The 72089-nt window shown below is 43.9% G+C and overlaps 1 protein-coding gene and 1 long non-coding RNA gene across 3 annotated transcripts; both read right to left on the bottom strand.

Annotated features, from left to right (window-relative positions):
* Positions 1 to 10657: 10657 nt before the first annotated feature.
* LOC138759897 (uncharacterized) lies at positions 10658 to 13276 on the bottom strand. The gene is made up of 3 exons (XR_011355205.1): positions 13094 to 13276; positions 11200 to 11321; positions 10658 to 10923 (listed from the first exon to the last, which is right to left on the bottom strand). It is a non-coding gene; the product is annotated as an uncharacterized lncRNA (long non-coding RNA).
* A 21862-nt stretch (positions 13277 to 35138) lies between these two features.
* On the bottom strand, positions 35139 to 71847 carry LOC138760820 (solute carrier family 22 member 3-like). 2 transcript variants are annotated; one of them, XM_069931987.1, is made up of 12 exons: positions 71688 to 71847; positions 68778 to 69058; positions 58385 to 58488; positions 58145 to 58299; positions 53183 to 53351; positions 52808 to 52925; positions 46689 to 46795; positions 40054 to 40268; positions 37459 to 37567; positions 36218 to 36330; positions 35973 to 36072; positions 35139 to 35877 (listed from the first exon to the last, which is right to left on the bottom strand). In XM_069931987.1, the coding sequence occupies exons 1-12, from the start codon at positions 71716 to 71718 to the stop codon at positions 35817 to 35819; spliced, it is 1563 nt and encodes a 520-aa protein (XP_069788088.1). In that variant the 5' UTR covers positions 71719 to 71847; the 3' UTR covers positions 35139 to 35816. The 2 variants fall into 2 exon arrangements, with proteins under 2 accessions (XP_069788088.1, XP_069788087.1); XM_069931986.1 differs by lacking the exon at positions 71688 to 71847 and having other exon boundaries at positions 68778 to 70512.
* Positions 71848 to 72089: the final 242 nt, after the last annotated feature.

Raw genomic sequence — 72089 nt, 5'->3', positions numbered from 1 at the left:
GCCAGCTCAAGTACTTCGACGCTGGTGATGAAGTCATTCCAATGAATGTTGAGGATGGAGCGGAGACAGCGCTGATGGAAGCATTCTAGGAGCCGTAGGTGATGCCGGTAGAGGACCCATGATTCGGAGCCGAACAGGAGCGTGGGTATGACAACGGCTCCGTACACACTGATCTTTGTGTGTTTCTTCAGGTGGTTGTTTTTCCAGATTCTTTTGTGTAGTCTTCCAAAGGCGCTATTTGCCTTGGCGAGTCTGTTGTCTATCTCTTCGTCGATCCTTGCATCAGATGAAATGGTGCAACCGAGGTAGGTAAACTGGTTGACCGTTTTGAGTTCTGTGTGCCCGATGGAGATGTGGGGGGGCTGGCTGATGGAGGACCTCAGTTTTCTTCAGGCTGACTTCCAGGCCAAACATTTTGGCAGTTTCCGCTAGTGGTGTAGTATCACTACATTCACCCCTTCTTTAAAATTGTCCTGAGGTGGGGTGGGGGGGAGGTTACATGACAGTCTTCCACAGGATCCAACATATTTACAAGTTCAGATGGCCCAGCGGCCGTTGGAGTCTCTGTGACCATTGCAGGGTTGGCTCCTGGTCAGAGGTTGGTGAGGGTGGGTGAGTGCTAGTCAGGTGGGGGGGTAGGGCTAGGCAGGTGCCAGAGTGGCTGGTATGGCGCAGTGTGGTGGGGTGACCGGGGCAGCCAGAGTCGGAATGTGTGTGAGGCGTTGGAGGGGCGGGGGAGAGGGGTCATACCCTGCGGTTTGAGTATGTAAGGGGTTCCCAAGGTGGGGAAAATGTGGCAGGCCGACGTGGTCCTGGGTGTCCCACAGATGTCCGGGGCAGGGGAGATGCTTCAGGCCGGTGTGGTCCTGGGGTGGTGAGGGCTGTTGTGTAGGGGTGGGTGCCCCTATTGGTGCCAGGTCCCTAGTCAAAACGGTGTCCTCCCTGCCACTGCGGTACCTGATGTAGGCATAGTTATGGTTTGTGTGTAAGACAAGGCTGACCCCCTGCTCGACCAGGGGGTCAGCCTTGTGGCCCCATGCGTGTTTAGATAGGAGCACCAGTCCCGGGGATGTGACCCATGCTGGGAGGGAGATTCCAGTCACCGATTTCCTGGGAACGCAAACAGGCGTTCGTGAGGGGTCTCATTGGTTACCCTGGTCGGTACTGGATGTCATAGCTGAACGTTGCTAGTTCGACTCTCCAGCGCAAAATTTTATCGTTTTTGATCTTGCTTTTGTGGGTGGTGCTGAACATGAATGCCATTGCATGCTGGTCGGTGAGGAGAGTGAATCTCCTGTCTGCCAGGTAGTGGTGCCTGTGGCGGACCCCTTCCACGATCGTCTGGGCCTCCTTTTCAATGGTGGAGTGCCCTGTACAGAAGGCTATTTTTAGCATTGGTCCTGTTTCAGGCTTTGCTCCATACATTGTTGCCTTTGATAAGTACACTAAAACAGCTTTCAAGCCTTTCAGTCCCAGCAATGGTGAATCAGATTGATGGGTGGAGATTCTGATATATTGTTTCCAATGGCTGGAATCTGGACACATTGCTTCCATTGGCTGGGGTATCTGACACATTACGCATTTTCAGGTGGCCAAAATACCCCAATGTAAAGCTGCCTATTCTACCCCTATGCAGCTGTCTGGAGGCTATCTGAAAGTTGAGAACCCAGCCAGGAGGAGCACTTACCTAACCCTTCTCCTGTAGGTATAATCTCCGGCTCCAAGAATTCCCCATTGCACCTGAAAGAAGCAGAAGGACTATGGCCACAGTCCACAGGAACTGGCGTTTGCTCGGACGCGGCTCCCTTCAGCTGGCACATTCAGGTGACAGGCGTCTTCTCTGCGGCCACCTGAACGTCCCAGCCGTGCCTGCTGGCGCATTATCTGTGTCTGAGCACCTGAAAGCGGCTATTGTTTCCAACAATAGCCTGATACAATACTTGGTGATTCTGATACATTGTGTCCGACAGCTGGGGATCACAAAACATTTTCTCCGATGGCTGGAGAATCTGATACATTGTGTCCAACGGCTAGGGATTCTGATTCCTTAAGATCACTAAAACACCACATCCACATATCTGGCACACCAGCCTTACTGATCTCACCACCACTGAGTGTTTGGCCGTTAGGACAATTTGCAGGAAATTATTTGGAATAGTCCACTCACCTACACACTGGGAGCAATTTACAGTTGCTAACTACCAACACGCATATTTTTGGGATGGGGCAGGCAACTGGAACAAGTTCTCGCTGATCTCTCTCTGTAGCTCTGTCCTGTTTATTCTTCTGCTATACTATGTAAACTGGACTGCTCACAAAATGAAATTTCACATGACAATAAACTTAAATTGAATTAGTCAGGGGAGAATGTGCAAACTTCACACAAATAAGACCTGATGTCAAGACTGAACCCAGATTGTGAAGTCTCTTCTCTCTCTTTGGCTTGGCTTCGCGGACGAAGATTTATGGAGGGGGTAAATGTCCACGTCAGCTGCAGGCTCGTTTGTGGCTGACAAGTCCGATGTGGGACAGGCAGACACGGTTGCAGCGGTTGCAGGGGAAAATTGGTTGGTTGGGGTTGGGTGTTGGGTTTTTGTCTTTTGTCAGTGAGGTGGGAACTGCGGTCTTCTTCAAAGGAGGTTGCTGCCCGCCGAACTGTGAGGCGCCAAGATGCACGGTTTGAGGCGATATCAGCCCACTGGCGGTGGTCAATGTGGCAGGCACCAAGAGATTTCTTTAGGCAGTCCTTGTACCTTTTCTTTGGTGCACCTCTGTCACGGTGGCCAGTGGAGAGCTCGCCATATAACACGATCTTGGGAAGGCAATGGTCCTCCATTCTGGAGATGTGACCCACCCAGCGCAGCTGGATCTTCAGCAGCGTGGACTCGATGCTGTCGACCTCTGCCATCTCAAGTACTTCGACGTTAGGGATGAAGTCGCTCCAATGAATGTTGAGGATGGAGCGGAGACAACGCTGGTGGAAGCGTTCTAGGAGCCATAGGTGATGCCGGTAGAGGACCCATGATTCGGAGCCGAACAGGAGTGTGGGTATGACAACGGCTCTGTATACGCTTATCTTTGTGAGGTTTTTCACTTGGTTGTTTTTCCAGACTCTTTTGTGTAGTCTTCCAAAGGTGCTATTTGCCTTGGGGAGTCTGTTGTCTATCTCGTTGTCGATCCTTGCATCTGATGAAATGGTGCAGCTGAGATAGGTAAACTGGTTGACCATTTTGAGTTTTGTGTGCCCGATGGAGATGTGGTAGTCATGGTGGGGAGCTGGCTGATGGAGGACCTCAGGTTTCTTCAGGCTGACTTCCAGGCCAAACATTTTGGCAGTTTCCGCAAAACAGGACGTCAAGCGCTGAAGAGCTGGCTCTGAATGGGCAACTAAAGCGGCATCGTCTGCAAAGAATAGTTCACGGACAAGTTTCTCTTGTGCCTTGGTGTGAGCTTACAGGCACCTCAGATTGAAGAGACTGCCATCCGTGCGGTACCAGATGTAAACAATGTCTTCATTGTTGAGGTCTTTCATGGCTTGGTTCAGCATCATGCTGAAGAAGATTGAAAAGAGGGTTGGTGCGAGAACACAGCCTTGCTTCACGCCATTGTTAATGGAGAAGGGTTCAGAGAGCTCATTGCTGTATCTGACCCGACCTTGTTGGTTTTCGTGCAGTTGGATAACCATGTTGAGGAACTTTGGGGGGCATCCGATACGCTCTAGTATTTGCCAAAGCCCTTTCCTGCTCACGGTGTCGAAGGCTTTGGTGAGGTCAACAAAGGTGATGTAGAGTCCTTTGTTTTGTTCTCTGCACTTTTCTTGGAACTGTCTGAGGGCAAAGACCATGTCAGTAGTTCCTCTGTTTGCGTGAAAGCCGCACTGTGATTCTGGGAGAATATTCTCGGCGACACTAGGTATTATTCTATTTAGGAGAATCCTAGCGAAGATTTTGCCTGCAATGGAGAGCAGCGTGATTCCCCTGTAGTTTGAGCAGTCTGATTTCTTGCCTTTGTTTTTGTACAGGGTGATGATGGTGGCATCACGAAGGTCCTGAGGCAGTTTTCCTTGGTCCCAACAAAGCTTGAAAAACTCATGCAGTTTGACATGCAGAGTTTTGCCGCCAGCCTTCCAGACCTCTGGGGGGGATTCCATCCATACCTGCTGCTTTGCCACTTTTCAGTTGTTCGATTGCCTTATATGTCTCATCCTGGGTGAGGACCTCATCCAGCTCTAGCCTTAAGGGCTGTTGAGGGAGCTGGAGCAGGGCAGAATCTTGGACTGAGCGGTTGGCACTGAAAAGAGATTGGAAGTGTTCTGACCATCGGTTGAGGATGGAGATCTTGTCGCTGAGGAGGACTTCGCCGTCTGAGCTGCACAGCGAGCTTTAGACTTGGGGTGAGGGGCCGTACACAGCCTTTAGAGCCTCATAAATACCCCTGAAGTCGCCAATGTCCGCGCTGAGCTGGGTTCGCTTGGCGAGGCTAGTCCACCACTCATTTTGGATCTCCCGGAGTTTGCGCTGAAGATGGCTGCATGCGCGACGGAAGGCTTGTTTCTTCTCTGGACAGGACGGCTTTGTAAGGTGAGCCTGGTGGGCAGCTCGCTTCTTTGCCAGCAGCTCCTGGATTTCCTGGCTGTTTTCGTTGAACCAGTCCTTGTTTTTCCTGGAAGAGAAGCCCAGTACCTCTTCAGTGGATTGCAGTATGGTAGTCTTCAGCTGATCCCAGAGGGTTTCAGGGGACGGGTCCGTGAGGTGGATTGCATCATCGAGCTTTGCTTTGAGGTTTGCCTGGAAGTTTCCTCTCACTTCGTCTGACTGCAGGTTTCCAACATTGAACCTCTTTCTGGGGGCTTTACTGTTCCTGGGCTTTGGCTTGAAGTGAAGGTTGAGCTTGCAGCGAACCAGCCGGTGGTCAGTGTGGCATTCCACGCTGGGCATGACCCTGGTGTGAAGCACATCTCGTTTGTCACTTTCTCGCACCAGGATATAGTCCAGGATATGCCAGTGTTTGGATCGGGGATGCATCCAGGTAGTCTTAAGGCTGTCCCTCTGCTGAAAAAGGGTGTTTGTAATGACAAGCCGCTGTTCTGCGCAGAGCTCCAACAGGAGGCGCCCATTGTCGTTGTACTTGCCGACGCCATGCTTGCATTTATTAATTATTAATTTATTAATGGCATTGCCAATACCCTCAAGAGCTATTATCTTATGCACTTTATATGGCCTCCTCCTTTCATCCTTTTTTTTGCCTTGTCAGATTTTGCTTTCTTTCACTTATTACTTGTAGAGCACGTCGAAAGAACCAAAGACTTGTTGATCCAAACCAAGGCTTTTATTAACTAAAAGACTGGAGCATATCACAAGTAGGTCGACGGTCATGCCGGATGGTCGGGCTCCCTAACCTTCATCCACCCTGGGGTCAGTTCTCAAAGAAGGGGTGAATGTGATATTACAGATTCTATCACCAATGTACATATGTACAGACTGAAGTGTAGGATGACTGTGATTAGCTGAGAGTGTAGCCACACCTACTGGCAGGTCTTAAAGGTTTGCTCCTAGCCAGACCAGGTCAGTCTACACTACAATCTGTACATGTACACATTGGTGATAGAATCTGTACTATCTCCCAATATCAGCTCACTTGGCTTGTCCATAATCCTTTGCCCATCCTCAGCTCACCTATCACCCTCCTCCCTTTGATTCAGCCCATTATCCTTCTCCTTTCTTGTTCCTGAAGCAGGATTTCAATCTGAAACATCAACTGTACATTTCTCTCCACAGATACTGCCTGCCCACTGAGTTTCTCCAGAAGTTTTTGTCTATAGATTTCAGCATTTGGAGTCTTTTGTGTTTTCTTTTATTATTCAGCTAGTTACATTGTAGAATCATGGAACAGAGTAACAGGCCCTTCAACCCAGAATGTTTATGGTGACCATTGTATCTATCGCCACTGGTGTGACTTACCCACTTTAAATTTATGGCATTCAGTGCCTGGGCAAGTCAGGCACTGGTTAAATGTGGTAGTGCTATCACAGCCAGTAAAGTTGAACAGAGCTATGGCTATTGCTTGTTGGAAATGTGCAAGATACTCATCCATCTCCAGAGGCCTGTTTGGAGGGTAAATAAAAGAAACACATCAGCTGATCAGCTTGAGGCACAGTATATCTCTACCCTTTAGAACCCAGGCCTGTTCCTCCCTCTCATGGAACAGTGAGTGGTGCCTGGGGGGAAACATGCTATCTGCTTCGATTACACTAGGTACACATTTCTTCAAAAGGGTTGCTTCCTGAACAAAAGGGCATGAACACAAACATCATTTCAGGTTTGCTGTAGGAAGTTAGAGAAGCACTAAATGAACTTTTATTGAATTTAGTATGTTCACTTATATAATGATGCTGACACCTTCTGTTAGTTCAATTGACATAAAAATGTTTTTCCGCTGATTTTCATTTGTACTCAGCATCTGGAGCCTCTTGTATGTGTTCAACAATAGTTGGCCAGCATTGATGGATTCCAGTTGCCCTGATACTACTTTTCTATGGTCACAATGTCTTGGTGAAATCTTTTACCATGTTCATCACTGACTGCAGGGAAATGCAGAAAATGAATTTTCAATGGCATGTTGTACTTTGTGGATTTGCATGCTTGAAATAGACTTACAATATAACAGGAAATCACAAAAATAGCATATCTAAAAAATATAGGCAAATTCTAAGGTGATTTTCATGATCAACAGGCCAAAATCCATAAAGTACACCCAGAGGTATTCAGGATGCAAATTCTTCATTGTTCAGTGTTATTAATATTAGCTGTTGGGAGCTGAAGTTCATTTCTTGAACCTCTGCTACCTCAGGCCATTGGCTACGTGACAAGTCCTTGCTGCTTTTATAATGTACTCCCCACTTTCAGACTTGGTCAAGGACATGGTCAGGTGGCTGCTACATTCAGAATGGAGCTATAATTTCACTAGGGCCAGCTGTGAATCTGAAAAAGCCGAAGTTGGCACTGTTGTTGAAATTTGGTGGAGAATTCTAAATTCTAAATCAATTCTCCTCTGGCCTCTGGGTGAAGAAATTGCTTTTTATCTAAACGGCAGCCCCTTATTTAGAGATGGTAGCTTCTGGTTTTAAACATCATAGCCTTGTGGGTGAAATGTCTTCGGCAAACCTTCCCAGTCTGGCTTGTTTGATACCAGACTCTCCATCCCCCAACCAGCTCAATAAGTACATCAGCTCCATCTAGCCCAGTGAGTGAGAAATCAGTGTTAAGTTTACCACTTAACACTGGATGCCATTCAGAGCTTTTTCCATTGACCCATACCTGCTGAAGATGTTTCATCAAGAAACTGGAAATCCATCTTTTAGTGTTAGAGTGAATACTGTTGTGGTCGAGCTTCTTACGTAATCTTTGGTGGGGAATTACATTGAATGCTTTGGAGAAGTCATACACGCTAAATCAGTGGTGACATTGTTATCAAAGTTTTTGGCCAGGTCATTTGTTGTCAGGATAAGCTGGGGCTCACATAATCTTTGCTTCCTAAATGCATGCTGATTACCAGCAAGAATATTGTGACTGCTAAGATGCCTCATCAGGTTGCTGTCTGTTATGTGCTCCAGGAGTTTGCAGCAGGTGCTTGTCAATGAAGCAGGATGATAATTTGCAGGGTTGGTGGTTGAGCCCTTCTTGAAGAGAGTAATATGTTTGCCTTTCTCCAATCCAGGGGGAGGACACCTGAGTTGAGCGAATGCTGGAAGATAAATTGCAGAACAGGAGCTAGTTCTTCAACTGCAACCTTGAGGGCTTGATTCTGAATCTGGTCTGGCCTAATAGCTTTTCCTGTATTGATGTTAAGCAGTAACTTTTGACACTTTCAACCTCAACTGTGATAGGAGGCATGTCTATATACAGGCTGGACAGTAGATCAGGAAAAGATGAAGGATCCGTATCTTCCTGGGTAAAGACAGTTTGGAATTGGTTTGCAAGAACTTCTGCTTTCTCCTGGTCCTCAGTGATCAGTTATTCCCCTTAAGCATCTGGACACCAGTGTTGTCTGTCCTTCTGTATTTCATGTATCTCCAAAAATTCTTAGGACACTCTCCTTCAAGGATTGTAGAAACATGTGTCCAAAAATTCTTAGGACACTCTCCTTCAAGGATTGTAGAAACATGTTGTCAACTTGCTTTCTCACGCTGGTGAATTTGTCCCAGTCTGATCTTGTACCACTTCTCTTGGCACAGATGTTAAATTTCTCTTTCTTTCTGCAGAGATGTTTTAGTTTTGTAGAAAACGAAGGAGGATGCAGGTCGCCCTTAATAATTAATGAGGGACATGATTTAGTGAATCTCTTAGCCATACCCAGTTGTCTCAACAGACTTTTTATCTGCTTGCAAATTGAAGAAATCTTTCTCAAGTTATTTTGCCAAAACTTTGAATTCCTTGCTGTTCACCCTTCTCCAAAGGGGGGTTTTACGAGATGGGTTAGGAGGGATTTTAGTCTTTGGGTGCTGCTTTGCTTGGATGATAAAGTAACCACTAATTCCAGCACTAGATGAGATGTCTGAAATTAAGTCTGGATGTGTAGTTAGAAACAAGTCTAAGGTGTTTTCAATGCCATTTGTATCATCATATCTGGTAGGGAAAGTGACTTTCTGGGACAGGTGATTATTCAGGATGAGATCAGCCGGAGCCAAAATATGTAGTGAGTTCGAGGATGGCATTCTGCCCCATGTATCTCCAAAACAGACAGGAGATCATTCAGCCCACGGTATCCATGCCACCTCATTGAGCAAATCTGTACCCGACCGCTACAAAGAAACACACAGAGTGTGGCAAGTTAAGCTCACTTGTTTATTAGGGCTGGAAAGGCTGCTTTTATACTGTTCAAGTTCCCGCCGTTTTGCTGATTGACTGAGCATCCATATGAATAACAATAGCGGGCGGGAACATCCATGCATATGAATGCCCTTCTTCCCCAACCTGTTTCTGCTGGGTTAGCTGGGCAGCTTGACCAATGCCATTTTAGGGCTGTTGGTCTGATGCTGCCCCAGCTTCAAACCCCACCAGTTTGTTGTCCTGGGAGTCGCTTTAGCGATCTCTGCCCATGTCTGCTGCCGCGCGATGTGCCGGCCCGATCTCCGCAATTGCAGGCCACCACAAATCCATGTTTCTTTTCTGCTAGACTCTATTACCCCCATGAACCTGATACTTCCCAAACACAACACCCACTTCCACATTGGGGACAATTTAAATAGACAGCCATCCTTCGGGTAAAGGAATATCAACAGGGCAATAAAGTGGAGTCTTTGTTTATTTTGCCCAATGAAAGTTTATTATTGGAGTCTGCAGCCTCAGTTATCAATTGCAAAGACCATAAAATACCCTGTTGTGAGAGATGGGAAAATTGATCTAAAATTATGAACATGGAAGAAACTAAAGTTCATCAGTAAAATGGCTGAAACCAGTTCAAACAGGATAAGTTTGGGGCTTAGGATGCAGGAAAGCAGAGTCAGCACGATTAACATAAGAATCTTCTATCCTTTGTGACAAGACCATAGGACTAAGATAAGGAATGGTAAGGTACAATAGAATGTAGGAAGTTGAGGTAGTCTGGATCAGATAAGGGTCTCCTAGCCCTGGACAGAAGTACCAAGTCATACATTTCTAATTAGCTAACCATACACAGATTTATACATATGAAATTAGCCAACCCTAGATAGAATGAGTCAACTCTGCATATCAAGAGACTGTAGCCCAGAGAATCAGGAAGGTGTGAATAAGGACAATGACATGATGGGGCACCCACAGGATACCCCCTGGTCCTCCAAGTGTACTGAAACTGCACGTAGGCAGGAAGGATTACCTATGCCAAACCCATCCAGGGGGGCAGAAGAATGTAAGGGGGAGGGCATTCTGATACTGAAATTGACTGTATAAAAGTTGGGTGAGCCCCAGTATGTGTGTGTATTCCCAGGGTAAGGGGAAGCACCCAACTTTGCATTGTTGTAGTAATAAATGTTCTTTGTTCTCAATTTTTGTCTCGAGCAATTTCTTTAAAGGTACTTTAATTTCTAACACTGTCAAACATTATTCATTATTTTTAAACAATGAAGGTCAAAGATTGAGTGGAAAGGATTAAAAAAAGACCATGTATCAAAGTGTAGTGTAGATAGCTATTCTCTATGACAGAAGTTTATGTTATTTCATTGCTTATGAACTTGAAACACAACCATTCCTTTTTAACAACAAGGTTGGGATTGCAACAGTTTTTTAAATTTGCAATTTTCTTCTTCTCTTTGGCTTGGTTTCGCGGACGAAGATTTATGGAGGGGGTAAATGTCCACGTCAGCTGCAGGCTCGTTTGTGGCTGACAAGTCCGATGCGGGACAGGCAGACACGGTTGCAGCGGTTGCAAGGGAAAATTGGTGGGTTGGGGTTGGGTGTTGGGTTTTTCCTCCTTTGCCTTTTGTCAGTGAGGTGGGCTCTGCGGTCTTCTTCAAAGGAGGTTGCTGCTCCAAAAGTAAATCACGGCACTAAATTCATCAGATGTCAGCACTAAATTCATCAGATGTCAGCACTAAATTCATCAGATGTCAGCAAATACTTTAAGTCATTAAAACCAGGAAGTACTGACACAAACTGGTCTAAAAGAAAGGAGTTTCAGATAAAGAATGTAACTTTTACTCAAAAATACTACACAGTGACAGCTTGAAGCATCTAAAAGTCTAAAGTAGATAGAAGTGGCCTTGGGTCCACACCAGTCAGAGAATGATACATCACTCTAAGGAAGTCTCCGACAATATAATGTATTACTCTGGTTGCCCCCCTATTTCAACCACATCTTCTCCCAGTTTTTCAGCAAGGTGGTTTCGGCTTATATCTTCTAAGCTGTTGACTTCCATTATAACCTTGAAACCTGCAAAGACACCATCTGTGCAGAAGTGAAGTGCACCTTTATGAAAAGCTTTAATTCCCTCCCCCCACACGCTCACCAACACCCCCTCCCCCCTTTCAGGCCCACCCCAAACCTTAATCACTGACACAGGAGCCTCTTCCATGTCCAGGTGGCTTCTCCGTGCAAGAAACTAAATATTTATACCTCCATGATTGTAACGTCATCAAAGCAGGCATGGAGACCTGTTCTACCTCCCTCAAATTCAGTGGCAAGTTTCCACAGTAGTACAATGTGCATAATCATTAAACTTACCATTTAGTTTTTCCTTGTATTCTAACATTGCTAATGAGTATTTCCTCTTCTTCATGGGTCTTGCATTCTCTGGGCACCTAGAAGATTCAAGAACCAGCCTTACTCCTCATGAACATTCATGCCTGGTAAAGGAGAATCAAATGAACATTTATTGGGGTGCAGAAAGAAATCTTGTTTTGCTGAACATCCCATATACAGTGCAGCAGTAAACACACAGAACACAATGAGATCAGTTAGAACAGAACAAATGCATTATTATTTTACTGGAATGAGGTTCATTCAGGAATATGATAACAGCAGGAAAATAAAAAATGCCCTTAAATCTAATGTTGCATGATGTCACATTTGTGAGTCCCAGTGTGAGAGGGTGTGTGGCTGGGGTAGGATGAGTTTTATATGTTGGTTGTTTTTCAAGGCAGTGGGAAATATAGATGGATGGGACAAGATGTGCATTATGGTCTGTGTTCACATCTTTGCAATTTCTTTTGGTTTTGGGTGGAGCATGGCTCTCAGGCAGTTGTGCACCTGTAGAGGTGGCAGAGGGATGCAGGTAACGTGCCAAATTTCTGCAAGCTTCTGAGGAAGGAAAGGTGTTGATGCACTTACTTGCTCATTGCATCAGACGTCATTAGAGATATTTACCTCTGGGAAATTAAAGCTGTCCAGAATCTCCACCTCAGTGCCATTGGTGCAGACCAGATGGTGAGCTCTGCAACTCTTCCAGAAGTCTATCCTACTTCTTAATCTTACTAACATTGATGGAGAGGTTGTTGGAGTGCCACTAATCACGCTGCTCCCTTCTGAATTCTGACTCAATATTGTTGGAGATCCTGCCCACAACAATGTTGTCATCCATGAATTTAAAGATGGAGTTAGAGTGATGTTTGGCCACAGTCACGGGTGTATGGGGAATGGAGTAGGGGGCTGAGTATGCAGGCTCACAGGGAACTGGAGTTGTGGATGATAGTGGAAGAGGTGCTGTCACCATCCTCACTGATTGCAGGACAGGATGTCATGGATCCAGTTGCAGAGGTGGTTTCTGAGACCAAGGTCACAGAGTTTGGGGATGAGTTTGTTTGGCACTAATGTGTTGAAAGCAGAGCTGCAGTCAATAAACAGTAACCTGTCAAAGGTATTCCTTGTGCACAATGTGATTGCATTACTGAGAATAGGGCCAGATAGATCATATGCATCACGGACCCATTATAGCAGTACTTGAATGGGTTTGGGACAAGAGAGGCTGGCAAGGGAGCAAATGTGAGACATGACACCAACCTCTCAAAGCATTTCTTGTTGGTCAATATCACTGGCTGGTAGTCCTGTTGGCCCATCACTGCACTGATATTGGCTTATCTGAAGCGGGGGGGTACATGTGACAGATTATGTTATACTTTATATTGTATGTTTTAAAGGAGATAGATTGTGGCAGGTTTTTTTTTAGTGCAGGTTACATACAAACACTTCAAAACAGATCTCATTTAAAATGCCAGAGTTCTGCTCAAGCCAGACAGTCCAGCTCCGGGTGCCTTTGCAAAAACTTTGAAGAGTGCCCAACCTGCTGAGTGATTGAAGCCAGAGTTTTGAAGCTAATCAACCATACAATTATTGGAACATAGCACTAATTGTGATAACACATCAGTGATCTGTATCCATTGTGCTGCTATTTTATCTGAAATTTATCAACCTACCCAGACAAGTGAAACTGATAAATATTTCATGGGACTGACAGAACTGACTGAGTGTGTGTAATGATGAATGGTCAATGTTTAAATCAAGGTGACCAACAACTTCACCTGAACTCAGCGCTCACAAATGGTGTGTTTACAAAAGCAATGTTATTTTTAGCACTTAGAAAAGGTCCAACATCTAAGATTACACACAATGAAGAACCTACCGTAGTAAGGGAATTCTTAGCATTGTAAGTGACATCATAATCCAAAAAGCAGCATTGTTCGGGATGTAGATGGTTTAATAAATGCTAGAAGACATCTGTCCATGATTCACAACCATTTTCCTTTCATCTTTGCTGGTCTTCATACAGAAAATTTTTCTCTTGTTTTGATCAATCTTCATTCAATTGAGCTGTTCAATTGAAGTATTGTGAGCAGTTTTGAGATTCCAGAATGCTGCAAAGATTTTTTAAAAAAAGCAGGGTATTGTTTAAGAACTAGAAGCTTGATGCAAATACATATGTACCCCCCCCTACCCCCACCCCCACACACACATACCCACCCACCCACCCACATATTTATGATCATTCACTAGGTGGTGAGTCTACTGACAGTAAGAAGGAAAGTTGGTTTGACCATCCTGCTTCAACATCTAAGAATTTGGGAGTAAAACAGTCACAAAATAGACTTTAATCTACAGAGTCTGAACTATTCACTATTTTTATCATATCCACTTTAAATTCTCCCCACATTCCCATCAATTCCACTGTTCATCTGCTCACTAGGGAGAACTTACAGTGCCCAAGTAATCCATATGGGAAGAAACTGGAGCACCCAAAGGAAACTCACACGGTCACAGGGAGATTGCATAAACTCCACACAGACGGTTGCTGCAGCCAGTATTCAATGCGATTATCAGAGGTGTGAGGCAGCTGTCCTCTACTACCTATTTTCTCAGTCACTGGTATGTGCAACTACAACCTCACTGAGCAGGCAGAATTGAACCTGCTACTACATTTTCCAGAAAACATCCAAGAGGGCCAGTTCTCACACTCTGGGCAGGGAAGCAGGAATAATTTCCGATTTCTGCAAAAAAAACCTGCAGATGCTGGAAAGGAAAGATAAAAAGCAAATGCTGGCAACACTCAGCAGCTCAGGCAGCTTCCATAGAGACAGGAGCAGATCATGAAATGTTTCTGACCTGAAATGTGGCCTCTGTTTCTCTAGCATTTACTGCTTTTATTTTTGGCTGGATTGAAGTTGTTTTGAAAACATACTTTTCAGATGTAATGGTCATCAGATTTTTTTCCAGTCTCCAGCAGGTCTCCACGACATCTCCATCAGTCGCGGCGACTAATGTTGTCTTGCGACTGGGGAGACGTCTCGGCGACCTGCTGGAGTTCAAGGGGACTGAGGAGAGGTCGCGGCAATGCCGCGGAGAGGTCGCAGAGATGTCTCCCCAGTCTCGGACAACATTAGTCGCCGCGACTGATGGAGACGTCGCCCTGGAGTTGCCTTGGTGAGAGCGCAAGCCATTTTTTGGCCTCCCGAGTTGCCCGAGTTGCGGCGACGTCTCCGCCCAATAAGATACTACCTTTAAGCACATCCTCCCACATCTCCAGTTTAAATTCCACACAGAATATTTTGGAGAATCAGGAACCAAGAACCAAGAGTTTTTGGGGATGGTAGGTAGGCGGGGGTGGTGGTGGGGGGGGGGGTGGGTGAGGGAGTGAAGGTGGTCCAGTCCAGCTCTCAGCAACAGTGAGTACCAGTCAATTTCAAGGACTATGATGAGTATTTGTAAAGGCCTGTATTGTGGGAGAGCCGTGTGCTCTGTCTCAAATGCATGCAGGGTGTAATCAGTTGTCTGTTATTTGAGTCACTATTCAACATTCCTTTATTGTTGTGGACACACAATGTGTTTCACTTACTATTCACTGTGAAGGCACAGAGAGGTAGTTGCCACTTGTCCAACATGACTGTGAAGTTGAGAGAGAGAAGTAAAAGAGACATTGAGTGTCCATGGATCCTGCCATCTCCTCCAATGTTACCACTTCCTGCACTCCTGTAACCTCTGTAGCCTTCTTGTGCAGGGACTTCCATGGGTCCTCAGCCTTGTTCCACAGGCTGTTTGACTTTGGGCCTGACAACCATGCAGTAGGACCCAGGGAAATGCTCCTCTGGGCACTGAATCAGCAGCAGGGCTGCCGGCACTGAATCAACGGCAATGCCGTGGTCATCGGTGGCATCCTGACCAGTGTAAATATTCAGCAGTGCAATTGGTGGACATTTTATTGGCTTGAAGGTAGTCTGAGCATGGGCAAGATCACTAAATCAGCACAAAGGGAGGGGTATCGTAGCACAGTGGTAGTGCTGTTGCACAGTTGCAATGTCCAAGGTACTATTCAGACCTCCCAGTGCTGAATGTGTGGCGTATCCATGTAATTGCTGTCACTGTGTGAGATTGCTCTCATCACCTCCCATGTCCCATAAATGCAGGGCCAGCAGGGTGAGTGTAGGGGACACGGTGAGTGTAGGGGGTGTCATGGTGAGTGTAGGTGACAAGGTGAGTGTAGGGGATGTCATGGTGAGTGTAGGGGACACGGTGAGTGTAGGGGGTGTCATGGTGAGTGTAGGTGACAAGGTGAGTGTAGGGGGTGTCATGGTGAGTGTAGGTGACAAGGTGAGTGTAGGGGATGTCATGGTGAGTGTAGGTGACAAGGAGAGTGTAAGGGACACGGTGAGCGTAGGGGGTGTCATGGTGAGTGTAGGGGACACGGTGAGTGTAGGGGATGTCATGGTGAGTGTAGGTGACAAGGAGAATGTAGGGGATGTCATGGTGAGTGTAGGTGACAAGGTGAGTGTAAGGGACACGGTGAGCGTAGGGGGTGTCATGGTGAGTGTAGGGGACACGGTGAGTGTAGGGGATGTCATGGTGAGTGTAGGTGACAAGGAGAGTGTAGGGGATGTCATGGTGAGTGTAGGTGACAAGGTGAGTGTAAGGGACACGGTGAGCGTAGGGGGTGTCATGGTGAGTGTAGGGGACACGGTGAGTGTAGGGGATGTCATGGTGAGTGTAGGTGACAAGGAGAGTGTAGGGGATGTCATGGTGAGTGTAGGTGACAAGGTGAGTGTAAGGGACACGGTGAGCGTAGGGGGTGTCATGGTGAGTGTAGGTGACAAGGTGAGTGTAGGGGATGTCATGGTGAGTGTAGGTGACAAGGAGAGTGTAGGGGATGTCATGGTGAGTGTAGGTGACAAGGTGAGTGTAGGGGACACGGTGAGTGTAGGGGGTGTCATGGTGAGTGTAGGTGACAAGGTGAGTGTAGGGGATGTCATGGTGAGTGTAGGTGACAAGGAGAGTGTAGGGGATGTCATGGTGAGTGTAGGTGACAAGGTTAGTGTAAGGGACACGGTGAGCGTAGGGGGTGTCATGGTGAGTGTAGGGGACACGGTGAGTGTAGGGGATGTCATGGTGAGTGTAGGTGACAAGGAGAGTGTAGGGGATGTCATGGTGAGTGTAGGTGACAAGGTGAGTGTAGGGGACACGGTGAGTGTAGGGGGTGTCATGGTGAGTGTAGGTGACAAGGTGAGTGTAGGGGATGTCATGGTGAGTGTAGGTGACAAGGAGAGTGTAGGGGATGTCATGGTGAGTGTAGGTGACAAGGTTAGTGTAAGGGACACGGTGAGCGTAGGGGGTGTCATGGTGAGTGTAGGGGACACGGTGAGTGTAGGGGATGTCATGGTGAGTGTAGGTGACAAGGAGAGTGTAGGGGATGTCATGGTGAGTGTAGGTGACAAGGTGAGTGTAAGGGACACGGTGAGCGTAGGGGGTGTCATGGTGAGTGTAGGGGACACGGTGAGTGTAGGGGGTGTCATGGTGAGTGTAGGTGACAAGGTGAGTGTAGGGGACACAGTGAGTGTCGGGGACACAGTGAGGGTAGGGATCATGGTGAGTGTCATGGTGAGGGTAGGGGCAGCACGTTTAGTGATGTGATTAGCACAATGCTACTACAGTGCAGGCGACCTGGTTTTGAATCTGCCACTATCTGTAAGGAGTTTGTATTTTCTCCCTGTGGGTTTACTCTGGGTGATCCAGTTCCCTCTCATATTCCAATGACGTAAAGTGTTAGAAAGTTTATTGGCCACATGAGCGATTTTTGGCAACGTGGGCTGGTGGGCCAGAAGGGCCTGTTACTGTGCTGTTTCTCTGAATGAATTTTAATTAAGAAGTGCAGAATGACAGAGAGAGACCAGTTAATACACTGCAAGGGCAATGCCATTTCACTGGAGTGAGGTTCATTAAGGAGTCTTATAACAGCAGGAAAGAATTTGTGCTTGAATCAGGTGGTGTGTGATTTCACACAGGTGAATCTTCTTTCTGATGGGAGGTGGGTGAGGAGGAAATGACTGGGATGGGTTGAGTCTTTTACTTTGTCAGTTGCTTTTCCAAGGTATAGTGTAGTTGAGGGATTATGTGATGGTCTAAGCCACATCCCTAACAGTTTTGGCAACAGGCCCAACAGTGATATTCCAGATCCATTCATGCTGTTCCAGTGCTTCAAATGAGATGTTAGATCTCACAGTGCTTCAGACATGGGAAATCCTCCTTAAAGGATCCAGTAGCTGGACTCTCGATGGGAGGGGGTTCTCATGCCCTGTCCCATGCTTGGACGTCTAGCAGCGCATGCTCTCTGTTCTTTCTTCCTGCTCTCAGATATCCTCCACTCAAAAAAGAAAGACATGACAGCCTCCCAAGCCAGAAGCAACTTGCTTTACCACACATCAATCTATCAAAAGACGATTTCATCACTCCATCCGGGCCTCTCCCTGTTCATTACTGATGAAGGATGCTGTTTAGAATGTTCATTCATGGTGCATTAAACTGTGGGAGATTGAGAGAGGGCGTTGGATGGATTGTGTCATGCAAACATTCCACAGCTCATGTCGAATCAGCTGTGTGCTCTGCTCAATCTTGGGAGCCAGTGGGCACCAGACACTGCTGACTTCTCCCTGGAAACCTATCTGCTCAACTAGCTCTTGCTTTTCAACACATAGGAACCCCATTAGCACATAAAGGACAGGCAACAAGGCTTCATTGTTTTTTTTTTATCAAATATTAGTTGAATTTGCAAATAGGTGAAAAACTAGGCTGCATGCTTTAAATTTAAAGGGATCACTCTTTGCTCTAGTTAAACAAGAAAGTCTGCAGCTGATGGGTGTGGTGAAACCACTTTCTTCTTTGGCTTGACTTCGCGGACGAAGATTTATGGAGGGGGTAAAAGTCCACGTCAGCTGCAGGCTCGTTTGTGGCTGACAAGTCCGATGAGGGACAGGCAGACACGGTTGCAGCGGCTGCAGGGGAAAATTGGTTGGTTGGGGTTGGGTGTTGGGTTTTTCCTCCTTTGCCTTTTGTCAGTGAGGTGGGCTCTGCGGTCTTCTTCAAAGGAGGTTGCTGCCCGCCAAACTGTGAGGCGCCAAGATGCACAGTTTGAGGCGATATCAGCCCACTGGTGGTGGTCAATGTGGCAGGCACTAAGAGATTTCTTTAGGCAGTCCTTGTACCTTTTCTTTGGTGCACCTCTGTCACGGTGGCCAGTGGAGAGCTCGCCATATAACACGATCTTGGGAAGGCGATGGTCCTCCATTCTGGAGACGTGACCCACCCAGCGCAGCTGGATCTTCAGCAGCGTGGACTCGATGCTGTCAACCTCTGCCATCTCGAGTACTTCGACGTTAGGGATGAAAGCGCTCCAATGGATGTTGAAGATGGAGTGGAGACAACGCTGGTGGAAGCGTTCTAGGAGCTGTAGGTGATGTCGGTAGAGGACCCATGATTCGGAGCCGAACAGGAGTGTGGGTATGACAATGGCTCTGTATACGCTTATCTTTGTGAGGTTTTTCAGTTGGTTGTTTTTCCAGACTCTTTTGTGTAGTCTTCCAAAGGCGCTATTTGCCTTGGCGAGTCTGTTGTCTATCTCATTGTCGATCCTTGCATCTGATGAAATGGTGCAGCCGAGATAGGTAAACTGGTTGACCGTTTTGAGTTTTGTGTGCCCGATGGAGATGTGGGGGGGCTGGTAGTCATGGTGGGGAGCTGGCTGATGGAGGACCTCAGTTTTCTTCAGGCTGACTTCCAGGCCAAATGAAAGAAAACAAAAGAAAGTGACAAACGCGATGTGCTCCACACCAGGGTCATGCCTAGCGCGGAATGCCACACTGACCACCGGCTGGTTCGCTGCAAGCTCAACCTTCACTTCAAGCCAAAGCCCAGGAACAGTAAAGCCCCCAGAAAGAGGTTCAATGTTGGAAACCTGCAGTCAGACGAAGCGAGAGGAAACTTCCAGGCAAACCTCAAAGCAAAGCTCGACGATGCAACCCGCCTCACGGACCCGTCCCCTGAAACCCTCTGGGATCAGTTGAAGACTACCATACTGCAATCCACTGAAGAGGTACTGGGGTTCTCCTCCAGGAAAAACAAGGACTGGTTTGACGAAAACAGCCAGGAAATCCAGGAGCTGCTGGCAAAGAAGCGAGCTGCCCACCAGGCTCACCTTACAAAGCCGTCCTGTCCAGAGAAGAAACAAGCCTTCCGTCGCGCATGCAGCCATCTTCAGCGCAAACTCTGGGAGATCCAAAATGAGTGGTGGACTAGCCTCGCCAAACGAACCCAGCTCAGCGTGGACATTGGCGACTTCAGGGGTTTCTACGAGGCTCTAAAGGCTGTGTACGGCCCCTCACCCCAAGGTGAAACCACTATTGTGTATGTAAATGACATGACTTTTTATGTTTGACCCTGCTCTCACTGACCAGCTCGTGACTCCTCCCCTTTATCTACCATAAAGGCTGTCATGTCACAAGCCTGCCCCTAGTTCGAGTCCTGGCCATTGGGAGTTAGCAACACAAGGGATGCTGTCCATCTCTAGCTAATAAAAGCCTTCAGTTTCCAATAACTTCAGTCTTTGTGTAAATGATCGTGCATCAATGGGGTCAAGTGCAATGGGGTCACCCTTTACTTCCTGCGGAGGTTGCATGATCTGATGAGTTTCTCCTGTTTGTACATGGCACATTCTTTATTAGATCAACTTAAAGGTTCAGGGTGTGTGGTGAATTGCTGAACTATATTGTATTCCTGATTTCCTGATTACCTAGCTCCGCTCCGTCCTGTGACTGTACCTGTGGCCCCTCCCTCTTTTAACCTTGTATTACGCCTCCATCACTCTGGTCCTTCCCCCAAAAGCCCGGGTTACGACACAGGATAACAACACAGGACAACCGTGGATAACAAGGGAAATTAGAGACAGCATTAGATCCAAAGACAGAGCATATCAATTGGCCAAAAAAAGTACCAAATCCGAAGACTGGGAACAGTCCAAGATGCAGCAAAGGAGGACAAAGGGATTAATCAAGAGGGCAAAAATAAATTACGAAAGTAAGCTTGCGGCAAACATAAAAACCAACTGCAAAAGCTTTTATAGATATGTCAAGAGGAAAAGATTGGTGAAATCCAGAGTAGGTCCCTTGCAGTCAGAATCAGGGGAATATATAATGGGGAATAAGGAAATGGCAGACCAATTAAATTCTTACTTTAGTTCTGTTTTCACAAGAGAAGATACAAATGACCTCCCAAGGATGTTGGGAAACATAGAGACTAATGCAAGGGAGGAGCTGAAAGAAATCAGTATCTCTAAGGACATGGTCTTGGGGAAATTGAAGGGATTGAAGGCCGATAAATCCCAAGGGCCTGATAATCTACATCCTAGGGTACTTAAGGAAGTGGCCATTCAGATAGCAGATGCTTTAAGAATTATTTTCCAGAACTCGATAGACTCAGGATCAGTACCCATGGATTGGAGGGTAGCTAATGTTACCCCACTATTTAAAAAGGGGGTAGAGAAAAAGCAGGGAATTATAGGCCAGTGAGCCTTACATCAGTAGTGGGTAAAATGATGGAATCCATTATTAAGGATGTAATAGCGGAGCATATGACTAGCAGAGAAGGGATCGGACGGAGTCAACATGGATTTACAAAAGGTAAATCGTGCTTGACAAATCTATTGGAATTCTTTGAGATGGTGACAGGTAAAATAGATGGGGGAGAGTCAGTGGATGTGGTGTACCTGGATTTCCAAAAGGCCTTTGATAAGGTCCCGCATAAACGACTGGCTTCCAAAATCAAGGCTCATGGGATTCTATTGCTCATGTACAGAATTTTAAAGAACCAATTAATCTGCAAATCTCTCTGGGGTTCTGGATAAATCTAGAGAAACTGGGGAAATGAGCAAACTCTGTACAGACAGCAGCAGAAGTGGGGATCAAAGCCAGTTCTCTGGTGCTGCGATACAGTGATCCTACCAACTGTACCAGTGGGACGCCCGTTAACCTGCATGGAGACCATATTCCAGTCCTTCACTGTTATACAGTCTGCTGAAGGTTTACAGCACTAGAAGGCCATTCAGCCCTTCAAGCCTGCTCAGCCATTCAACAAAATCATGGCTTGATCTTAATCCCCCGTTCCTTAATTCCCTGAACATCCAGATACAGGCTTTGAGGGCAACGATTTCCAAAGAGTGAAAAAAATCATGAAAATCCGAGTCTTAGGGAGGCATGGTTGGCGTACTGGTTACAGCACCAGTGATCGGGACCAGGACTCAAATCTCCCACTGTTTGTAAGGAGTTTGTACATTCTCCCCGTGCCTGCGTGGGTTTTTCCCGGGTGCTCCGGTTTCCTCCCACCCTCCAAAATGTACCAAGGGTTGTAGGTCAATTGGGTGTAATTGGCAGCATTGGTTCATGAGCCAAAGTGGCTTGTTACTGTGTTGTATGTCTAAATATAAATATAAAAATGTTAAAAAAATTAAATGGCCTTCCCCTTAATCTGAGACACTGACCATCTGGAATCCTCGGCTGGTGGGAAAACATCCCAGACCTTTTGCGTCCACCCTGGAGAGTCTTGATCCAGTACTCAGGGTCACATGATAAAGCACAGACTTTGAAAGTATTTTACATCCACATTCACACACCCTACTCCCACTGAAGCTAACTTGCTGACTGGTCGGTCAAGGTGATAGCAGCTGAAACACCTAGCCACCCTGCCTCTACCTGTTGTGTTGGCATGCATTCCAACAGCATGAACTCCTGGAATACCAAGAACCCCCTGCCCGTCTGACACTTGACCCACATGAAGCCCCTGTTGACAATGCTGTCTGTTGCCACCTGGTGGAGACTGAAGAAGCAGCAGTGGAACCCAAACCAGAAAGATTGCAGACGCTGTGATTGGAATACAAAACACAAAAATGCTGGAGAAACTCAGCAGTCACACAGCATTTACAGAAAGGAAAGGGTAACCAATGTTTCGGGCCTGACCTCTTCCGGGGGGAGGGGCATCCACGGGTGTTGTCCCCAAAATGAGGTGCTGTGCACCCCCATATGGTCATCCCTGGCCGTCAGACATGCCCCCACTCCCTCCCACAAGACTAGCAACTAGGTTGATGCACGCTAGTACCTGTCCTGGTCCACCACATTGATGGAACATCTAAAAAGTACATCAACAACTTCATTCTCAGAAGCCTAAGGAAATTCAGCCGGTCCCCAATGGCCCTTTTACAGGTACATCCCGTCCAGATGCATCACAGTTTGGAACGGGAACTGCTCTGTCCAAGACCACAAGAAACTGCAGAGAGTTGTAAATATAGCTTAGTTGGGGTGTCACACACACACCAACCTCCCCTTTAAGTACCTCTACACCCTGCACTTTTGGGGTGTCACACACACACCAACCTCCCCTTTAAGTACCTCGACACCCTCCACTTTTGGGGTGTCACACACACACCAACTTCACCTTTAAGTACCTCTACACCCTGCACTTTTGGGTGTCACACACACACCAACCTCCCCTTTAAGTACCTCTACACCCTGCACTTTTGCTTTATTATTGCACTACCAGCTGCATTGAAGTAGGACTTGCCTGGATAACAGACAAAAGAAAGTTTTTCACCATATTTCAGGACATATGACAACAAACAATTCAGTTCAAGTATGGGGTAGGGTAAGTTGTGAATATTGCTGGATAAAAGATGGGTACAGAGGCTGCTTTATTCCAGAAAATGAAGCTTTAACATTCACCAAATGTAAGGTGAGAAGTTCTTTTATGTAAAGTGGGTGAACATGGTTTTACACCCTCTTGCCTTGTTACTCTTTCTGTGGAGGATTAGACACATTTGAGTTGGAAGGGGAGTTGATTCATAGACAGAGAAAACATATTTCAAACCAGTTCAATTTCAGGGTGCAAGTGCGTAAATGGAGCAGGACATTGATTGATCGATTGATGATCAGGATAGGTTGCAAGAATAGTGTAATGGTGGTAATTCTGGAGTCAAGGTTGCAGTGGTGGATTAAGATTTTATATAGAAGACCTACTGCTAGAGTTGTGACAAATGGACAGTTATTTTCACTTTTTACGTTAACCAGATCGACTAGGCAAGGCTGCCTGCCATTTGTCACCAGCTCTATTTGCATTCATGTTGAACTTTTGGCTTAGGTGATTGGAGAAGATAGTAATTTTAAAGGTATTAAGGTGAAATCTGATGAATTTAAAATGAATTTGTTTGCAAATGATGTTTTGATATATTTAACAGAATCTCAGAATTCTTTGAGGAACTTACATGATAGATTGGAGCAGTATCAGGTTATAAAATTAATTGGGAAAAGAGTGAGATTATGCCTTTAGCTGAAATGGATTATTCTTCTTGTAGGCATATTGTGAAATTCAAATGGTCAGATCGGATTAATTATTTAAGATAGATTGTAGTTATAGCCATTTATATGAATTGAATTATTTGCCTTTATTGTCTAAAATTAAATATGATTTGAATTGATGGAAAGGTTTTTCGATTACATTAATAGGATGAGTTAATTGTATTAAAATGAATATTTTTCCTCGAATTCAATAATTTTTTTCAGTCTATTCCTTGTAAGATTCCTCAAAATTATTTTAAGGATTTAAATGCTTTGGTGAGGAAATTTTTATGGAAGGATAAAATGGCGAGGGTATCATTAGAGAAATTAATGGAAATATGAATTAGGAGGTTTTCAATTCCCTAATTTTCAAAATTATTATGATGCAGCACAATTACATTTTATTAATAGGATGCTTGAAGTGGATATACCTTTGATATGGGCTAATATTGAATAATCTCAGATTGGTGAGAAGAAGATAGATCAGTTTATTTATAGATGGAATCCTAAATTATTGAGTAATTATAATTTACCTGTTTTGAAACACTTAATGGATTTATGGTATAAAAAAGGAAGTCATAAGAACTCAAGGTAAGATTTCAGGTTAAACTCCTTTGTATCAAAATAAGCTTTTCCCCTTCACACTTAATAATCAATTTTTGAAGTTATGGGATCAAAAGGTTATTAAATTGGTGTGATTGTTATAAAGCAGGATATTTTATTTCTTTTCAAAGAATGAAAGAGAAATATAATATATCTTCAAATGTTCTTTTTTTCTTATTATCAAATTAAAGCTTTATTGTTGGAGAATATTGGGCCTACTTTACGGTTACCTAGATGGTCTAAGTTTGAAATTTTACTTACTGAGACTTGTAGGAAGGGATTTATATATGAGATGTGTGTTTTATTACAGAATAAAATGCTTAAGTCAGATAAACATTAACCTAGATTGAAATGGGAGAAAGATTTAAGTACATGTATTTCTCAGGATGATTGGATGAATCTATGTAAGGATAGTATGACTAAAATTGTAAATGTCAGGTATCAGTTGGTTCATTATAATTTTATTCATTAATTATATTTAACTCTGGAAAAATTAAGGAGATATAATTTTATTTCTTTGGATTTATGTTAATTTATGCTTACACGCTGGCATCACAGGGAAACCCCAGTTGAAGTGTCTGCTGTGATCAGAGGAGAGAAGGGTCACTGCCAGAGCCTGGGATGGAGAAGGGGTGTGTGAGAAGTCACTGTCATGAGGGGGTAAGACAGGGGCCACAATTGGAGGAAGTGAGGTTGCTGCCATTGGGGGAGAGATCTATGTTGTGAAGGGGAACGTGGGGGGTGGTGCCTTGATCAGTGGGAGAGAGGTCACTGCCACAGGGGAGAGAGAAGAGGGGTTGGCTGCCACGGGGGCAGAGGGGTTGGCTGCAGCAGGTTGGGGGGGGAGCGCGATTGACAATGGGTGGGAGACTGACAAGCTGGTGGGAGGATGAGGAGACTAGTTTGTGTGACGTTTCTCTTACCACATTATCATGGGAGCGGGATCCCCCTTAAATTGCCGGGTTCGTGATTTACTGGGGCTAACCACCCCCCTCAGCTTGAGGCACCTTTGCCCCACTAATTGCACCTGGGTCCCAGGAGGGCTACCCTGGTGCTGCAGCTTAAAAGCACCTACTGTGATGGTTGTTTTCTGGGGCACGTTCTATTGCAAGGTTCTTTTTCAGCTAAAACCTCATATCTAGTTTACAGTCTGCCTTACCATTAACTCCATCTGAGATGAGATGAGACCATAAGACGTTGGAGAAGAAATAGACCATTCAGCCCATCGAGTCTGCCAAACCATTCTCCCACTCAGCTCCACCAAGCTTCACTGCCCAGCCTTCTCCCCATAATCTTTAATGTCCTGGCTAACCAAGAACCTATCAACCTCTGTCTTAAATACACACAATGACCTGGCCTCCACAGCTACCTGTAGCAACAAATTCCACAGATTTACCGCTCTCTGGCTGAAGACATTCCTCTACATCTCTATTCTAAGCGGATGTCCTTCAAACATGGTTTTACCCTTTTGTTTTAGACTGTCCCACCATGCCTTTCAAAATTTGATATGTTTCTCTGAAATTCCCCTCCTTCTTCTAACTTCCTAAGAGAACAGTCCAAGTCCTGTCAAGCACTCCTCATATGATAATACTTCCATCCTCAGAATCATCCTTGTGAACTTCTTTTGAACCTTCTCCAACATCAGCACATCCTTTGTTTTTTTGGAATATTTTATTTAATCAACATATATAAGACCAAATAATTGACAATACCAAAATAATATATGTTGAAACTCTATATAAGAAAAAAACTAAAAAAAACTACCTACTACAAATAAAAAATAAAACCCTGTGACCCACCCTTCCTCCTAAAACTAATCTAATCCCAAAACTAAAATACATAAAATGATTACAATTGATTAATTCAGATTGCATCAGTTGACACTCAGACCTCAAGGACATCATAAAATTATTGTACCTTCAGGGAAAACTTCACTGATCAGGAAAAATAAAGAAAAAATTTATAATTTTAATTTCATTATTCTAGCATACGGACCCCAAATTAGCACATACTTTCTTAAACAAGGAGCCCAAAACTGCTCACAATATGCCAAATGTGGTCTCACCAAGTGCCTTATAAAGCCTCAACATCACATCCCTGCTCTTGTATTCTATTCCTCTCAAAATAAATGCCAGCATTGCATTTGCCTTCTTCTCTTCTGACTCAACCAGTAAGATGTCATTGTCCGATGTGTGAGTACAAAACAGAAATGTTATATACATTAATGATCTAGATGATGGGGTGGTGAATTGGATTAGTAAATATGCAGACGATACTAAGATAGGTGGAATAGTGGATAATGAAGAAGGTTTTCAAGGATTGCAGAGGGATTTGGGCTGCTTAGAAAAGTGGGCTGAAAAATGGCAGATGGAATTTAATGCTGATAAGTGTGAGGTGCTTCATTTTGGTAAGAAGAATCAGAATAGGACATATGTGGTAAATGGGAGAGCATTGAGGAATACAGAAGAGCAGAAAGATTTAGGAGTAACGGTACATCGTTCCCTGAAGGTAGAAACTCACATGAATAGGGTGGTGAAGAAGGCTTTTAGTATGCAGGCCTTTATCAATCATTGCATGGAATATAGGAGTTGGGAGGTGATGTTGAGATTGTATAAGACGTTGGTGCGGCCTAATTTGGAGTTCTGTGTGCAGTTCTGGTCGCCTAATTACAGGAAGGATATAAACAGAGTGGAGAGAGTGCAGCGAAGGTTTAGCAGAATGTTACCTGGGTTTAAGCATCTAGAGTATAGGGAGAGATTGGACAGATTTGGTCTTTATTCTTTGGAGCGTAGAAGGTTGAGAGGGGATTTGATAGAAGTATTTAAGATTATGAAAGGGATAGACAGAGTGGATGTGGATAGACTATTTCCATTAAGAGGAGGAAAGATTAAAACAAGAGGACATGAGTTAAGAATTAAGGGGCAGAGGTTTAGAGGTAACATGAGGGGGAACTTCTTTACTCAGAGAGTGGTAGCCGTGTGGAATGATCTTCCGGGAGAAATAGTGGCGGCGGAGTCAATTGTATTATTTAAGAAAAGGTTGGACAGGTATATGGATGAGAAGAAGATGGAGGGTTATGGGCATTGTGCAGGGAGGTGGGACTAGAAAGGGGTGTTTGGTTCGGTGCGGACTAGAAGGGCCTAATGGCCTGTTTCCGTGCTGTAATTGTTATGTTATGTTATGTTATATTGAAGTTCTTGCTTGCTGCAGGAACACAAGGATGTAAAATACTCTGCTAACAATGTGAATCCTGCATGCCAATCTCCCCGCTTCTCTTCTTTTTGGATGATTATCTGCATATAGTGACCTGGTCTGCTTTTCTGGCATTTTCAGGGGATTTCACAATCTCTCAGACAGAAGAAAATGTGTCCTATGAACAATCCCAACAGGCATCTGATATGATACCATTCAATGTAAAACACAAAAATCTGCAGACACGTTGAAGTAAAAACACAAAATGCTGGAGAAACTCAGCAGGTCAACAGTGTCCTTTACATAGCAAAGGTAAGAATACCTAACTGACGTTTCAGGCTTGAGCCCTTCATCAAGGTATGGAAAATTGTCGGCAGGCATCCGAACAAAATAATAAGGATAGGGGTGATAGATGGAGAAGGGAGGGAGGGGGCAGCAGCGATCAAGGGGAGAAAGGATGGCTGGGTGAAGGGAGGGGAAGGGAGGGATGAGAATGGGAAAGGGAAGGGGGGAGGGGGGTGAGGAGAGCAGGTTAGCAGAAACCGGAAAAGTCGATGTTAATGCCATCTGGCTGGAGAATGCTCAGACGGAAAGTCAGGTCTTGTTCCTCCAATTTAGGGGTGATCTTGGTCGGATAGTACATAAGGCCATGGACAGACATGTGAATATGGGAGTGTGACACAGAACTGAAATGGTTGGCTATTGGGAGTTGACTGTCACTGGTGCGGACAGAGTGAAGCCATCTCCCAATCTGTGCCCAGTCTCTCCAATGTAGAGAAGGCCACTAGTGATACCACTAGATGGCAGGACAGTCATTCTCTTATGCCCCATCACCTCCAACCACAGTGTATTTTAGCTGCCAGCAGATGGCTCTACATTGCCATCTGGTGAACCAACAGAAGGCAAAGTGCGGGCTGACTGACCTTGATACATTTCAACTTTTGTCAGCCATAAGGCAAAAAGAATCGGCATGAGCATTGCCCGACACCCCTAACAATAGGAGAGAGAACCAAAAGAGAATCCCTTCAGAGACACTGTATATCCGTGGACTCACCTCCAGTGTTCCCGCAGCCTCTGCAGCCACACTGACTCCAGTTCAAACCATCGGCAATCCAAGCCACTTAAAGCCTGAACAGAGCCGTTGCCATTGGGATCGGGCAGTAAGACCCAGTGGAGCAGTGATGTGTCTCTGCTTCCCACTCTCCTAGATCCACATCAGCGGTAGCACCACTGCTACAGCACCTCTAATAACACCGCCACTTTTTTCCATCAATTGTATTGCTTTTATATGTGCTCCAAGATTGAATTTCTATATAAAATATAAGATAAAAGAAATCAAAGCTTCACCGTGGAATGGGGAGAAATTCTGGGTCGTTCTGCGGGGTCTTGACCCAAGATGTTGACAAGCCTTCTGTCTTCACAGCTGCCTGACCCACTGAGTTTCTCCAGCAGTTTGCTCTTTGTTCTCTTTTCTCATTTTACAACTTGTTAAGTATCAACTAAACCAACTTAGAGTTAAAATAAATAGCAGCACTGCCAGAACTGCTGTAATGGCATCGTCACTGCTGGTGTGGACTCAGGAGGGTGGGGAGCAGAGAAACAGAGCTGCCCCACAGGGTCCAACTGCCAGGGTTTGAGACCGATAGCTCCACACAGGCTTTAAGCAGCCTATTAGAGGAGCCAATGGTGTTTTGTTTTAAATCCTCCAACCACAGGTGTGTGTGCCCAAGATGGAAGCGCATATGCTGAGCAGCGAACCATGAGGCTTTGCAGACTCTGTAGAGCAGTGGACCAGTGCAGGGCACAAGAAATTGGCAGAAGACCCCCTGTTGAGATGCAGAAGACTGGGAGACAACCCAACAGCGAAGGTGACCAAAGCAGTGGACCAGTGAGGGTTTCAGCAGCTGAGGGACTCACAAAGGCTGCGGGCTGTTGATGACTTGTGGTCGAAGAGCTCACACAGGACGCTAACTGCTGGCAACCTGCAGTCAAATGGTGGTCTTCCATGGACTACCTGTGCCTTTGTGATTACTGAGCTCACCAGCACACTCTTTCATCTTAACGATCTTCCAAACTGTTGATTTTGGCAATCCTAAGGTTGGGGCAATGTCTTTTCCTATTTAATGGCTTCTTTGGTTTTCATTGGCACAACTCTGGTCCTCATGTGACAACTACAGAGACTCCAAAGGTGATCAAAAGTCTAGCTCTCTTATTCCTGGACCAATGAAGCAGTTAAACATACCAGAGTGATCACAAACATCTGTGAAGCTAAATGCCCCAAACATTATGGTGCCTTGAAATAGGGGAAATAGGTATTTAAAAAGTACTGTAATTTTTACAAGAACAAATGAAGATGTATACAAATAATCTTGAATAAAATCTGAAATGTGCACTTTAATCAGATGTGAATTGTTTGATTACAAATTTTAAACTGTGGAGCACAGAGGCAAATAAAGGAAATAAGTATCTTTGTCCAAAACATTTTGGAGATGTCTGTAAGATTATGTAAGATAATCTCCATAAACATTATGGAGATGTCTGTAAGATTATGTAAGATAATGTCTGTAAAATTATGTAAGATAATGTCTGTAATATTATGTAAGATGTCTGCAATTGATGGGACATCAGAATCCATGATGGACCTAACTATGTTTTCTACCTTCTGTTGCCTTTTGCATTCCTGGGCACGTGCCAACTTTGTAATCTGTGCAACCAGTCATTATACTTTCCACAGCGCAACTGCAATGGTTGCACAGATCACAAAATTGTAATAAACCAAGTAGAATGTACATCAATCTTCTTGCCATCTTCTGCATTGCAAATGAGTCACAAAAGGTGCAGATGCTGGAATCTTGAATTGACAAAGAATTGCTGGCACTGGAGGGAACTCAACAGGTCAGAGAGCATCCATGAGAATAAATGGTCAGTTAGCATTTCAGGATTGAACCTGTTATCAAGTCCAAATTGAGAAGCAGGACCTCAGAGATGGTAATCACTTCATTAACAATTGAGTTTGTCACTTGACACAGCACAAATAAGAAAGAGAAATTAAAATGTGTCTCAAAGACTGCCATGGTAGCAGTGGGTTCCAGCTCACAGAACACTGGCATGTTGGGGGCACTGTTCTAGCAAGCTGCATGATGCAGGGAGTTGAGAGGGCATTGAACTCAATACTGGGGACAAGGGGTCACAGTTGTGATAAATTATAAAGTACAGACAAGGCAAGTGAGAGTGGCAACAATGTGGGTAATGATAAACAATCTGGCAGGAAGGGAGGGTATACATTTACAAGCAACTCAGCTGGTAAGGCAGAGATAAAAAAGAAAGAGAAGAACAAGGCAGGTCATCCAGGAAATAACTGTGCCTGGTGTGATAGCACAGAGAGCTACCTGCAGGATTACAGAGATTGAGACCTGATTTATTGAAGGGTGGGGAGGAAGCTCGAAAACATGGTAAAGTTGCTTTGTTAATTAATGACGTACTTAGCACTGGAGAGTGAAATGATCTGAGCTCGGTTACGTACAGATGGAAATGGCTTACCTATGGGGAAAGATGAATGTAGCAAGCTGTTCAATCATTTATTCCTGGCAAGAGAAAAGACCCTGAAAACCATAAAAAGCTGCAGATGCTGGAAATCAGAAATAAATACAGAAACACTTCTGGAAACGCTCTGTATGTCAGGCAGCATCTGAGGAGGGAGAAAAACAGAGTCAAAGTTTCTTTAATCAGAGACATCTTGATCAGATGTAGCCAGGACAGGTGTTGAAAGGAGGCCAGATGCAAAGCCTTTGGACAGCAGGATACACGTTAAAAAAGGTCTTGAACAAGCAAATGCCCCACGTTTATTTCACAGTGAACAATTTGGCTGACATATTGTTCAAGTCCCACTCGGTTCCACACTCTGCCTCTAGTTTTACTCCAGCAATGTTGTTGATATGTCATCTTTGCATGGGGCACAACCTGGTACAGTGGTGGCCCAGAGAGGTGAGAGGCAGCTCCTGAAGTTGCAGGCTTGAGGAAGGGAAAAGTAATTTTGATAGTGAGGGAGTTAGAATCATCAAGGTAGCATGGGAGTCTCACCACTAAACAACTGGTCCAAACATGTGGTCTGAATTTACAGAAGGGAAGTGAAACACTAAGGTCTGTGGAGCTGTGATTGTAGTTAAAACACAGAAATGCTGGGGGAGCTCAGCTGATCTCACAGCAACCATAGTAGGTAAAGCTTGGGCTGAACCCCTCCTCAAGGTATGTGTGAAGAAACACAGTATGTGAATTAAAGGCTGAGGAATGAAAGGGGGAAGAATGGGAGGGGAAGGAGGTCAGACCAACAGGTTCTAATTGGATATGATAAGAGGAAAGGTGAGAATTGAAGAGAGAGAGAGAGAAAGAGAGACAGACAGACAGATCTAGAGGAAAGGATTCAGGGAGAAGAAGATGGGGAGGGGGCGGTTGTGGTTAACATAAACTGGAGTAGTTGATGTTAATGCTATCCATTTGGAAGGTGTCAAGAGAGAAGATGAGGTGTTGTTCTTCTAATTTACAGGTGTCTCAGTCTGGCAGTGCATGAGACCATGGACAGGCATGTCAGCAAGGGAATATGGGTGGCCACTGGGATATTTACACTATTACAGCAGACAGAGCCAAGGTGCTCAACGAAGCAATCTCCCAGTCTCCGTCCAGTCTCTCTGATCTCAAGGAGATCACAGCAGGAGCACTGGATGCCATAGATGACCCCTGCAGATTCACAAATGAAACGTTGCTTCACTTGGAAGGACTGATTGGGCCCCTGAATGGTGCTGGGGCAGGATGTATGGGTGCAAGTGGAGCTTCTCCCACGGTCACAGGGCATGATTGGTGGGAAGGGAAGTCACAGCGGGAGCAGTCCCTGCAGAAGGCAGAGAGGAGAAGAGAGGAGAATATGTGTCCGGTGGTGGGATCACGTAGTAGGTGGTGTAAATGGTGAAGGTGAATGTATTGGAAGTGGAGGCTGGTGGGCTGGTAAGTGAGGTCAAGAAGAATCCTGTCCTAGTTGCTCAAGGGGAGAACATCTCTAATGATCTTGTATGGAAGACCTTGTTCTGGGAGCAGATGTGATGGAGATGGAGGAATTGAGAGAAAGAAATGGTATCCTTACAGGATATAGAATATATACAAGATATAGAAGAGGAATAGTTGAGGTAGTTGTAGGAGTTGGTAGGTTTGTAGATGATGTCTGTCGAGAGTTTATCTCCCAATATAGAAACAGAGAAATCAAGAAAAGGGAGAGTGATGCTAGAAATGGACTAAGTCAATTTGAGGTCAGGGTGGAAGTTGGCAGCAAAGTGGATAAAGTCAATGAGTTAATCATGAGTGCATGAAACAGCACCAGTCATCGATGTAGCGGAAGAAGAGTTGCGGGGCCTTGCCTGTGTAGGCTTGTAGCATGGATTGCTTCACATAGCCAACAAGAATGCAGACATAGCTAGGGGTCATGTGGATAACCATGGCTACTACCCCTTTGACTTGGAAAAAGTTAGATGAGTCAATGGAAACATTATGAGGGGGATGGCATTCTGCCAGCTGGAGGAGGGTGGTTCTATTGTTGAGAAAGAAACAGAGGGCTTTGAGGACTTTGGTATAGGGAATAGAGAGGTGCGTAAGGATTGGATATCCATGGTAAAAATTAGGCAATTGAGTTCGGGATTTGGAAGTTGTTGAAGTGATGGAGGTATCCAGGTTATAGGTGGGGACTAGACCAAGGGGATAAAACAGAGTTGAGGCAAGCGTAGACCAATTCAGTGGGCCGGGAGCATGTGGAAATGATCAGTCTGCTGGGACAATGGGCTGGAGTTAGAAAATGGCAGCGTAGATCTGGGAAACTTGGCACTTCGGGAAACAATGAGTTGGAGGCCATGCCAGGGAGGTGATTGGAAGTGATGAGTTAAGAGATGGTGGATGATACAGTGGTTTGATGAGTTTTGGTAGGGACCTGTTGGAGGGGTAAGTAAGAGGAGATGTCTGAGAGTTGTTGTCTGGCTTTGGCCAGATGACTTCCTAACAGAAGTCATCGTCAGGATTGTCCTTTCAGGTCAGATGAACACAGCAGGAGTCATATCTGTGCACACCAAAGAAATGTGAATACAAATCTACATTTAGATAAGGGTCATCACTGTTCCTTATGGAGCCAGTCATATAATGAGTTTCAAGATACAATTACAGCCAGAGGGTGGTGGGTGCATGGAACGAGATGCCAGAGGAAGTGGTAGAGATGGGGAAACCTACAGTGGTTTGAAAGGTTTAGAGGGATATTGGCCAAATGGAGGAAAATGTGACTAGCTCAGATAGGCAATTTCATCAACATGGATGCCAGACTGAAGGGTCTGTTTCCATGTCTATGACTCCAAGTCCCTTACTTTCAAGTGGAGCTCTGAATGCTCCTGGCATCTGTATCAGTTCCCCTGACCCTTTCCCTCCTCCAACCCAACCACTGCCCAGATTCCATCAACCCCAGGTTTACCATTGAGGGCTACTGATGGGGAAAGTAGCCAGGAGTTCCCCTTGCCCATGAGATGAGAGAGCTTCCAGTGGAGCAGGACCAGTTGACCAAGGGGAGCCTGGTTTCAGGCTCGCTTCCTCCAAAGTACCAGTTTTGTCTCCCTGGCACCTGGTGTCCAATCAACATGTAGCAAACAGGTGCATGGATTTTCAAATGGACATCCATGTGATTGAAATAGACAGGAGGATGGGAGAACATGCACTCAGTGCCAGGTTTGAGCAAAAGCTCTGTTACCCATTAAAGGTGATGATAAGCACGATGAGGGAAGTTGAGTTACCAGGAGAGATGGAAAAGCTGGGCCTTTTGTTTGAGTATAGGAGGTCTATATAATTATGAGATTATAGATAAGATGAATAGTGATAGTCTGTTTCCTAAAGTGAGAGCATCTAAGATGAGAGGACGTAGCTAAAAGATGAGCGGGAGTGGGATTTTGAAGGGACGTGAGGGGATAGTTCTTCACTCAGAGGGTGGTGAGCATATGAAATGAGGTGCCAGACAAAGTAATGGAGGCAGGTACATTAGCTTGGTTTAGGCAACACTTGGACAACAACATGGACGGGAGGGGATTGGAGGGGTATGAGCCAAATAGGACTAAAGCAGGAGGGCTCATTGTTCAGCAGGGACAAGTTGGTTCTAACGGCCCATTTCCATGCTGTGGAACTCTGCCTCTAACTCCATCATCAATGGCTAGCTTCAACAAGAGGTGGTTTTCTCAGTCGTACTGCAAACTATTATCATCAGAGCTCAGTGTGGTGCAGCAGGGCAAGTTGGTCAAGGATATTTGTATTCTTGACCTATAGTACAAGGCTTACTCTCTCTCCTGTGCACCAGAAGAGGGATGGTTGTGTGGGAAGGAGTTGTTCCATTGCCTGATCTTGGTGCACAGCCCAATTTTGTGGGCAGGCACTATGTAGCACATTGTGTCTATCCAGGTAGACATTGCTTGTGGACATGGCAGGCACTGAAACTTCATTGGGTGTTGTGTCTATCCAGGTAGACATTGCTTGTGGACATGGCAGGCACTGAAACTTCAGTAGGCGTTTGCACTGTTTCACTTCATTCCATCCTCCATCTCCCTGATTGGGATAATGTGGAGATTCTGCCATGGGAAAAAAAAAATCACACAGCAAACTAATGGTGTAAAACGTGGTTAACAATACATTTAATTTTCAGAACTACAAACTGTTAATTTTAATTTCAATTGGTTCATCTCTTTTGATAGCTTTAATTGTTAGATGCTTTTCATTATTTGTATCATTTGCTTTGGAATATAATTTGATTTTAGAATTACTGAACTTTCATTATGTCCTCTTTGCCAGTTATGTTCTTCACTAAAAGATAAAGCATTATTATTATTATTATTGCTGTTTTACATCAAGTTCTCTTAGCACAGTAAAATTGTTGAAGGATATAAAATTAGAAAATTAAGTTTAGTTACATCATGTAAGGTGATTTATATATTCTAGGATGTTCCTTCTATGCATCTTATCCAACAGTGAGTCCTTCTAACTGTGTTGAGGTGTGTTATTGTAACCATCCCCGTGCACTCATGTCTCATTCATGCATTGATGCCTCATGTTATAAACCCTAGTTCTACTGCAGAACGAACTGCACAGTAAAATAATGCCTCAATGTGACCATCCCATCCATCAGAACCACTTGATAAAACCAACACTACCTTCCACTACAAACATTATTAAGATAGAAAACCAATTTTTAACTTTTTGATTAAAAATTTGTTAATCAATATGTCAAACATTCAGATTATTATTCAATTTTCTATTGAATGCAAACAATTGGTTGCATGTTGATTGATAAATAAGACTTATTTTGGATTAATCCCCAATCACTTTATTCTCTGGTGTGCTTTGTTTTATTTCCTAGGTTGATGTTCGAAGGTTGATCATCTCTTTACATTCGTCCTGGTCGTGTCTGTAAAGTCTGGAGGAAAAGAGTGGAACAGAACGTGAGGTATGTGTCACAGTTTGGGAAGAAGTGCACTGACTGGGTGAGAGCATTCCCCCATTCATAGTTACCTCGCAATATTTTCCACATCACTAACAGCTTCCGGTAACCTCATTCCCCTTGTTTCAGGCAAAAGCATCATTAGTCCCCCAGCAACCACAGCTAGCACACCTGGAGTAACATGGAAAAGAAGGTTTTTCAATGGACCTCGGTACACGTGACAATTAGAAATGATTTAAGATCTAAATTTAAAATTGGCTGAATAGCCTATTTCTGCTCCTACGTCTTATGGTCTAAATCACTTCTGTAAACTCACCAAAAATCACCAGAGGGAGTTCGGTCCAAATGGTTGTTAATCTGAAGAGCAGAAATGGCGCAACAATCCCACCAACATCGCCCAGTGCCAGGCACACCGAAACTCCGAAACTCCTGTTTCATTTTTGAAGGAAAAATGATGATCAGATCATGAACTAACACCTGCCTATCCATCAGGAAAAGCACAGCAAACTGGATAGAAGCGGAGAGAGAACAGAGATGGCTATGGAAATTGAGGGACAAGTGGGAGACAAGAGAAGCAAGGAAGTGGGTGAGAGGTTTGGGGATTGGTGAAGTAAGGCACAAAGTGATGGTGACAAATTATTTCTAAAGAGTTAAATCAATAATGTTTTAAAGTAGACCTCCCTCAGTATTTCTTTCCTCAGCTGTCTCAAGCTGTGCCCTTGACAAACCCCTCCTGCCTTCGTCCTCCAATGGAGCCACTCTCTGATTACTCCAGGGGAGAAGATCACAGAATGCCCCCGAATGACACCCTGACACCACCACAGGTGGGTTTCAATCACATCAAGTGGCGCTGACTGCTTCCTTTTTGAACCCCTGCTCTGGCCCAATTAACTCCCAGTGCACCAAAAGAGGTGGGGTCATCACCTGCTCATTCTGAGAGGCTCAATAGGAAGAAATTTGGGACTGGCCACAGAATAAGTAATTAGGGGTGATTGAGATTTCATTAAGGGCCCATTTTTCACTGGGGGCAAGTGGTGTGACACAAGTTGGTACAGGCACTGCAGAAGGGATGAATGGCCTGGCTGACTGCTCAGTGTTTGTACAATTCACCAGCCGACGCTGCAATATCTTCAGTAATAACCTCAGTGCTAACTGCCACGGAGCAGCACAGCCATCCTTGGTGTCACTGTGCCTGTGGGGCGACATAGTTGCCCAGCTGGTCGAGCTGCTGCCTTGTAGCTTGAGAGATCCAGGTTTGATCCTGGCCTCTCTCTATGCCCATATGTGTTTTCCCTTGGAGTTCCATCTTCCTCCTATATCCTAAAGATATGCGGTTTGGTGGGTAAACTGGCTGCTGTAAATCATCCCTAGCGTGTATGAGAGTGGGAGAATCCAAGGTGGGAACTAATGGGAATGTGAGGAGAATAAAGATCAATGGGATTCACGTTGGATTAATAGAAGTGGGTCAGCACAGAGAATGGGTTGAAGGCTCTATTTGGATGCGGTGTGACTGACTCCTCATGTGACTCGAGATGATGGGGACGTTCTACCAGTTACCTGATGGATGTGGGTTGCAGCTCGTTGGTCACAAGGAACAGTATGCTGAGTGAGATGGTTATCCCAAATCTGGCCAGCGTGGTGACGGCAGTTTTGAGCCGGTGCATTTCTTCGAAGGAGTAAAACACAAGCAGAAAGGCAGAGTTTAAAAGGGCAGTAGTTGCTTAAAGCAGGACAAGGCCATCAGCTGATAATAAACCCAGCCCTTAAATCTGGCCTCACCTTCAAAACCTCAGCCTTGGAGTAGGTGACAGAGAGATCACGAAAAGGTTAACTGGTCAACTAAAGGATTAAATTATCCAGTAGGCTTCAGCTTTGAAAAACTGGAGGGACTTGGTTTGGGCAGCAACCATTTTGATCGAGACCTTTTATCAATACTCAGATTCTTAAGCCTCAATAAAGGATCCCAATCTGAAATATCAGCTATTCATTCCTCTCCAGTGATGATAACGATACTGAGATTATTGTCATATACAATGTACATATGCAGCAACATTTTTGTTTGCTCCAGCTGAACTGATACTTTGTAAAATAAACCTACAAAAACAACTAAAAAATAACTAGAACAGTGCACTTAATTGAATTAAAGGAAACAATAAATAAAAGAATAGATTGAAAATAAATATTCACAGTTATCTTCATGTAAAAGGGAGACAGTCCTTCTGTGGTGTCGGAGAAGACCCTGATTAGTGTAATCAAGAGCCTGCTAACTATTGGAAAGAAACTGTGCTGAACCTAAAAGTCCTAGCCTTCAGGCTTCCATACCTTCTGCCCAAAGGAAAAAGTGAGAAGAGGTTATGTCCAGGGTGATGGGGTCCTTTAAGGTGTTGGCTAAGACTAAGGAGCAAAACTAGGAAGCTGATGGTTGATTTCAGGAAGGGAAAGCCAGAGGTATTCCCTGGAGAGGATGAGCAAATTTAAGTTCTTGAAAGTCATTATTTTGGAGGATCTTTCCTGGACCGAACACACTAAAGGCATCGTGAAGAAAGCTCATCAGTGTTATTACCTCCTCAGGAGTTTGCGGAGGTTTTGTAATGACACCAGAAACCTTGGCAAATTTCTACAAATGTGTGGTTGAAAGTGTGCCGACTGGCTGCATCAGGATATGGTATGGGGGCACCAATACCCCTGAGAGCGTAAAGCTTTCCAAAAGGTTGACACCGCCCAGGACATCACAAGCAAACCCTCCCCACTATCGAGAACATCTACAGGAAATGCTGCTGTTGGAGAGCAGCAACAATCATCAAGGATCTACACCATCTAGCACACACTCTGTTCTCCCTGCTGCTATCATAAAAGAGGTATCAGTGCCACAAGACTCACACCACCAGATTCAGGAACAGCTGCTACCCCTCCACCATCAGACTCAACGACAAACTCAATTACTCTTACTTGTGCACTTTATTGATTTTTAAAAATTCTCTGTATTGCACAGTTGGTTTGTATATATTCACGATCTGTTTACAATTCTTTATTTGTTTCCATGTATACGCTGTGTACAGTTAATTTTTGCACTACCAATAGTGGTAATTCTGCCTCTCCCGCAGGAAAAAAGTCTCAGAGTTGTATGTGATGTCATGTATGTACTCTGACAATAAATCTGAAATCTGGCTGCCTTCTTTAAGTAGCACTTCACAAAGATATCTTCAATGGATGGGAGGACATAGTCTGTGATGGACCTGACTACATTTGCTTCCTTCTGCCGCTTTCTGTCTTCCTAGGCAGTCAAATTCCCAACCAGGCTGTGATGCAACTCGACAGTATACTTTCGACAAAGCACCTATTGAAGTGTGATGGAGTATTCAATGACATGCCAAATCTCCTCAGAAAGTGAATGCTCCCTAACCCACTGCTGCTTCTCTTTGTTTCCAGCATCTGTAGTTCTTCTTTAACCATCAACTTTTCTCTAAATTACATTTCGTATGCTGCATCTTTTGGTCACATGCACTTGGAGAAAGTTTCATCTGTACAATGATGACAGGTAACTACAGCAAATGTTCCAAGTGAACCTAACCCATCACCAACCTGCCAGCTGCCTGGTTTCAAACTAGCCCAGTGGTGACTTTACCTGGAACCTCCCCTACTGAAAATATACCCACTATTTCTTGTCTCATAGTTTATTCAGCCTGAACAGTTACAGGGGACTAATGTTGCAGAGTACAAGAAGATGGGGTGGAGAGAGAGAAAGAGAGAGAGTGGAAATGTTCACAACAAGCAGAGCTATGGAAGTTGATAGACATGTCAGACCAAAATTAGAGAGAAAAGGATAAAGAGGGAGAGAGAAAAGAGAGTGGGGAGAAATGAGGAGAGATAGAGGGAGAAAGGAGTGAGGGAGGGAGAAAGGGAGAAAAGGAAATAAAAAAGAAAAGGGAGCGTGAAGAATTTTTGAGACCACAAAGATTAGAACAGAAGCAGATACCTGTTTGTCCCTCTGGCCTGCTGTGCCATTCAGTGAGCTCAAGTTTGACCTGAGCTCCCAATTTCCATGCCCCTTGGTGCCTTACAGATCTAACATACTCGATGACACAGCACCAAGCCCGCCACAGTACAGGAGTCTGCAGACATGTTCATTTGGTGGGAGAGTTCCCTGCTTACCTTCCGAGATGCACGCTGCTATGAGACAGAAGGCTCCTGCCAGAACACTGGAGGCCACAAAGGGGCTGCGCCGTCCCACACGGTGAACGACCAGAACACCAAGCATTGTTGCCGGCAGCTCCACTGCCCCAGCTACGAATACATCGCTGTAACTCTCAACCCCTTGGAACCCCAGGCGTAAGATAAGCCCCAAGTACACCACGTTGCTTGTGAACCTGATCACAGTGGAAGAGGAGCAAGTAAGTTGTAGCAGTAATTTCTCTTCTGAACTCATGACCCTCATTGCATTTGGTGCATACATTGATTATTCTGCACACTCAATATCCACTTTGCATTTGGTCTGTGTTTGAATAGAAACTCAGTTCTTGGAATCATATAGCACAGAATCTGGCCCTTCACCCTGCCAAACCTGTAGCAACCACCAGGTATCTAATTAAAATAACCCTGGTATATTCTCTGCACATTCCCATCAACTCTCCCCAGATTCTACCTTTCACATCAATAGCAATTTACAGTATCGAATTAACCCATTACCCCAGAGGAAAAGGGAGAGGACGGTGAAATCCCAGCTGGTCATAGGAAGAATTCCATATTGGGAACAACCACCGTTAGGATTGAACCCGGGTTGCTAGAACCAAGCAGTAGATTCCCTGCCCTCTGCAGCACTGTACAGCCCTACTCTGCCAGGGTAATGTTCAACTCACCAAAGTTCCGTTAATGCTTGGTTAAGACGGGGAGGGCAGGGTCAATAAGATCTTGAGATAGAGAGGAAGACCTGGGAAGAGTCTTGAAGCAGTAAAAGGACTTCTGATGATGGTGAGGTGGAACTCAGGACTCACAGAACTTTACCCTATCACCCCAACACCCTCATTCCTTAGGTAGGGAGTCTAGACCAGTACACCACATTCCATGTAGCCTCACCAACCACCAATATATTTAGAAAAAAGATATCTCCTCTCTGCACTCAAATCTTGCAATAAAGGCCAACTATCTTCTGAATTGCTTGCTGTATCAATATGTTAACTTCTTGTGATTCATACACAAGAATGCCCAGATCCATTTGCAACATTTCAACTACTCACTATTTAAAAAATATTCCTACAAACCTGGATGTCCTTACTATTTCCAACTGTGTTCTGGTGCATTCACTTACCCTGAGACCTTTCTGTATCCTCCTCAAAGCCCCACACTTCTATTTGGCTTTGTATCATCAGTAGACTTGGATTATATTGCACTTGAACCCCTCATCCAAATGATTGATAGCAATTGACAACTCAGGACCAAGCTTCAATGACTTGGTCAATGCACCCTTTGTTTTCTGCCATTAACCAAACCCAATCAACATCATGCATTCCATTTCCTTGTTTAACACTATTACAAAAGTCCAAAATTACATCAATTAGTTCATCCTTATCTATTTTGCTAGTTAAATCCTACAAAAAAGCTCCAACAAATTTGAAAAACATGATTTCCCTTTCATAAATCCATACACAGAATAATAGTCTTATCATTATTTTCTAATAATAGGTTTCCATTTCTTTAATAATACAGTGCCCTCCATGATGTTTGGGACAAAGACACTTTTTTCCTTTTTCCCCTGTGCTCCACAGTTTTAAATTTGTAATCAAACAATTCACATGATTAAAGTGTGCATTCCAGATTTTATTCAAGGTTATTTGTACACTTTTTGGTTTGACTATGTAAAAATTACAGCATTTTTTATGCATAGTCCCCTCATTTCTTGGCACCATAATATATTGAACATAGCAATGGTATGTATATTAAAGTAGTCATGTTTAGTACTTTGTTGTATATCCCTTGCATGCAATGACTGCTTGAAGTCTGTGATTCTTTGTCATCACCGGACGCTGAGTATCTTCTCTGGTGATGCTCTGCCAGGCTTCTACTGCAGCCATCTTCAACTCTTGCTTGTTTCAGGGGCTTATCCCCTTAAGTTTTCTCTTCAGCATATGGAAGGCATGCTCTACTGGATTTAGATTGGGTGACTGACTTGGCCATTCAATAATGCTCCAGTTTTTAGCTTTGAAAAACTCCTTTGTTACTTTAGTAGTATGTTTGGAATAATTGTCTTGCTGGAGGATGAAGTGCTGTCCAATGAGTTTGGAGGCATTTGCTCGAACTTGAGCAGATAAGATGTTTCTATACACCCCAGAACTCATTTTGCTATTGCCATCAGCAGTTGCATTATCAATGAAGATAAGTGTATCTGTACCTGTGGCAGCCATGCATGCCCAGGCTGTTTTAGATGAGGCGGTATGCTTTGGATCTTGGACAGTTCCTTTACGCCTCCACACTTTGCTCTTGCCATCAGTCTGATACAGGTTAATTTTGGTCTCATCTGTCCGCAAGATCTTTTACAGAATTCTGCAGGGTCTTTTAAATACTTTTGGCAAATTGTAATCTGGCCATCCTGTTTCCATGGCTAACTAGTAGTTTGTATCTTGCAGTGTAGCCTCTGTATTTCTAATCATGAAGTCCTCTGCAGACAATATAATTCAGAGATCCTGCAAGGTAACACTGTGCTGGCCCACAAGCTCGCACCATCCAAATTGAACTAACGAAAAACATAGAAAAAGATTTCCATGATAATTTCAGAACTAGCAATTCTACATAAAGTAGTCATTCCCTCCATGTTTTACACCCATATGCTACAATTCCAGTGGTATTTCAAGCATAGAACATGGATCATAGAAATTTACAGCACAGTACAGGCCCTCTGGCCCACTGTGTCGTGGCAGTCTAATAACATGCTCCAACAGTTGCCTAGAATTTCCCTAATGCACAACCCTCTGTTTCTCTCAGTTCCATGTACCTATCTAGTAGTCTCTTAAAAGATCCTATTCTACCTGCCTCCACTACCGTTGCTGGCAGCACATTCCATGCACCTACCTCTCTCTGTGTGAAGAACTTACCTCTTACATTCCCCCTGTACTTACTCCCAAGTACCTTAAAAATATGCCCCTCACATTAGCCATTTCAGCCCTGGGGAAAAAGCCTCTGGCCACCCACATGATCAATACCTCTCATCATATTGTACACCTCTATCAGGTCATCCCTCATCCTCCATCACTCTCAGGACGAAAGACCCAGTTCACTCATCTATCTTCCTAAGACATGCTCTCCAATCTGGGCAGCATCCTTGTAAATATCGAGGCGATGGCTCTTAGTTTCATTCTTGTTTTTTGGCCTCAATGGCTTATTTGACTTTCATTTTTTAAAAAATACTTTATTTTTTTTCCCCTTAAATATATACCTACAGTGTTTAAACTTTTGTACATTTCAAATATATATTAAATATTTACAAACAAAAAAAGCAGAAATTTTTTTCCCCTCCCCCCCCACCCTCAATATAAGAATATAAACTTTCATACTGTCAGAGCTCTTATTTCTTTCATAATTCTTTTCTCATTTACAATTGGACCCCTATATAATCTAAGTATGGTTGCCATATCTTAATGAAAGTGTCATATTTCTTCTTTAAGTTATGTGATTTTCTCCATGGGTATACAACATCGAGGCTCTAAAGGCTGTGTACGGCCCTTCACCCCAAGTCCAAAGCCCGCTGCGCAGCTCAGACGGCAAAGTCCTCCTCAGCGACAAGATCTCCATCCTCAACCGATGGTCAGAACACTTCCAATCTCTTTTCAGTGCCAACCGCTCAGTCCAAGATTCCGCCCTGCTCCAGCTCCCTCAACAGCCCCTAAGGCTAGAGCTGGATGAGGTTCTCACCCAGGATGAGACATATAAGGCAATTGAACAACTGAAAAGTGGCAAAGCAGCAGGTATGGATGGAATCCCCCCCAGAGGTCTGGAAGGCTGGCGGCAAAACTCTGCATGCCAAACTGCATGAGTTTTTCAAGCTTTGTTGGGACCAAGGAAAACTGCCTCAGGATCTTCGTGATGCCACCATCATCACCCTGTACAAAAACAAAGGCGAGAAATCAGACGGCTCAAACTACAGGGGAATCACGTTGCTCTCCATTGCAGGCAAAATCTTCGCTAGGATTCTCCTAAATAGAATAATACCTAGTGTCGCCGAGAATATTCTCCCAGAATCACAGTGCGGCTTTCGCGCAAACAGAGGAACTACTGACATGGTCTTTGCCCTCAGACAGCTCCAAGAAAAGTGCAGAGAACAAAACAAAGGACTCTACATCACCTTTGTTGACCTCACCAAAGCCTTCGACACCGTGAGCAGGAAAGGGCTTTGGCAAATACTAGAGCGCATCGGATGTCCCCCAAAGTTCCTCAACATGATTATCCAACTGCACGAAAACCAACAAGGTCGGGTCAGATACAGCAATGAGCTCTCTGAACCCTTCTCCATTAACAATGGCGTGAAGCAAGGCTGTGTTCTCGCACCAACCCTCTTTTCAATCTTCTTCAGCATGATGCTGAACCAAGCCATGAAAGACCCCAACAATGAAGACGCTGTTTACATCCGGTACCGCACAGATGGCAGTCTCTTCAATCTGAGGCGCCTGCAAGCTCACACCAAGACACAAGAGAAACTTGTCCGTGAACTACTCTTTGCAGACAATGCCGCTTTAGTTGCCCATTCAGAGCCAGCTCTTCAGCGCTTGACGTCCTGCTTTGCGGAAACTGCCAAAATGTTTGGCCTGGAAGTCAGCCTGAAGAAAACTGAGGTCCTCCATCAGCCAGCTCCCCACCATGACTACCAGCCCCCCCACATCTCCATCGGGCAGACAAAACTCAAAACGGTCAACCAGTTTACCTATCTCGGCTGCACCATTTCATCAGATGCAAGGATCGACAACGAGATAGACAACAGACTCGCCAAGGCAAATAGCGCCTTTGGAAGACTACACAAAAGAGTCTGGAAAAACAACCAACTGAAAAACCTCACAAAGATAAGCGTATACAGAGCCGTTGTCATACCCACACTCCTGTTCGGCTCCGAATCATGGGTCCTCTACCGGCACCACCTACGGCTCCTAGAACGCTTCCACCAGCGTTGTCTCCGCTCCATCCTCAACATCCATTGGAGCGCTTTCATCCCTAACGTCGAAGTACTCGAGATGGCAGAGGTCGACAGCATCGAGTCCACGCTGCTGAAGATCCAGCTGCGCTGGATGGGTCACGTCTCCAGAATGGAGGACCATCGCCTTCCCAAGATCGTGCTATATGGCGAGCTCTCCACTGGCCACCGTGACAGAGGTGCACCAAAGAAAAGGTACAAGGACTGCCTAAAGAAATCTCTTGGTGCCTGCCACATTGACCACCGCCAGTGGGCTGATATCGCCTCAAACCGTGCATCTTGGCACCCAACACCCAACCCCAACCAACCAATTTTCCCCTGCAACCGCTGCAATCGTGTCTGCCTGTCCCGCATCGGACTTGTCAGCCACAAACGAGCCTGCAGCTGACGTGGACTCTTTACCCCCTCCATAAATCTTCGTCCGCGAAGCCAAGCCAAAGAAGATACAACATCGAGCAATTAGTAGGGCAGAGTCGGACTTAAGGGCCACAGCCAGGGCTATCTTAGCAAAACAGATTTGAAGTTTTCCTTTGACTTTCATTGGCACAACACATATTGAAAAATGCAACTACAGACTCCAAAGGTGATCAAAAGTTTAGAAGCAAGCCTAGCTCTCTTATACCGGGACCAATGAAGCAATCAAACAGGCCTGTGAACATAAGCACCTGTGAAGCCTAATGTCCAAACATTATGGTGCCCTGAAATGTGGGACGATGTATAAAAAATGCTGTAATTGCTACCTGGTCAAACCAAAATGTATACAAATAACCTTGAATAAAATTTGGAATGTGCACTTTAACTACATGTGAATGTTTTGATTTTAAATTGAAAACTGTGGAGCACAGGGGCAAATATAGGTGAAAGATGTCTTTGTCTCAAACATTATAGAGGTCACTGTAGATGTTAGTATTTTCTCTACCATGTTCAGTCTCTCGTTCCCTGTTTTTTTTTTCACTTTCTTTTTTAAATATTGACTTATTTTCCAGTTTAATTTATGGGAGCAGTTCTGGAATCCAAGGAAATTTGGAAGTTAACAATTAGTTTCTCTGTTATCACCAGGATTATTACTGAGCAATCCCTTTCACTGGATACTGATGCAAATTTCCTTGAGCATCTCATTTGCTCCACACTTGTGGTTCAGGAGGTTCTCTGTCACTTTCCATGAAGTTATATCTATCAGGTTGTTCAATCTATCCAGTTTAACTGTTGCTTTTCCATGTCCAGCTATGGGATCATACACATTAATTCAACTATGGTAGGAGCATCAGAAACAAGAGGGCAGAGGTTTCGGGTGAGAGGAAGGAGTTTTTTTAAGAGGATCAAATGGGTAAGTTTATTTTTACAAGGAGTGGATGATGTCTAAATCCCCCTTTAATGTGAATACTGTGTATAATCCCACCAGATGAGCTGGTGGAATCAGATATAGTCTCCACCTTAAAGATGGATTTAACTCAGCAAGGCATGGATGGATATGGACCTAAGGCAGGCAAATGGGATTTATGCAGATAGCCAAAATGGTTGGTGTAGTCGGGAGGGATGAAGGGCCTGTTTCAACGCTGACATTGATTCTGACTGACTCTAATGAACAGAGTGTAATCGCAATTTATGAACCTACCAGGAGTACATTAAAATTAGAGTGTTCTTTCTCATCTGTGATGTCCTAAACAAATCCAAGAAGGAAGGATTCTTCGCCTCTTCAGGGGTGTTCTCCCCTATTATCACCTGGAAAACAGATTGGAACTATAGCTGTGATTCATTATCATGGCTATGTAAGAGAGCTCCCACTAGACTCCATGCCTGCCATGGGCCTTGCCAATGGTCACCCAGCTCTACAGTTCTCACTGTTACACTGAGACAGTAATGATAGGAGATAGGGCTCACCTGGGTGGTGATAAATTGCACCTTCTGGTATAAATGAACAAAATGTTGTCTCTGGGGACCATTAACCATACATGTCGCAGTTCATTCTCATTGAGGCCGGATGCTGTAGTCCATACCAAAGATACCACATATTTCTCTTGCAGCCTTTTTCTATGAAGGCAGACTGCCAATCTTTGGAAAATCAGATGGAATGAATGATTCTCAGATCCAAAGATATAGAAAGTTGCATCGTGGAAATAGGCCCTTCAGCCCAGTGAGTCTGTGCTGGCTATCAGCCATCAACTTATTCCACCTCCTCACCTACACACGAGAGGTAATTTACAACAGCCAAGTAACCCACTAACCAGCAGGTCTTTGGGATGTGGAAGGAAACCTGAGAACCCGAGAGAAACCTACCAACAGGGTGGCACAGAGAAGCAGTTAGCACAACGCTGTTGCAGCATCAGCTACAAGGTTCGAATTAAGGAGTTTGTATGTTCTTCCTGTGTCTACATGGGTTTCCTCTGGGCACTCTGGTTTCCTCCATGCCTTCAAAATGTACAGTGGTTATAGGTCAATTGGGTGCAATTGGGCAGCACTGGCTCATGTGTGGACAGGCCTTTACCATGCTGTTTGTCTGAATTTAAAATTTCAATTTAAAGAGGAAGAATGTGCAAACTACACACTGTCAATATCTGACGTCCAAGAAGGTAAGGATGGAAGGGTTAATGGAGAGAGCTAGGGCAGTGGAATGTTCCAAGTGCAGGATGTGGAAAATCTGGGACAATACAAGTGTCCCTGACTATTTCGCCTGCATGAGGTGCATCCAGCTTCAGCTCCTGGGAGACATATTAGGAAGCTGGAGCTGGATGAATTCCAGAGGGGTCTTCAGGGACACACTCACCCCTAAAAGGCAGGAGACAGGAAACTGGATGACAGTTAGGAGAGGGAAGCGGGAGAGGCTGACAGTGCAGAGCACCCCTGTGGCCATTCCCCTCAACCACATATATGATTTTAGATACTGTAGGGTTGGGGAATGATCTATCAGGGACAAGTTGAGGTGGTCACAGAGGCTGGACCACCAGCTCAGAAGGGAAGGGGGGGGAAAGAGACCTATGGTAATTGGGGATTCTGGTGAGGAGAGCAGATAGGAAGTTCTGTAAATGAAATCAAGGCTCTCAGATAGAATGTTACCTCCCAGGTGCCAGGGTCAGCGATGTCACTGATTGAGTTCATAACATTCTGGAGGGGAAGGGCGAGCAGCCAGATGTTGTGGTCCACATAGGGACCAATGACATAGATAGGAGTAGGGATGAGATCCTGAAGAAGGAATTATAAGGAGTTAGGAAAGCGAAGAAGCAGGATCTCAAGGGTGGCAATCTCAAGATTGCTGCTTGTGACACTTGCCAGAGTGGGTAAGAACACAAAGTTGTGCCAGAGTTGGTGCAGGGAGTAATGGTTCACATATGTGGATCATTGGGTTAGGGTTAGAGTTCTGGGAAGATCTGACCTGTACAAAGAAGTTGGGCTGCACCTGAACTGGGGGTGGGGGTGGGGGGGGGGGAACCAATATCCTGGCAGAAAGATTTGATAGAGCTGTTGGGGAAGGTTTAAACTAGTTTGGCAGGGGACTGGGAACCAGAATGTGAGTGCAGAGATTAGGGCAGAAGGTCAAAAGCATGATGCTATGTGTTTTGAGTTGGTGAGGAAGGACAGGCAGGGAACAGAACATGAAGGTAGTCAGTTAGAGGGGTTGAAATGTGTCTATTTCAATGCTAGGAGTATTAGGAATAAGGGGCATGAACTTAAAGCATGGAACTACAATGTTGTGATCGTAACTGAAACTTGGCTGGAGGAAGAGCAAGATTGGCTGATGCAGGTGCTGGGGTTTAGGTGTTTTAAAAAGAATAGGATGGGAAGTAGGAAAATGGGGGTGGGGGAAGAGCATTACTGGTCAGGGATAGTATCACGGCTATAGAAAGGGAGGAGGCTGCAGAGGGAGTGTCTACTGAGTCGGTGTGGGTGGAAATCAGAAATAGACAGGGAGCTATCACTGTGCTGGAAGTAGTTTATAGATCCCTAAATAGCCCTCGGGACACCAAAGAGAAGATAAGCAGGCAGATTTTGGAGTGATGCAGGAAATAGAGGGTTGAGATTAAGGGTAATTTCACCTTCCCTAATATTGACTGGCACCTACTGACTGCAAGAGGGATAGATGAGGCTGGGATTTATCAGGTCTGTACAAGAAGGATTCCTGAGACAGTACATTGACTGGCTGACAACAGGAGAAGCCATACTGTATATGATTCTGGGGAATAAACTTCGTCAGGTCTCGATGGGGGAGCATTTTGATGAGAGTGACCACAACTCCCTTAGCTTCAATATAGCTATGGAAAAAGATAAAAATTGTCAAAATGGGAAAGTGTTTAACTGGGGAAGGGCTAATTATGAAAGGATGAGGCAGGAACTAGCGAGAGTAAATTGGAAACAGGTGAAAGTACAGAAATAATGCAGAGGAAGTCTTGGGGGCTACGTGCAGGGTTTAAGGTAGGTTTGTCCCACTGGGACAAGGAAAGGATGGTAGGAAAAGGGAACTTTGGCTGACGAAACAGGTCAGGCAACTAGTCAAGAGGAAGAAGGAAGCAAACATTAGATATAGGAAGCAGGAAACAGGAAGTGTCACATTTGTGGCCCGAAATGTGAAGTTAATGAAACATTAAACACTAGTTTTATCAGGTAAACTTCTCTGGGTCTTTTTATTCTCCCGTTTCCTTTGTTCTCCTGCTCGTGTTCTTATCTCTCTCTCATACCACGTGACTTCCGGTACATCTCATACATATTCATTATCATGACATCCCTCCTTTAATCAGAAATAAACTTTACCTTCACTTACCAATATCCCTCGGAAACATACAAACATCGTAACTAATGGTAATACTATAACTCAACTACATAAAATATACTTCCTACAGCACTCATACATGCACTTTATGATATAAGATTAAAATACTGTCCCAAAATTCTTATTAAAACTATGGCACAAAGTCTTCGTATCGTTTGGGCACTTTCCGGTTTCGTTTCGGCCTGCCTGCGATATTGTCGTTGCTTCTCGGTTGTTCACTCTCAGCGTCGGAAATACTGCTCACCACGGCTTCGGGTGTTTCTGGCGCTCTAGTCACTTCATCAGGAGTGCTGGTAACTGCCTCTGGAACATCATCAGGTCTCTCAGTTTCAGCATCTCGTATTGGCCTTTCAACCTCTTCACTCGATGTATCTCTGGACTGGTACCTTTTTACACCTGAGACATTTCTCTTATACAGGACTCCAGTCGGAGACTTGACTGTCACCATACTGCCACTTCTGGATACGACAGTATAGGGTTGATGGTAATAAGGTGTGTCTAGCTTACCACCAGTTTCATGCCTCACTAGAACATTATCTCCTGGCATGATGTCTGAGTACTTGGCTCCACGTTTCGAATCAGTGTACAGCTTTGCTGCACCTTTCTTTTCAGCATCGTGGTCCCTCATCTCCTGGTCGTCTCGGATTTCCTTTATTTCTGGCATTTTTGTGCGGATTTTTCTCCCAAAAAATGCTTCTGCAGGACTTTTTCCAGTGGTTGCATGAGTCGTTGCTCGATAGACAGCCACATAAGATAGCAATGCTTCTCGCCAATTTTGTCCTTCTGCGTGTGCAATCCTCAATCGTTTTTCAATGGACTGATTTTGTCTCTCTACTTCTCCATTGGCTTGCGGCCATTTCGGAGTTACTTTATTCTCCCGTTTCCTTTGTTCTCCTGCTCGTGTTCTTATCTCTCTTTCATACCACGTGACTTCCGGTACATCTCATACATATTCATTATCATGACAGGAAGGACTCATGAGAAGTATATGGTAGCCAGAAAGGAACTTAAGAAAGGACATTGGAGAGGTGGAAGGGGGCATGAGAAGGCCTTGGCATGAAGATTTAAGGACATGTAACCAATTAATGGCTAAACCCCATATATCTTTGGAACTTGGGAGGAAACTCTGCATACGTAAAGAACAGAAGGGAGACAGAATGAAGGTGAGGCCACTAAAGGATAAGAGAAACAACATGTGCCTGGAGGCAGAGGAGGTTGTGGAGGTCCTAAATGAATACTTTGCATCAAGAGAAAAGGACCTTGATCACAGTGCGGTCGAAGTTGAACAGACCTGTGTGCTGGACAATTAAGGAAGTAGAAGTGTTAGATTTTAAAAAAAACATCAAGATTGATAAGCCCAATATACCCAAGGCTGCTGTGGGAAGTGAGAGAAAAGATAACTGGGGAAGTAGTTACAAATCCTATTGGTCACAGGGGAGGTTTCAGAGGATTGGAGAATGGCAAATGTAGTTCCCTTGTTTAAAAAAGGAAATGGGGAATCCTACAAATTATAGACCAGTGAGTCTTAAGTAGTGGTGTGCAAACCATTGGAGAGGATTCTTAATGATAGGATCTATGAGCATTTAGAGAAGAACAGTCTATTCAAGGATAGTCAGCATAGCTTTGTGAAGGGAAGGTCATGCCTCACAAGTCTAATTGAGTTCTTTGAGGAGGTAACAAAAGAAATTGATGAGGGTAGGCCAGTAGATGTGGTCTACATGGATTTTAGCAAGGTATTTGACAAGGTCCCCCATGAGAGACTCATCCAGAAAGTAAGGAGGCATGAGATCAGTGGAGCCTTGGCTGTGTGGATTAAAAATTGGCTTGTAGGAAGAAACCAGAGAGTCAGGAAAATATTCTGCCTGGAGGTCAGTGACTAGTGGAGTACAACAAGGATCTGTTCTGGGACCCTTTGAAAATTTTATAAATGACCTGGATGAAGAGGCAGAAGGATGGGTCAGTAAGTTTGTGGATGATACGAAGGTTGGAGGAGTTGTGGATGGAGTTGAAGGTTGTCAAAGGTTACAAGAGGATATAGCCAGGATTCAGAGTTGGGCAGAAAAGTGGCAGATAGATTTCAATCTGGAGAAGTGTGAGGTGATGCATTTTGGAAGGACAAATCAGAAGATTAAGTATAGGGTTAATGGTCGGTTACTTAAAAGTGTGGATGAACAGATGGACCTTGGGGTTCAAATCTATACATCCCTCAAGGTTGCTGCACAAGTTGATAGGATAATTAAGAAGACCTATTGGATTCTGGGCTTCATTAATAGGGGGATTGAATTCAAGAGAAGTCATGTTGCAACTCCACAAATTTCTGGTAAGACCACCCTTGAGATCCTGCTTCTTCGCTTTCCTAACTTCCTCATTATAGGAAGTATGTGGAAGCCATGGAGAGGGTGCAGAGGAAAACAGCAGTTCATGGGTTAGGAAGGCTTTAGTACTTTTTTTTAAGGAATGAATATATGGGCCAGCACATCAATGAGGGGCCAAAATACCTGTACTATTCTGTATTGTTCTAAGTTCTATGTAACATGGGAAGGAGGATCATAACAGCATCGTGAGCCTTGGTCCACAGATATTCATTAGACTCAACTTTTCTCAAATGGGAGCATCTCCACTAAGTTTGAACCTTGTTTGATGATTGGAAGGGGATTGAGGTTGGTCTAGCTTGTTCGTATGGCAGTACTGCTACTGCCCATTTTATGTTCGAGTCATAGCTGTAGCAACACAAAGTATTCCGATACCAGAGTTTCTGTTCATTTTATTGGCTGCAAGTTGAAATAACTATGATATTAATTGGTCTGTTCATTTAACCTCATCTTAACTCATTTAAACTGCAACAAAAGGTAAACACTTTTTGCACATTAGTATTTAACAAAGGATGCTATATTTTATGCAGAATAAATACTGGGGTACTTGAAATTCTACCATGGCTTTCGAAATTCCTTGCCTCAAACACAATAGATTACCTCTTTGTAGCTTGACGGGAGACACCTTCCATTCTGTTCTGCTATCTTCTGGGAAACTTTCAATGCTTTCTTGATTTTCTTGCGGGACAACAACCATCGAGGAGACTCAGGAATGAGGCTAAAAGTGAAATAAGGCCCAATTACACCCATGTAACCAATTAATGGCTAAACCCCATATATCTCTGGAACTTGGGAGGAAACTGGAGCACCCTGAGGAAACCTCTGCAATCATGGAGAACGTGCAAACTCTTTGTAGACAGCAGCGGATTTGAGCCCAAGTCACCAACACTGTAATAGCGTTGCATTAACCTCTATGCTAACCATGCCGTTGTACGCAGTGAATCGACGGGAAAGTTCACAGTAAATTAAAATTACCAGCAGTAAAGCAGCAAGACAAAGTTCGGGACTGTAATGGCCGTTTGGATTCCTTTCCAAGATTTAATCATGTATGCAAAACCAGGAAGTAACATAACACCCAATGAGAAAACCGCTTGGGTTACAACTATAACAAGTCTTCTGTATCTGCGTCCAACTATTTCTGTGACTGAAAGGAAATAATAATGTCACTTATTTTAGAGAATGATGATCAGTACATAAGGACACATCAAACTTATGTGGTCAATTGTAACTAAAGCTGAGATTTCAATTTGTGAATAGTAACAGATTATAATTTCCCCTCAACCCTTTCCACTATTAAATATTAGAATATATTTACATGCACATGCCAGAAATTGTGTCAGAAAACATTTTTTGTATTTTCAATTTTTTTTATCATGAACGCACTTAGCATCAAATAAACATAATGAATTAAACATTTGAATATTTGAATTTACAGATTTTAAAATTCAATTAAATGAATAAATTTTGCACTCTATACTTAACAATTAATATCTAAATTTCTAAAAAAAAAAATATTTAAAAATAAACTTTTTATTTTCTATCATAATTATTAAAAAGGTAATATTGGAATTTTTCTAAGCTTAACCATAACTGATAAAAGTCCGTGGGTGTTAATATTAATTACTTCATTGCATTAATATATTTTTTTTGGTGATATAAGAATCAGAATCAGGATTTATTGTTATGAACAAGTCATGAATTTCAGTGTTTTTTGGCAGCATCACAGTGTAAACATTTATATTAAAATCATCTTACAACATTACTATAAAAAAATTAAAATATTAGTGCACAAAAAGTAAGGCCGTGTCTTTGGTTCAGTGATTATTCGGGAATCTGATGGCAGCAGGGAAGAAACTGTCCTTGTGCCGTTGAATGCTCATCTTTAGACTCCTGTATCTTTTTCTCCTGATGGTAGCAGAGTGAAGAGGGCATTGTCTGGGTGGTGGTGGGTCTTTGAGAATAGAAGCTGCTTTTTTAAGACACCACCTCATGTAGATGTCCTCGATGGAGTGAAGTCTGGTGCCTGTGATGTCGCAGGCTGAGTTAACAACCCTCTGGAGTTTATTCTTGTCCTGAGAGTTGGTGCCTCCATACCAGGCCGTGATGCAACCAGACAGAATGCTCTCTACGGTACACCTGCAAAGTTTATGAGAGTATTCGGCGACATATCAAATCTCCTTGGACACCTCACAAAGTATAGCCACTGACGGGCCTTCTTTGTGATTCCATCAACATGAAGGCTCCAGGACAGATCCTTGGAGATGTTGACACCCAGGAATTTGAAGTTTTTGACCCTCTCAACTACTGATCCCTCGATGAGGACTGGGCCGTGTTCCCCTGACTTTCTCCTGAAGTCCACAATCATCTCCTTGGCTTTGCTGACATTGAGCGTAAGGTTGTTGTTGTTACACCATTCTTCGAGCTGATCTGTCTCCCTCCTGTGCGCTTCCTCATTATCAGTGTGTATATGTTTAAAGTGGCTAGATACAGGACTGAGGTGGAACATATATAACCATCCACAAGTTACAGCAGTTGATATGAAAACCCATGAAATTCAACATTGGATGATGGATGCTTGCCCAACTTCCTCTTAACTCTCTCTGAGCTTGGGCCTATCCAAAATCTTATTGCCCTTATCCTCACTCCAGGATCTATTTCTCTAACACACAGTGAGAGTTGAACTACATTAACTCCTGCTCCATATTTTCTGACCTGCCTCCTCCCCATCTCTCTTATCTGTCAGCACACCCACCCCTCCTGCACTCCTCACTATAACATCGTCCCCATGAGCTGAGCAGGTGATGCCACCTGTGCATACTGCCGGATGCTTTAACAAATTTTTGGCTCCAGAGGGTGAGAGCCAGCATAGCTGGGAGATATATTGTTGCATGAAAGGAAAGGGGAACCTTTGTCAGCGAAGAGAGAGTTTGAAGTAAGAAGCCTGTGTAGGGGATGTACCAAAACCTCAGATTATTTAGGATTGCATTGTCAAAGACCCCTTATTTTCATTTCTCTGGTTGAGATGCTGTATATTTCCAAGCTGTAATGTAATTCTTGCTGTTAATTTTATAGCCAGGGCTTTAATTCAAGCAGTCATATAAGGGGCAGAGTGGAAAATGTATCAAGGATGGGTTTCCTCGTGGGCTCGCCTGCTTCTACTCCTGCTGCAGTAATTTCTTTGTGGAGTGATTCCACTATTCAAGTGACTGCAACATGTTCCAGGATCTCAGCCATGCACCACGAAGCTGTCTTGCAGTATTTCTCCCCCTCATGACTCCTCCTGCAGCCTAATTGCCATGAGAAGGGCAAATTATGTGCCATTTATTAATGCAGGTAGAAACTTTAAAAAATCATTCTCAAGTGGATGAAAGTAGGCATTGAAAATGAATGTTTGATGACCCTGGGGTCAAATGCAATACACAAACGGGCTGGAAAAAGTCAACCAGTTACACAGCATCCACAAGAAGTAAGGGGTAACCAATGTTTTGGCCCTGGGCCTTTCACCAGGTATATATAAGTTTGACCGGATGTTATATAATTGCACAAAATGTAAGGGGAGTTCATTACAGAAATGAATAGTTGAAGTAAGCAGGTCTGAGATTAACTGGGCAGTGACAGCACCTCTGAAAAACCAAGCAAGTTTCAGGACCACATTGACACCCACAACATATCTATAAAGTCCAAACAATTATAAAATATAAAATTACTAGCTATAAACAATCTATAAAGTATAAACTAAAGGTTCCAAATCAATCCAGATTAAATAACTCCAGGTAGCTATTCAGTGACAGCCATTTATTCTGATGCAACAGTGACAGTGAATCCCCGCCCACGTGCTGTCCTACAGAGAAGAAGAAGCAGCATTCTCCCTTTGCACTGTGTTCTGTAAATGGCTACAAGCTACTTATTCACACCATGAGACATCAAGAATTTGATCACAGTCCTTTCCTCACTCTCTGATCATCCTTGAATTTGACTACCATTGAGCTGTTGCATCTTTCAAAAGAGAATTGAACTTATTCCTAGCTCAAGGAGAAGGGAAGAGGTTTAAACGAGAATTCAAACTGCAGGTTCATTTCCTAGACAGGCCAGGAAACTGGACATGTCTTCCACGAAGTAGGGAGGGTTTATTACTTTTTTTTTAGGAAGAATATATGGGTCTGCACAACATCAAGGGCTGAGGGGCCTGTACTGTGCTGTATTATGTTCTATGTTGAACTCTTATAAAATTGAGATCACTGATTCAGGAATCAAACAGAAAACATTTGGAATGAGAGATTTATGAAATGTACAAACTAGTCATCTGGCAACCTCTGGTGATCAACCTGTCCCTCCTTCTTGAGTTTAGTTGTTGTGCCGTGGTTATTTTGAAGGAAAGATCCCATGAAGAGCCAGTACTTTTGGTGATCGTGGCTTGGGTTTCAAACTTGGGTGCCAAAATGTGGCCAAGTTCCATTGGCAGAAGAAAATGAGACGCTATTGTTACCCTGGCACTGAAGGCTCATCACTCATGAAAGCACTGCCCAATTGTCACTCCACAACTCTTATCTTGTTTTGATATCATTGGTCATCTTCCAATGGAGTTTGCACTTGAACTTTGGTACCAGCAGTGATGGTGCAGTTGGGGAGGTAGTGGAAGCTGGAGATAGAATGTACCTTCTTATAAAGGCAAATGTTTGTTGGGCAAAGCAGGCAGTTCAGTTACTGCTGGTTCTAGCACTAGGACCAGGCAAAAAAAAAGATCATAGATCTTGCCTCCCGTGCTAACTTTGGTGGATGCTGGGACCATAACAACAACTACCAAAAAAATCTGCCATGCACCTTTTTCAGAAAGCCATGGTATAGCAAGTCAAAGCAAGAAGGATGAACTGTTGATCACCAGAAGTCTCCCAGGTGTCAATCGTGTTGCTATGGGAACAATTACAAGATGCCTCATTACTACGACTTCCGTTTGGAGGTGGCTCTGTCACATCTAGTGACTGATATCTAACAGGAGATCCAATTTCAATAGAAATCTGAATGGTTCAAGAGGAAGTGCTCTTTATATCCCCTCACCTGCTGAAAAGGAGGAGTGCACTAGCTATCTGGGTAGAACGAGATTCATAAATTATATAGGGCTTATTTATAGAGTTATCAATGATTTGCCACCCATTGAGAATATATGATGTATAAAACATACAAAAACTGTAAGTAGCTGTCTTCACCGAAAGAGATCTAGTTCTCATGATTAAAATTATTAGTCATAAATATCCTCAAAGAAAGAAGTAAAATGTTACAACAGAGTCAAGCAGAGTACACAGCCACGTTTCCCTGATTAATCCTTATTGAAAATGGTGAATGGAATACGATGTTAACTCCAGTGATAGCACAACCAAGGAGATGGTGGTCTGAGCCTGTTTGATAAGATTTCTACATGCCTGAAGAAAAAAAACCAAAAACCATTTGCAATGTCAACAATTCTTACCTCATCATCGAATAATTGTGCCTTTCTTCTGACTGGGTAATAACTTGATCAATGCAGCCAAGTAACATTTTACAAGGAAAATAAATGATAAGGATATTGTTCTGCTGTAACAAAGTGAATGGAGGAAAGTTTAGGGGAGACATCAGATTTTACACAGAGAGTTGTGGGTGCTTGGAATGCTTTGTCAGGAATGCTGGTGCAGTCTGAAACATCAGGGGCATTTAATAGACTCTTAGACAGGCATATAAATGGAAGAAAAATAGAGGGGTATGAGGTAAGGAGGGTTTAATTTTGTTTGGGTAGCTATTGTAGGTCCACAAAGATCATGGGCCGAAGTGTCTGTACAGTGCTGTAATGCTCTATGTTCTATGTTCTAAGATTTTGAATGTTCACTTTAACTGTAACAAATACTGTACAGTAACAAATGCAAATTATTTATTTTAAAAGCAATTGCATTTTTCTTTGAGGCTTACCAATGACGGAAATGATAACAGATATCCCCCTTCCAAACAAGCCCTGCAGGATTCGGAAAGCCACAAACACTGGATAAACTGGTGCAATGGCGACAAAAATCCCGGCAACCCCTGTCCCACACAAACAGGCCAGTAGGCAAAGCTTGCGGCCATACCTGAAAAAAAAAGCATTTGTTTTTTTCTTAGTTGGGGATGGAGGCAAGTGGACTAAATACAGGCCAGATTGTAGGTATCACTTACCTATCTGCTGCGTAGCCAGAGATTAGTACTCCAAGAAAAAACCCGATTTGAATACAGCCTTGGGATACATCAACTTTCCAGGCATCATCGCACACAAGCTGATACTTTTGGAGGAAATAAGCAGAGGGAGATGAATCAGGAGCTCATTGTTTATAAGGGTTTTCAGTGTCATCACGTTTTAGCTTCTAGAAATGTATAAATGGGGGATGCAAGAAAATAGATGAATTCTTGAGATGTTTCTAATGGTGTTCCATTAACATCAGTTACAAAAGAGTAAAGAGAAGGCTGCATGTGACAATATTAGGTGCTCACCCACTGCCTTTGCCACAGATATCTGCAGATATCGATAATTTATGAATGATTTTGGATGCAGCTGGACATTCAGTTTTGGTAGCCAGTTATGCATGGCTTGGCCAGCTCTCACCGTGCTGCTGTGAGCACCATAGCTTCAACCAGCATGGGTTGAGGACTCCATCAGTAACAGTCTCTATCCTCCTCTGAAATCGCCACTTTTCTTCAGAGATGGCCTTCTGCAGGAAGTACCTGGACTTCTTGTAAAGAGCTTGATCCCCAGCCTTAAGCAGCCCTGTTCTCAGGTTGTGGATTCTCTGATTCATCCAGGGCTTCTGGTTGGGGAATACCTGATATATGTGCATGGGCACACACTCGTCCACGCAGGTCCTGATGAAACTGGTGACACCTGTTTCATATTAATTCAAGTCTATGGATGAGTTTTTGAATAAGTTCCAGTCCACCGACTCAAAGCGGTCTTGCAGATGCTCCTCCACCTCCCTCAACTATTGATGATAACATAAATGCCATCTCCCTAGTTTTTACAGAGGCCAGAGTTCAGTCAGTGTGATGGAGGGTGTAGCCCTTCGGCTGAAGCACTGTGTCTGGAATGTCCGCATTTAACCATGTTTCCGTAAAGCACATTACACAGCACTCCCTCATGTCTCTCCAATGTTGAAGTCTGGCTTGGAGTTCATCAAGTTTGTTCTTCAAGGTCTGCACATTATGGTAGGGAGTGGAAGCCTCAGGTCCCAGCATCTCAGCTTGACCTGTAGCCCCCTCTCCCCCACCTCTACGTCCATGTGGTCAGGTCTTCTTTACCTGATTCATGGGTCCACTGCTGGAGTTGCTGTTTTACCTCCCTGATCTGTTTAAAACTCCCACGGAGTTGTTGACGTATTTGTGTGAGCTGTTTAAAGGTCCCTTGGCCCGATGGAGATTGCCGTTTCTGCCAATTCTGCCGATTCCAAGCGATCTTAGAACCTCCATGCTGTTGGATAAGTTTGATTTTATGTTTTTCATTTTGTGTTTGATATTTAGGAGTTCTGAATGGGAATATTTGATTATTCCCATCAGTGCAGGCTCACAAAGAGTCACTGCTGTCAGGCAGCATCTTGTATGCTTTTGTTAAGATCTTGTTTCCTGAACACTTTTGGATATATTTTATGGAATTTGGGCTGCTGATTACAAAAATCACCTTAGAATATTTCTATCACATACCATTTTAAAAATTATTATCTATTTTTGTTATTTCCTGTATTATTTTAAGTCTGCTTCAAGTAAACAACACCATGAAGTGCAGCATGTCATTGAAAATTCATTTTCTGCATTCGCACTTGGACTCTTGATCTTGGTGCAGTCAGTGATGAACATGGTGAAAGGTTTCACCAGGACATTGTGACCATGGAAGCCCGGTATCAGGGCAATTGGAGTCCATCAATACTGGACAACTATTGTTGGACACTGATATGAGAGGCATCAGATGCTGAGTACAAACTAAAATCAGTGGCAAAACATTGTTAGGTCAGTTGAACTAATCCAATGTGTCAACATCATTATGTGATTAAACATGCGAAATTCAATTAAGTTAATTTAATGATTCTCCAACTTTCTACGTGAAACAGCAACTCTGAAATTCAGCTTGAAGTTGTTTATCGTAATCCCCAATTTTCTTTCAGGAAGCAAATGTTTTGAAATGATTTGTTGTCAATTACCAGTGTGAAACTACTTGTGTTAAAATCTAAGCATCTACAAGTGAGCCTATCAGAGGACAACCTTGCTGGACGATCTGAAGTTGAATCTTCCATTCTTTGGACAAAAGTGCTCACGACACATAGCTCAACATTTTAGCAATCTGGAAATAGGCCATTCATCCTATCAAATCTATACTGGCTCTTAATGCAATCCTATCCATTCTCTTCTTCCCCCACATTTCCTGGTAACCTCTCTCTTTCAAATGTCCATTAGATCATGCCCAATTCCTTTACCATCCACCTACAACCCACATCTCATAGATAACACCCAAGTCCAGTATTAAACCAGGGTCACTGAAGATATCAGGCAGCAGAACTACCCACTGTGTAACTGCACCGCCCAGATTAGAGGGCTGGGGTAGCACAAAGTTGCCTCTCTTAATCTGGATCAATTTTCTCAAATCTTCTTTTGAGGAGGCTTTTGTAGCTGTTGTCTTAGACAATTGAGATTTTAAGGTTCACGAGCATGTTGACAGGATTTCAGGGTCTGAGTTACAGGGAAAGATTGTGCAGACTGGGGCTTTTTTCTCTGGAGCGTAGAAGATTGAGAGGGGACTTGATAGAGGTGTTTAAGATTTTAAAAGGGACAGACAGAGTAAATCTGGATAGGCTTTTTCAATTAAGAAAGGGGGAGATTCAAACTAGAGGACATGGTTTATGATTGAAGGGGGAAAATTATAAGGGGAACATGAGGGGAAATTTCTTTACGCAGAGGGTGGTGGGGATGTGGAATGAGCTTCCGGCAGACGTGGTCGAGGCGGGATCATTGGTTACATTTAAGGAAAGACTGGATCGTTACATGGATAGGAGGGGACTAGAGGGGTATGGACCGGGTGCTGGTCAGTGGGACTAGGAGGGTGGGGATTTGCTACGGCATGGACTAGTAGGGCCGAACTGGCCTGTTCTGTGCTGTAAGTGGTTATATGGTTATATGGTTATGTCCATCCTGCAAATCTTTTCCTACATTAAAACTTCCAAAGTTGCTGAATCAAAGCATTGATCAACAACTTTTGAAATGGAACCAGAAAAGGTGGGAACTGTTGGAGGAGTGGTGGAGAAATTTAATGGAAGGAATTCTCAGGAGGTTGGCAAAGGAAGCAGAAAGATAATTAAAATCTCGGCTTTGCAAGAGGCCAAATTAGAAGGAAGGACACATTTAGTGGGTTTCTCACCAAATTTGAGAAGTTTTAAAGGAAGGAATTTGGGGGCTTGGAGTGAATGTTGAAGAGGGAGGATGAAGTTAGGCAAAAATGGGACCTTGTGCAAGTTAGGATGGAGGATGCTAAACTCTCCCATGTCTCCTTCTAATCCAAGCACTGGTCACTTCCACCCTCCTCACAGATGAAGAACATCTCAGAGCTTTGTCTCCTGCCCCTTTTCCTTACTCTAAATCCCAATTAGCTTTGACTTTGAATGCTTTATCTTGCCTGTCCTGATGTTCAGTCCAGCCAGCTTCAGGTGTCAGCTCCATCCTAATACTGAACTGCCACTCTCAGCAACAAAACCCAACAGGAGCAGAGGACTGGGCTAAAACCCCACCCCATCTTTCCCAAGGTCACCTACTGCCCCTCCAACCACCTCGCTTCTGTGTTGCTTGCTTGCACTCCTAGTACTGGGATGTGTCCTCCCACAGTGAGAAGGGGCTCAATAACAACTGGTAGTGACAGGCTCCTACAGCGAGAGGGGGAAAAGGTTGGATTACACAGGTAATACCAAATGCCCAAACTGAATCAATTTCTGCCACAAAATATGCAAAGTATTGTCATTTACAAATCACCAAGTTCAGAAACCAGCTGCTACCCCTCCACCATCAGACTCCTAAACAACTAACTCAATCCCGGACCCATTTAAGGACCCTTCCTTTTGCATTTTATTGTTTGTTTTTCTCTCTCCTCTGTGTATTGCACAGTCAGTTCATTACATATGTTAACATTGTGTACAATTTTTTTTTGTACTACCAATAAGTGGTAATTCTGTCCTGCCTGCAGGTAAAAGAATCTAAGGGTTGTATGTGATGTCATGTATGTACTCTGACAATAAATCTAAAATCTGATTCTGAAATCGAATTCAGAAAAGAACATTTCTGAAGTTAATAAGGTCTCAAAAGCAACAAAGGGGAGTCTTCCTTCACACAACCAAGTCTAAAGGATGACTGAAACTACTTTTGGTTCCATGTCCTTGATACCCCTGTCTTTCCAGACACTTGTCCCTCATTCTCCCCATCCTTACTTTATCCAGCACACTGTTGATCTCAACTTGTGCCACAAAGCTTGACACAAGGGTTACTCCTCCCCACCTCTCCATAATCCTCTAGCACTCACTGACTACGCCAGCCTCACTCACGAGCAAGACTGGGTACATTTCCTGCATAATGAGATATAGCCTTTGAGGTGAAAGCAGTGAGCTGCCACAAGATAGGATAAGATATTGTGGTCACATGCATCAGAAGTGCTACTGTACACGTTGCCTGTTCTTGAACTCTCTGATGGGTTCTCGCTTCTAACCTTCAGAATCAGAATCAGAATTTGTCATGAACATGTCATGAAATTCAATATTTTGCAACAGCATCATGGAGCAAACATTCATATTAGAAACCATCTTATACCATTATTATATTAAAAAATTGTAATAGAGCAGGAAAAGTAAGGCCGTGTCTTTGGTTCATTGATTATTCAGGAATCTGATGGCAGCAGGGAAGAAACTGTCCTTGTGCCATTGAGTGCTCATCTTTAGGCTCCTGTACCTTTTCCCTGATGGTAGCAGAATGAAGAGGACATGGTCTGGGTGGTGGGGGTCTTTGAGATTTGAGGCTGCTTTTTTAAGACACCACATCATGTAGAGGTCCTTGACGGAGTGAAGTCTGGTGCCTGTGATGTCGCAGGCCAAGTTAACAACCCTCTGGAGTTTATTCTTGTCCTGAGAGTTGGCACCTCCATATCAGACAGTGATGCAACCAGCCAGAATGCTCTCCACAGTACACCTGTAGAAGTTTTCAAGAGTCTTCGGTGACATTCCAATCTCCTCAGACCTTCACCTGCTCTTGGCAGCTAACTGGCCACAATCCCACAACTAGCCCTATAATATTCCCGTTCTTTTTTTATCAGATGCTCCTGAGACTGGCATTCCTTCAGTTTTGTCAACTTGAGAGTTGAAACACTGCATTGAAGATCTTGTGTAGGCATGTGCTTTCTTTGAAATATTACCCACCGGCAGATAATGTTTAGCTTCAGTTTCCAGCATCGGTGGTGCCCTGTGTGAATAATTGTAAACCTTCCTCACATTGCAAAGGAGGGAGAACACTGGTATCAAAACATGGAACAAGCAAGAGAGGTTACTTCCCAAAATCATTGCAACAAACGCAGAAGGAATGAGTGCCAATATAGACCAAGGTTCCCTTGCCTAAAAGTGGAAGAGTGGTGGAGAGAGAAATGTAGAGACTGTGAAAGACAGAAGTCTGTCTACACCCATCTGATTATTTCCATGATGAATTATAAAGTTATTGGGTGACATTGTTTGTGTAGTAGTTAGTACAACAATATTGCAGGGCCAATGACCCAAGTTGCAATCTGCTGCTGACTCTAAGGAGTTTGTATGTTCTCCCATTGGCCTGGGTTGGTTTTCTCCAGGTGCTCCAGTTTCCTTCAGCAAACACTCACTCCATTCATAATGTTGAACCCTCTGTTCAGGGTTTCATTATAATCCCCTTCTAGTCTTGGTACCATCCCAGTAACCAATGAAACCATATTCCAAATAGGCAGAAAGTGACAGATAATTGTTTCCTTCACATCATAATTCACATGATGCTTGCCATATATGTCCCAAAACATTCTCCAATATCCATGGAGATGGGGTCCAGTGCTGTGTGCCTGATATTGAGCAGTTGCTAGAGAGATTTATTGCAAGACTCTGATCCAAAGAGTTGTTGCTTCCTTCTGTCCCTGGCAGCAAAATTTGGGCTCCAGTTGATCTGTAGTCATACAGTATGTAATTCACTTCCCCTGACCAATCTGGGTTGAAAGGTTAGTAGGTTAATTGGAAGTATTTGGGCAACACAGGTTTCATGGCTTTCTACCAAGTTATACCATTAAGATTTTTAAAAATCTGAAAAATTATTAATTATTAATCAGGCAAGGATGAAAATGTTAAATATTGGTTTGCCATTCCATATATATTTAAAACCATATAACCGTTTACAATGCGGAAAAAGGCCATGTCAGCCCTTTGAGTCCGCACCGGTTCACTTGAACGACTCCACTAGCTCAACTCTCCTGCTCTATTCCCATAACCCTCCAATCCCCTCACCTCCATGTTCCCAACCAACCTTCTCTTAAATGACAGAAGGGACCCTGCCACAACTATCTCTTTTGGAAGATCATCCCATCCTGCCACCACTCACTGAGTAAAAAGGCATCCTCTAATATTTCTCCTAAAGTTTTTCCCCCTTACCCTTAACTTATGCCCTCTTGTTTCAACCTTCCCTGCCCTCAGGGGATAGAGTCTGTTTATGTCTAGTCTATCTATTCCTTTCATAATTTTAAATACCTCTATCAAGTCCCGTCTCAGCCATTTACATTCCAATGAATAAAGTCCCAGTCTCCTTAATATCTCCCTGTAATCCAGATGCTGTAAGCCAGGCAACATCCTTGAAAATCTTCTCTTATCTATATCCTTATCTATATCTATATCCTTTCTATATCCTTTCTATAATTTGGAGACCAGAAATGAACACAATACTCCAAACATGGCCTTAAACAGCCGCAGCATCACTTCCCAGCTCCTATACTCTATACTATGATTTATGAAGACCAGCATACTATATGCCTTCTTAAACACCCTGTTTACATGGGAATCCACCTTCAGTGAACTCTGTACCATAACCCCCGGGTCCCTCTGTTTTTCTACAAATCTCAATGCCCTCCCCTTAACTGCATATGTCCTATTCTGGTTATTTTTACTGAAATGCAGCATCTCGCACTTGTCTACATTGAATTCCATCTGCCATTTTTCAGCCCACTCTTCCAAACAAACCAAATCCTTCTGTAATTCAAGAAAACCTTCCACACTATCCATCACTCCCCCTATTTTCATATCATCCGCATATTTGCTTACCCAGTTAACCACTCCTTCCTCTAAATCATTAATATAAATGATAAACCACAAGGGACCAAGCACCGATTCCTGAGGCACCCCGCTTGTCACAGGCTTCCAACCTGACAGACAGTTGTCCACCATGACTCTCTGCTGTCTATCTTCCAGCCATCTCTGAACCCATGTCACAAACTCTCTACTTATCTCTAGTGTCTGAAACTTCCTTATTAACCTTCCATGCAGAACCTTATCAAAAGCCTTACTAAAATCCAAATAGATCACATCCACCGCTCTACCTTCATCCACTTTTTTTTGTCACCTCCTCAAAGAACTCAACAAGGTTCATCAAACATGACTTTCCCTTTACAAACCCATGCTGTGTGCCCCTAATCAATCCCTGCCTATCCAGATATGCGTATATACTATCTCGAAGAATACCCTTCATAACCTTCCCTACCACTGAAGTCAAACTTACTGGCTGATAATTACTTGGCCTACACCTAATGCCTTTTTTAAACAATGGAACTACATTCGCAACCCTCCAATCCCGCGGTCCAACACTCTCCTCCTGTGATCTTTGAAAAATCACTGTCAGTGCCCCCGCTATTTGCTCCCTGACCTCCCTTAAAGTCCAGGGAAAAATCCCATCGGGACTAGGAGACTTATCCACCTTTAGTGACCCTAGAAGGTCCAAAACCCTCGCTTTACTAATCCCTATCCTCTCCATAACTAAGCTCTTTGCCTCACTTATCTCATATAGCCCAATGTCCCTTTCCCTCGTGAATACAGATGGGAAAAAAATTGTTCAATCTCTCTCCCATCTCATACGGTTCCTTACATAGTTCACCAGTCCCATCATCTAGTGGACCTATTCTATCCTTAACCCTCCTTTTACTGTTCACGTATCTGTAAAAATCCTTAGGATTTACCTTCGCTTTATTAGCTATGGACTCCTCATACCTTCTTTTTGTCTTTCTAATTTCTCTCTTAAGGTTCTTCCTGCAATCTAAGTAATGCCTATACATCTCTTCAATCCCTTGTTTTTTTTATATTTGGTATAGGCCTCACTTTTGCCCAAACCAATTTCTTATTTTCACTAGAAAACCACAGCTCCCTCAAACCTTTAGTCTTCCCTTTCAACCTGACTGGAACATAAAGATCCTGCACTCTCAAAATCTCACCCCTAAATGCCCTCCAAATTTCCTCTATATCCTTTCCGGCAAAAAGATCAGCCCACACAACTCTCTGCATATCCCTTCTCATTTCTCCAAATCTGGCCTTCCCCCACTCAAAGACCTTCAACTTCAGGGCCGACCTTTCCCTTTCCATCATTAAGCTAAAGCTAATGGACCCGTGATCACTGGATCTGAAGTTCTCTCCAACGCTCACCTCCATCACCTGCCCCATTTCATTCCCAAACTACAGATCTAACACTACTCCCCCTCTAGTGGATGTCTCAACATATTGCTGCAAAAAGCAATCCTGAACACATTGCATAAATACTAAGCCATCCTGCCCTTTTACTGACTGTGTTTCCCAATCTATATTTGGAAAATTGAAATCCCCAACCAACACCACCCTATTTCTACTGCATATCTCACCTATTTCCTTGCACATTTGCTCTTCCAGTTTCCTTTTCTCATTTGGAGGCCTATAATATACCCCCATAATAGTAATTTCACCCTTCTTATTTTTCAGTTCTACCCACATTGCCTCACTCGATGAGGCCTCAAGTCTATCTTGCCTCAGCACTGCTGTAATATCCTCCCTGACAAGTAATGCCACACCTCCCCCTCTTACTCCACCAACTCTAACATCTAAAGCAGCGAAATCCTGGAATATTTAACTGCCAGTCACAACCCTCCTTCAACCACATCTCACTAATGGCCACAACATCATAATGCCATGTGTCAATTCACACCTTTAGCTCATCCAACTTCCTTACTATGCTCCTCGCATTAAAATAAATACAACTCAGGGATCTCCTACATCCTACCTTCTGCCTATCCTCCTCTCTACTATTCTCACAACTGTCACGACAACATCTTTTTACTACTTCCTGCTGTTCCTCCCTCAAATTATTTAAATATACCTCTTTCCTTAGCCTACAAACCCTCTCCCTGCTGTCCTGTCTAACTTGAAACCCTGACCCCAACCATATTAGTTTAAACTCCCCCTGACAGCCCTAGCAAATGCTCCCACCAGGAGACTGGTCCCTTTGGGATTTAGATGTAGCCCATCATTAGATCCCATCTCCCCCAAAAAAGGTCCCAGTGGTCCAAGAACTTGAAACCCTTTTTCTTTTATCCTTACCTTTCTGGCCATAGAGGTTGACACCACACCTCTGCCCACCATAGTCTGACTATCCCCCTCCTCAGTATTCAACGTGGAGTACCTATTTCTGAGGGTTTCAGATTCAGGTGCTTTCACATGAACCTGACCCCTCCCTTTCCTCCTCCCGTGGCCCCTGTGCAACCACCTGCCTGTAGCTCTTGTCTACGATAGCCTCATTCTCCCTAACCAGAGTGAGGTCATCGAGCTGCAGCTCAAGTTCCTTGACCTGGTCCTTTAGACCACACTTCTTGTTCACAATGGCCTCACTCTCCCTAACAAGAGAGAGGTCATCAAGCTGCAGCTCAAGTTCCCTAACTCGGTCCCTTAGTCGCAGCAGCACAGCCCACTTTGTGCACACGTGGATGTCCGGGAGACGTGAAGACTCCATGACTTCCCACATATGACACTGAGAGCAGAAAACTGCATACCCACTGGTCTGTCCCTTTCTTGTTCTGTTTTATAGCCACAATTTGAATCATTAAGTCTTATGCAAAACACCAGATTATCAGATTGACAGGGGGAATGAATTACATATGAATACTCTCTCCCCTCATCTTAAATCTATGCCCTCTAGTTTCACATTCCCCTCCCCAGGGAAAAAGGCAGTGACCATTCATCTTATCTATGCCCCTCATGATTTTATACACCTCTGTAAGGTCACTCCTCTGCCTCCAATACTCCAGGGAAAAAAGTTTAATCTTATCCTGCCTTTCCTTATGACTCAAGCCATCCAGCCCTGCTCACATTCTTATGAATCTTTTTTTCACCCTTTCTAAATGAGTGGCATTGCTTGTGTTCTTAATTCTACTCAATTTTAGACATTTCTGATTCAGCCAATATGGACCAAAAGGGACTGGTGATAATATTGCCAACATAATAATTAAAATTCTTCAATATTTCAATGAGAAATATGTAATTTTTTTTACCTCACTGACGATTGTTGTACGTGAGCTGTCAAAAAACCAGCCATTCTTACAAGTTGTGCGCAGGACCTCACCAGAACTATTTGCGATTAATGCCTCTGGATCATCACAGTTGAGTGATGTTAGGTTCCAGTCCACATGGTAACTTTCACATCGGCTGTACGAGGAGCCTCCTGGATTTTCTGGAGGGATTGTGTAATTCCTTTCCTCTTCTAGAGACCAGCCACACTTTTCTCGAAGTCCCACAATGGCTGGATGCCCCCGGCACCAGTGGTTTGGAATCACTCCCAGGAAAACAAACACAGCAATGAGGAAGGAGAATGTTATCCCACACATGGACAAGAGCAGGACAACCCACTTCTGGCATCTTCCAAACTCCCCGATATCCCTTAAAACATTATCAAATGCTATCATTGTGCCAACTATGTGGCACGGTGTCCTGCGTGGAGAGAAAAGAGTTTGCTTCACTTCTACCATGCAGGCTGATGTTCCTTCCCACTAGCTGTTGCGGTTCACTGATGCAGAGTGAAGCTGGTGCAGTCCAGAGTTCAGGCACATAGCTTGGAAGCAGCAATCAAAACCCATATACAATTCCAGTGAATAGAATATAGAAACACAAAATTTAGGAGCAACAGAAGGCTATTCAGCCCTTTGAACTGACTCCACCTTTCAATACAAACATGGCTCATCAGTCAGTCCCTTATTCCTGTTCTCTCTCCATATCCCTTGATCCCTTTTGACATAAGGGACAGATCCAACTCCCCTTTGAAACTATAGCCCCTCTCACAATCATGTGGGTTAACCTGCTAATTTAGTGGGCCCATTTCCTGTCATCTTGCAGTGTGAAATGTTCCAACCTGGCAGAGCGAGTTAAATTCATGTTAAATTCAACCTGGCTCTGACACTTGGTTGGGGCAAGTGTTAGAGCCCAACCAAGTTAACTCACTAAATGTCTTCTGGCAGCGTGAAAGTACCACCTGCTCTCTCATTGTCACCACTGGAGGCGAGACCCCCCCCCTTAAAATACTTGGTTCCCGATTTGCAGGGAAATAATGGTGCCGTGGGAAAGCCTCCAGAGATGCAGCATGCCTGGTAAGTTTACTGCTTCCTAGGAAGGTTGGTAGAGTGAAAGGGGCTATTGGAGTGCCCTCAACAACTTTCTGTGGTAGGGAGTTCCACAAGTTTACAACTCTCTGAGTGAAGAACCTTCTCCTCATCTTTGTCCTTAATTAGTTACCCTCATCCTTAGATGGTGATACTTTTTTCTGGACTTTCTCAACATTGGGAACATTCTCCCTGTCTAGTCCTGTCAGAATTTAATATGTTCCAATGAGATCCCCTCTCATTCTTCTCAATTCCATTTCGTACAACCCTAGTCTATCCAGTCTTCCCTCATCCAAGCCATCCCAGGAATCACTCTGTATAAAACATTAATTCAGATATGAGAATCTTTGGCAAAGCCAATCTTTATTGTCCATTGCCAATTGCCTGGTTGAGGTGGTGGTGAGCTACCTTCTTGAATGTCTGGAGTTCCCCTGGTGAAGAAATCTTATAGAACTGTTAATGGAACAGGAGATTCAAGAAGTACACATTAATGATGAAAGGCCATCAATATAGTTCCAGGTCTGGGGTATGTAACTTGGAGGGGTAGTCAGCTCTAAAACAAGAATGTATCTGTGAAGCGAAATGGACAGGCCACACTTCAAGTTACGACCCTTCACTATGTCTGGATAAAGAGTCCTTACCTCAATCGTTGTCTGTCCATTTCTTTCCACAGACACTGCTTGATTTACTCAGTCCCTCCAGATTCTCAGTGTTTGCTCAAGATGCCAGCACCTGCTGTTCTTGTGTCTCCAACACAAGACCGAGGAGTTGCACTTTGAGAGGATCTTTCAGGATGTCCCAGAGCCTCTTACAAGCAATGCAGCACATTTGAAATGTTAGGGTATTCCAGGATCCTGGGGCCACATGAGAGAATGTAGATGCTGGAGATCTTTGATGAAGGATTCCCACCTGAAACATCGACCATTGTTTTCCTCCCATTGACGTTGCTCAACCTGCTGAGTTTTTGTTGCAGGAACTTGTTCATAAAGGAACACCAATAGATTCCTAAAGCAGGATACTTGAATGCAAGGTCAAGGAGACAACACTCTAATGGATAATTGATCTTTCCCTTTCAAGTGGTGGCAGAGACCAGAGGTGTAAGTGTGTGCTGGGGGAGTCTTCCCAGCTGACAACATTCTGTAAACATCATCTACTAACGGTGGAGGAAATCAGTTAATCAGCTCTTGTAAGTTACATTCAGGTTTTTAAAAAGAACTCATTTTAAACATAATCCACTATTTCAAAGATCACTTTGGTTAATTTTTCTGTGAATTAATGTGATTACAAATAGTTAGACTGAAAGGGTAACAGGACAGAAAGATATTGAAGTGAAAAATACAAAGGTCTGCAGTCCATCTGGTCTGCCTCCACCACTTTGGTGGTTCCATTTACAGTAATGATGGAGCTGAAATCAGAGGATTACAGAACTATTCAGCAAGGAAACAGGACCTTTGGCCCAACTTGCCCATGCTGAGCATGCTGCCTACCTGAGCTAGTGCGACCAAGCCAAGTTTGAGTCCAATTGGCCAATTCCCCATAGATTGCATGTGATCTGACCTGCCAGATCAGCCTACTGTTGGGCGCTACCAGTTGCCCCAATAATTACAGAGACAAAGACTGAGGGGAACGATAGGTTTTATTACACAAGATACTGCTGGCCTGGGTCAAGGCTAGGGAAAATGGGGAGAGGAAAAGGGGACTCGTCCTTTATGTCCTTTTCACATGGGAAAAGTCCAGGGAGGAGTCTAGGAGAGGATGTCATCAGGAGGGTTGGCCAGCCTGTACATACAACCATAACATTACACCTACCATGCAGTATCTTGTTCATATGAATCAGCATTAATCAATTCATCTGCAAACTCTCAGAGGCGGAGAGCTTGTGCGCCAAAGGTCTCTGTCAGCTGCCTTTCACAACCCTGCCACATTGACCCAGTCATGACCAAAATAACCCATTCACCATTGCAACATGTTATTTCCTGGCAGATGACTCTCTGAGTTGCATTGCAGTGAACCAGTGAACCTGCTTCCAATGTTCCATTGAGAGCTTTCATCATAATCATTTAAGCATTGTTCCTGTAGGTCTGTTTAAAATTGTCCTGTCCCATTGTGAAATATCTTGTCTGTTTATTACATTGTCCTTGCAAAACCCAAACACATTCTTTTTTTAAATATTTTAATTTTCATAGACTCATAAAATTCAAACAAGCCACA

The sequence above is a fragment of the Narcine bancroftii genome, chromosome 4 (genome assembly GCF_036971445.1).
Source record: "Narcine bancroftii isolate sNarBan1 chromosome 4, sNarBan1.hap1, whole genome shotgun sequence".
Lineage (NCBI taxonomy): Eukaryota > Metazoa > Chordata > Chondrichthyes > Torpediniformes > Narcinidae > Narcine > Narcine bancroftii.
Note: the sequence above shows the minus strand (reverse complement) of the source record. Positions and strands in the feature narration are given on the sequence as shown.

Bases quoted from the DNA above. Each gene is read 5' to 3' on its own strand.
- LOC138760820 (XM_069931986.1), bottom strand. From the start codon at position 69,251: ATGGTAGAAGTGAAGCAAACTCTTTTCTCTCCACGCAGGACACCGTGC. The intron at 58,300-58,384 runs GTAAGTGATACC...TTTTTTTTTCAG, and splicing joins TCTGGCTACGCAGCAGATAG to GTATGGCCGCAAGCTTTGCC. The intron at 40,269-46,688 runs GTAGGTTCATAA...CACTGTGATCAG, and splicing joins CTAATTTTAATGTACTCCTG to GTTCACAAGCAACGTGGTGT.